Consider the following 72,089-nt stretch of genomic DNA (forward strand, 5'->3'; position numbering starts at 1 on the left):
ATCCCGGATTATCGCTTTTCTCTTTATTTCTTTTCTTTGCCCATCTGCCTTCCCATTTTTCTAAGGCTCCCAAAATCTGAGCGCTTTGCAGTATTTATTTTAGATGCGCTTTCATTCCGGCAGACCTCATGTGCTCGAAGTCCTTTGAGTCAAAGTCTAATCTGTAGCTTATTTTCAAATGTTTAGTATTCTCAATATCGATATGGTATTTGTCTGCCAGGTTCGCCAGCTTCTGGTGTACCTTACCTACTTCTTTAGTGATTTTAGGGCACAGATATCTCAAATCTGCTTCTGTATATGACTCTAATCTGTTCACCCCCATTGTTCCCTCCACTAATTCAGCAGCCTCCACTCCCAGTCTCACAAAGTTCAGGTATTCATCTTTCTCAGACCTTTCCAACTTCTCTACAGTTGCTGCGGCTTTTGGAGCGTAATTTTTTTCTAACCACTCATTCACTTGTTGCACTGTAAAACCTTGCTGTGAAATATTCCCTGCATGCATCATTGGTGAATGTGAAGCATTTGTACTTATTGACTGTGGGGTTGGCATACCTAGCCCTGCCTGTCTCATTGCCTCCAACGGGGCTTCAACCGGGCTAAGGTCTAGCAAAGATCTTGGTTTTTTAACTTCTTGTTCTCCCGGGGCCATTAACTGGGGAGTTCCTATGGACCCTCCTCTTATTGCATCTTGGGTCATTACTCCCTGATCACACATACCAGGCTTACCTTGTGCATACAATGGCACCGGCGGACCAACAGTAATTGGCAATGATATGGCAGCTGGTGTCTGACCTGGTCCCAAACCCCGTGGAGCAGCAACTCCAAAAGTTTGGTTCTCTGAAGCCGGGGCAGGTACTAATGGAGGTCCTGCTGCTGGATTATATCCTGGTATCAGCTGTTGCTGCGACTGGGGCAGCAATTGTGGAGTTGGCTCAAGCTGTACTAACCTCGATTTTGTAAATATCGGGTCTGGTGGCACTATCAGATTTGTAGTAGTCTCTAGTACTGGGACGTCTGGATAGATTCTCTGTATCTGCGGTGGAGGTTGCAACTGTATCTGCATGTCTGGTGCTGTGGGTACACTGACACCATTCTGTATCATACCCGTATCACTAGTCTGTACTGCATCGGTAACTCCCTTCTCCTACGTCTGGTTCCCAGGACCCTCACTAGTGCTCGGAACATTGTCGCTTACTGCATAATGTGGGGGGCGATCATGTAATATCTGATTTAGAAACTCCTCATCGTCTGAGTCATCTTCTTCTATCCAAGATCTCTTAGTCTCTTTAGGCTTACTAGAGTCCTTGTCTGTCTTACAGGTGGCTTTCTTCCCCTGCGTCTTGTCTCCCTGTGCTATTCCTGAAAACAATTTGAGTCCGTCAACTATTCCTCGTCTCCACATTTTGCTCTCATTGTCCCATCTAGCCTCAGCTAAAGTTTTTTCTGCTCTTTTTATTCTCCTTTCGAATTTCTGCTGTCTTTGTTTAATAGCCATTAAATCCCAGACTGCTAATGCCTCGTACTGAGCTGGCCTCGGAGACGGCTTTTGTACACTTAACATCCACCTCAAATTCTCTAGAACTCTCGTATTGAACGGTCTGTGTTCCGGGAACGCCAAACATCCCTCTTTTTCTGTCAGTTTGCGCCACTGTTTCATCCACAAGCAAGGCGCAACACCCTTTTCCTCCATTACTATATAGGCTGGAGTACCCTCAGGCGGTGTAGGCTCCCCTTCACTAGTCATAATGTATGCGTCTCCTTTCAGAGCGCTCTTAAAAGCTTTGATAAAATTCATCTTTGCGTCTTTTCTTTTGTTGTATTTAATCAGAAAGTGACTTTAACTCCCAGGACACTCTTCACCCACCTTTCTCTACCTGTTGCCTCTCATGGACGGCAGCCAATCCGTGCGCGACCCCTCTCGGCAACTGACCTATCTCAGTGTGGCACCACTGACGTCACACTCACACACTCTGTAGCTGACAAAGTCTTGCGGCTTGTCCGCCCCTCACTAGACTCACACCAAACTAATGCAAAATTACTGCGAGCACCTTCAACAACAACAACTCCTCAAATTTGCCGGTTTACTATAGAAAGGGTACACATTCGCTTCAGAACTTTACAGAGATTTCACTTGAAGCCTCGCCCGCTACTCTCTCCTTCTCAGTTCCCGCATACGCAAGCAGAATTCGAACCGCAAATCCTACTCTCGACTTGTCAATGGTTTGTTCTAGTGCACTTTAGAACTTGCCAAATCTCCATCGAAGGTTTCACACATACAATTTAACTCAAACTCGACTTGTCAACCACGCCCGATTGACCTAATTAAACCGCACAAATTACAGCATAAACCCAAGTGTCTCCTACACTTGTCGATATACTCCGGAGTCTTAGACCACGACGGGTCCGTTCATTAACAACCAACCACGTGGATAATTTTGAGCACAAAGCGCCACACTCATATGAAGTACGCCGACTTCCCTACTCTCATACTGCGGAGTACGCCCACTCCTACTAAAACAACATTTACCTGGCCTAAATACACACAAACTTCACAAATCACCTGCAAAATGCATAAGCTGAGCAAGCGCAAATCCTACACCACACATGCTAAAATACTGAGAACATCCCCAACTCACTTAGGCAGGCTCCGAGATCCCGGGAAAGTCATGGTGAATTTAGAAACACATCATACCTCCAATTTTCATTATTACAGAAAAACAATTTAAACAATAATTCTCCGTCCTAGGGCCCCAAAGGGCCAAAACCGTCGCTCTGCTACCAGAACTGTTAACGCGTCCCTTTATGATAATTTATTACACATCTGGACTCGTTTCAGGCCAATGAATCTTTTGACCCAGTTGAGAGACACCTTATGACGGTGGTTGTGCTGCGGTCGGACCAACAGCATAGCCAGAATTAGTAATTCCGGTGGTCTGGCGGTCCTAGCGATCCTAATCTTCTGGACAGCGCTGCTTGGTATTACGGCTTCGTTCTCCACCAGCTATTTCATGGCGGTAGCACCATCATGAAAAGGCTGGCAGAGAACGGGTGCAGGGTGCTTTGCAAACAATGAAAATTGCAAGATTGATGATACAACCTGCGCACTACAGCATTGCCGCTGGCTCTATTACGAGCCGGAGACAATGCTATAAACCGTTTCCCGCTGGGCCAGCGGGTGAAAACTGGGGTTTCCGTCCGCTGACCTAGCTGGAAACTTATAATGGGCCCTGCAGGGAGGCAGCCACAATGGCGGCAAACTCCCCGTCGGGATTTCAGCGGACGGGCTTTTCCATCCGCCGAAATCATAATAAGGCCCTCAGACATGTGTGAGGATACCATTTGCGAAGTACCAGATGATAAATTCTGGATGGTTTTTTCATTATAGTTCACTTTAGTAGTTGCATTATCTTTGGTTTCGTAAAATGACTTGATAGATTTTGCACTTTGCGCTTTCTGCCTTCACCCGCAGAATGGGCCAAAGCATTTTTTAAAGAAATATCTGCATTGCTACATCTATATTTTAAAAAATATTTTTCCTGGATGATGCAACAGCCTGCTGCACAGACAACTAAAATAAAGTCATTTAAGTTTTTTCTTAATTCCTGACCTCTTTTGCAATAAAAAGGAGATGAAATATCAGATTCTATTTTAGTAGGATATGAAAAAAAACGTTAACATAGTAATAGTAACCTAACAAAAAAGTAATAATAATGTGGTGTTTTTAAAAAGATTTTTGCCAGACTGTATCACAGGCGCTAATAAAAATGTGAAAGAGCTAAAACATTACTATATAAATGTTAACGCGTCCCTTTATGATAATTTATTACACATCAGGACTCTTTTCAGGCCAATGAATCTTTTGACCCAGTTGAGAGACACCTTAGGACGAGATAGCTAATCAATATGTCAATCAGTACGTCAATAATGTTATCAATATTTATCACAACAATACATTTCACTTTAGTCAAAGTCATTAATCAAATCAAAACACTACCATGACCTTGCAGTCATGAATAACCACACCAGTTTAGTAGAATTTTTATGAGTTTTATTCCCTATTGTTTACAATTCTAAAAGCAGATGTGTTAATCTCAAAACCAAGAAACATAATAGCATAGTCACGATATGGCAACTTTGATAAGATTTCATTAAGGCGAGAATCACAAACATCAGAACATAACACAGCGTAAACATAGATCAATTTAGCAGAGTGTCAATAACGCGTCAGTTCAACAAGCATAGATTCGGTCGTTTGTCTATTTGCGTCAGTTTAGTGAACACCTGTCCTAACCACTGATTAGCATTAGCATGTTGGGCTTCATGCAAAACAATTTAGAACACCAATTTGGAAAACATCTAGCTATGGTTTCTGTCAAAAGTAAGCAGTTGGTACCTAGAAAGGAAAAGCAAACAGACAAATCACAACTGTATTGTCATAGTTACCCTCCAAGGTTTAGGTCAGCACTCAGGCTCAGTCTTCGTCTTCAGGACATCAGTCAAATCGCCATCAGTCAGAACTCAGCTCCAGGGCAAAATGGGCACTTCCCTCATAAGGAGGTAAAGTGTAAAATGGGCAAATCTAAGGACGAGGATGGTTTTGAACAAACCAATAAGTCACCAAACAGAGTGACAAGGTTTCTGGATAAAATCAATAGCATTCCCTAACCCACCTAAATTGCTCCCCGTGTCATGGGGTTTTATCCCTTTTTCGTTGTACATTCCCCTAAAATGTCATTGGCCGTTGGTTATACCCCACTATCTTTATCCAATGGAAAAACAAATGATGTCATTAATCTTTCACCCCATATTATTTTACAAGCTTCTTATTGGTTCTTATGTTTGATGTCTTCAAAGGTAGCACGTCCGGTATGATTTCATCTTTCTGTAATTCTTTGCACATCTTTTGGTCAGTAGCTCCATTGCCCTCACCGGTTTGAAAGACCTTGTACATTACATTAATCTACACTGTTGCATTTTGTCTAATATCACTCTACAAGCAATGAAGAATTTGTGAGAACGGATCTTACTATGGTTACATTCAGCTTCTAGTTTGAAGAAAACAAGGGGTCATGTCCTTTTGCGAGTCAGCGCACTGCAAGATAGGAAAAATACATTTAATATGAGAGCCAAGCAGCTAAGCTTCGGCTCATGCTAACTTAAGGCCTACAAGGATTTTAGCACAAATTCAATAACACAATGATTAATAATTAGTATAGAACTTATTCAATATAACATTTTATAAACATTTTAGTCATCATTATTAGTCTACGTATACATTGGTGGCCACTCCCCGTGGTCACATTTCAAGTGCACGTTTAAGCAAAATTTACTCTTACAGTTTCTTTGCGGCATTATCACACATTAATTCATAAACATTTCATGTTAATATAGATTATATAAGCTACGCTCTCTCATAAATATGCAAAATCACAGACTGTAAAATAACTTTGTGGAAGAGCCTTTGCTTTAACGGCAAAGCAAGGAGCTGGCATTAGAAGAGCCTTGGAGGGCAGAGTTGTGTCAATCCGCAGTGAAAAAAACACATGCGGTGTGATGTGCCATTAAAAGCAGTGTCTCCCATGCCTTAGAGGTGAGAGCAAGCCTTGACTGGAGTGGGTGGCAGGAATGGTTGCGAAATGGTGGAAATGCCACCTTTGAGGAAAAACAGCTGCCAATGGCTGCACGACAAACCACAAGCATGTTCCGTAGCACATATAAACCACAAATGTAAACATGGACTAATACTAGATGAACATAAATATATGTGTATATATATATATATATATATATATATATATGAAAACACATTAAATAGAAATGAAATACAACATATCCATGTATCCATTGATGCCAAGTTTGCCAGGTCCATGCTTGATGAGCTGCTTCAGTTCAGGTTTTTTCTTTGAATTCTGGGACGTGTAGTCCTGGTTTTATAAAGGAATAAACAATATTGCAGGTTCTAGAATTCAAAGAAAAAACTGGACTGGAGAAACTATTCACACCCAGAACTAGGGAACTTGGTAGGGTTGTATATCATACCACAAGAAGAAAAAATGCCTATCTTGATGGAAAAAGCAAGACAAAGTGGGTATTTGTAGTCAAGTTAGGTATTCCTCGATGTTGGGTGGTCTTTTAGTACTACCAACGTACTCTTATTGGTTTATCCTGGCTAAGCCTTCTGGAAAGATAGTTTTTAATTGATTCGTGTCTGCTGCTGTTCAAAAGGAATCAGGTTAAGAGAGGCATAATACGAAGTCTTCGATCTTGCCATACAATTATGTTTCCACACTCTTTTCAGCTATGTCAAGAATACACGAGCGTGAAAACTAGAGTGAAAGCAAGAGCTACCGTGTGATAGCGCGTCCAGTCCTTATAAATTACTTATGCTTGGACACACCGGAGGTCGGTGAACCTTTTGACCGGGTTGAGTTCTCCTCATCCAAAGAATTGTCAGATCCCTCAAATCAATAATCATTAATCATTTATAATCAATAACCAATACTCGATTAGTAATCAATCAACAAATTAGTTATACAGAAAATCAGTAATTAGACACACCATGACCTTTCAGTCATAAATAACCACACCTGTTTATTAAAAGTTAATTAGTTTATTTCCCTATATTAACGAAGCTGACACAATATAAGTAAGTCTCAAAATCAAACGATACACATATACGAACATTACTGGCTGTCCATAACGACGGAAGAAATGCAATCTACACAAAACTTGGATTAAAATGCACTCGGCTATAGCAATGCAAATCACTAATAAAAGTAACTGAATTTGACTAATTGCATACATTGGTCAGCATAACAAGATTTCATTTCAGCATGGTGCATCAAATTAATACCTCAACTAACCTCTGATTAGCATTGGCATGTGGGGCTTCATGCAAAAGGAATTTAGTCAACATAAATTTAGAAAACTTCTAGTTTGGGCTCTGTCAAAATAAGTAGTTGGTACCTAAGAAGGAAAATACAATGAATAATACATTTATCCTTTTATAATTACCAAATACAATCAGCATTCAAGGAAAGTCTTCGTCCTTTAGGTACCGGTTCGATCAGCATGGGGCAAACTTCAAGGGGGCAAAGTTTAAGGCAAGTTTTCCTTGCAGCAGCAAGGAAAATGGGGGAACAAAAGTTATTGAATGGGCAAGGCAAAGTAAAGTTAAAGTTAAAGTCTCTAGGGTGAGAATTCTTTAAAGTCTCTCTCTCTGGGATAGAGAAAAAGCATCAAGGTGTCATCAAATGGATTTTCGAATCTGGCTTCAAAATGGCTTCTCAAAAATATGGCGTGTCTTCTCTTCGTCCGTGGGATTAAGTAAGAAAAGTTCCAAATTCTTTAGGTTCTTCCATTGGAGGATCCATGGGGTGATTTCTCTTTGACCAATGAATAGTGTCTTTTCTCTTAATACTCATCTATGCATAAGGTGTCCTTGGAGTTTTGGAACACAAGTAGCAACAAAGTTGCCAATTAATTCTGCATCAGTGTCTTTATTGTCTGCACCTGCAGAAACTGACCTTGCTTCAAAGGGGATGAAAGTTGTCTAACACGCAACCTTGAGATAAGTGTATTAGTCATTCTACTGGAAAAATACAGCTTTTAAAGGTTTAAAACACGTCTTTGTTAATACAAGTGAAAACTTACGCAGTTAAAATTGAGATCAGGCAACTAGGCCAAAGCCTCTACTAAATTTAAGCTAAGCATATAACAGTTTAACGAGAAAATCATAAAATATATCTGCAATTATGACATATTAATGCATTTGTCGATTTTCATGATTAATTAAGCTTGTTTATACTAATGGCGATCTACTTCGTGGGCACATTTTCTACATACATTATTTTTTCTTTGCTAAAATCACATTGTCTTATACGATTTTGTTACATGATATTCAAATGTTTGTTAGTATTTCTTTTTCTGCTTCATCAATCCCTCCTCTGATGACTATTTATGTCATCACATTAAATCTTCCATCACAAATTTTATTTCATTAAAATTCTGTTTTAATAATTTTGCATTTCAATCATTTCCCTTTTCCTTTTTACTCCCTTTGATTTTTCCCTGTATAATTTTACCATTTCTTTTTGTTCTTTCTTTTCAATTCTTCTCTTGTTTCTTGATTTCTATATTTTAATAGCTTTCTATATTCCCCAAATACCTATTAAGCAAATTAGTAATATTAATATTCCTTTTACTATTTTCAGTAATATTCCGTTCCAAATGTTGCTGAGCCAATTTCCCACGGAAGCAAATCCTTCTCCAACTTTTTCCCATACTCCTGGTTCTTTCAATTCTTTCAAATCTGTACTATCGTTAGTTACATTTGTAAGCATATTTCTAATTTGTTTACTGTTGTTTGATATATATGAGCAACAGTGACGTGCACTAAGCATTTTGCAAACGCCGCCATTCTTTCCTAAAAGAATGTCTAAAGCAAGCCGGTTTTGAAGAGTCATAGCTCTTTCTGCAGCAAGTTCAGTATCCATCAGGATCATTGCTCCTGAGAAATTTGTCAGCATGTTATCCACAATAGTAGACAACTTTCGTATTTTGATTGAATTCAATATAACTCCTACTGAAGGAATTATTGCTCCAAATATGTCTCCTACCACACAAGAAGCTGTTTCCCTTTTCTGAATACGATGTAATTCAGACAGCTCTGGAAATTTCTTTAAGTCATCTAGTTGATAAATCTTTGGAAATACTATTCCCAAATAACATCTCCCATACCATCCCTTTGGAAGAAGATAATAGGCATTATGTCCACAAGTATAGTATACCCCTGGAGTAGCTGGATCTAGTCCATTTAACATGAACGTCCATTTACTCTGGAATAAAAACACGTGTTTACATTCACTCGTTCCCACAAAGATTGTGTCATAGTATGATTTAGGTCTACATATACAAAGTTTCCCTATATGTAATGCATCTAAAGCTAGTTTCCCTTGTGTCTTTATTGCGGCAAAAGCATAGTTATCTACAGATGTCCTTTTATGTAATTCTTTTTCTAATTTTTCCTTTATCATTTTCCTTCTATCTTCAGTGTGATCTAAAAAGCTTTTCTCTACGGGTGAAAGTAAGCATGTAAGGTTTTCTTTATGAGCGTGAACTGTGGAAAACAATAATAACAATAAACAAAAAAACATTAATGGTTCAAAGAAACCCCTAACTAATTTTATATAATAATCTCTTGCTACTTTACTCAAGTACTCAATTATGGGGACATATGAAAATACGACATACATGTTATTCCATACGTTAGGGGCATGCAATGATATGTCACCCCTTCTATTACTGAGGTAGGGATTTGTGTACATATATAACAATCTTTCGCGTCCATTGTCTCAACATACTCACTCAGCAAGCGATAGAAGACATTAGATGAGAGTTCTTTCTTGTCGTTAGTATAATCATGTAAATATTTTTCGTCTTGTTCGTGTTTCTTCAAAGGAGTTAATTCAGTAGTGGTTTTAAAAGTAGAAGCATCATTCGCGTCTCTTTCATTCCCTCCATGCATTCCAAGAATCATTGCCATAATTATTAGTACACATGCAATTATTAGACCTATACACATGTATTTACAATATTTCATTTTATGTCCTTGTGTAGTATTGTCTGTCATGATCTATAGAGAATCAGAAAGTTGAAGATACTTTATCAAATCAAATTTACAGATATATATAAAGGATCAACGAGGTCAAAGTTCACACGGTTTTCTTCAGCAGCTTAGTCTCTTATCGGTTTAGCAGCTTTGTCTCAAAATCGGTTTCAAAAGTCAATCAGGTTATCAATGTCTTATTCGGTAATGTTCATGAAATTTCACATTTCAAGTACCAAAGTGTTGTTCTGCTTCTTCATTTTCAAGACTAAGAGATAGAAATTCATCTGACCAGTCATTAGTGGCTGTGTATGCCCATTCCGGACCAAATATCTTCTGCTCGCTATTCTTTTCCTTTTCAATTTTGCATTTCCTTTCGATTCCCTTTCGCTTATGTCTTGTTCTTTGGCTATGTCTTTTTCTTCATTTGATGTGGTTATGATAGACACTTCCTTTCTTTTCTCCTTCAATTTTGGCCATTTGTTTTCGTTTAATGTTTCTTTAGTCTTTGATTTCACTGGTGATATGCTTTGTCTCCGTTTCGCGTTGTTTTCACCTGATGGACCTGCAACCGGTTCTGGAAGAATTGGAACAATTTCACTTTGCTCTGTCTTGTCTCCTTCACCTGGGAGGTCAGTCAGGTTTTCTCTTTCTTTTCCTGTATCGTCTGCTTCTGGGAAAGCCCTCCTCTTATTAGGCTCTCCTGCTTCTTCACCTGAAATAGGATCTTTCTCACCTCCTGAGGCTTCTTCTCTGTTGTCCTCAAAAGGATCGACTGCGTCTCCCTCAGAGAATATTTCTTCTATCTCAATTTCTTCTTGTTCGCTTTCAGGCTCTCTTCGTTCTGTCTCAGTGCCTGGTACTTTTCTGTTATCTGTTGGTAATTTCAGTGCTTCCATTTTCTCTTCTGTGGGACACGTCACCCTTTTTGTGTGACTGGCGTGAATCCAATTGGGAACTCCTGCACACTTCACAGCGGTGGTAGTTGTCAGAATCACTTGAAAAGGTCCTTTCCAACGGGGTTCCAAACACAACTTTCTCAAATGCTTCTTTACCACAACCCAGTCACCTGTTTTCAGGGCGTGTCCTGGACCTTGGATCTGTGGCAAGGTGGTTGCCTCTACCTGGTGAGAAAAAGAGCGGACCACATCAGCCAGACCTTTGCAGTAGACAAATGCCATATCATCTGTAATATTTACAAGGGCATTCACAGGAACTGCTGGAAGTCTTATGGCTCTGCCCATGAGAATTTCATGTGGTGATAGACCGGTCTTTCTATCAGGTGTTTTTCTCATTGACATTAACACCAAAGGCAACGCGTCAGGCCATTTCAAGTTTGTGGATGCGCATATTTTCGCCATTCTTGATTTCAGTGTGCCATTCATTTGCTCCACTAGTCCTGATGCTTCAGGGCGGTAGCTACAGTGTAATTTTTGTTCAATGTTCAATGCTGCACATAGTAATTTGATTACTTCGCTATTGAAGTGACTTCCCCTATCTGATTCTAAAGAGATCGGAAATCCGAAACGTGGTATTAGTTCTCTCAAGAGTAGTATTGCAACTGTGAGACTGTCATTTCTGCGTGTAGGGTATGCTTCAATCCAGTGACTAAAAATACACACAATCACCAACACATATTTCAAGACTACATACATAGGCATCTCAATGAAATCCATTTGCATCCTGCTGAACGGCCCACCTGCTCTTCCAATGTGGCTCAAATTTACTACGGTTCCCTTCCCTGCGTTCATTTGTTGGCAAATGACGCAACAATGGCAAACTGCTTCAGCAACTTGGCGAAATTTGGGATTAAACCAATCAATTTTGAATAATCTAATCAAGGCATCTCTTCCAATGTGTGCTTGTCCGTGATATAGCCTAGCTATTTGTGTCAAAAGACTGTCTGGCAAAACCAATCTCCCTTCACTTGAAACCCACAAATCATCTGTTTTTTTTTACGCATTGTAATTTACTCCATGAGAGTTTTTCATCCTTACTAACATTATTTTGTAGGAATTTCAATTCTTCTATTGTGTCACAACTTTTAGAGCAAAGGCTTCATTTGGTTCAAGTTCTGGCTCACTTATCAAATTCCATTTGTCTCTGAGCAATACACAGTTCAATGCGCAAAACCTTGCGACTTGATCTGCATATCCATTTCCCAAAGAAACGAAGTCTTGTGATTTTGAGTGTGCACTGCATTTTACCACTGCTACTTCTCCTGGTAACTGGATAGCATGTAACAATTCTCTTATTCTTTCACCATTTTTCACTGGTGATCCTGAAGAGGTCATAAAGCCTCTTTGTGACCACAATTGTCCAAAATCATGCACTATTCCAAATCCGTACTGACTGTCAGTGTAAATGGTGACTTTCATTAATGCCGAAAGTTGGTAAGCTCTAGTAAGGGCTACTAGTTCCGCTACTTGTGCAGAGTAAATTCCTTGAAGCCAGGATGCTTCTAGAACACCAATTATTGTACATACAGCATATCCTGCTTTCAATATTCCTAGTGCATCTCTCAGACATGAACCATCAACAAAAATAATCTGATCATTTTCTTCCAATCGAGTATCTTTGATATCAGGTCTTGGTTTAGTACAAAATTCAGTCACTTGAAGACAGTCATGCTCTATATCATCTGCATTTTCAATTTCAACATTTTCACTGGGAAACAAAGTTGCTGGATTCAATGTAGTGCACCTTTTTAATTGCACATTAGGTGATCCCAAAATGATTGTCTCGTACCTTGTAAGCCTAGCACCAGTCATGTGCTTTGTTCAGCAACGTGTCAAAAGTATTTCGACTGAGTGAGGGACCATAACTGTTAAAGGATGTCCCATCACTATTCCTTCACTCTGATTCAGGCTCATACCAACTGCTGCTACAGTACGCAAGCATCCTGGTAAGGCTGCTGCGACTGGATCCAAAGTAGCTGAAAAATATGCTACTGGTCTGTTTACACCATCCTTGGGCTTCAGTCAAGACAGACAAGGAACATGCATCACGTTCATGACAAAACAATGTGAAAGGCTTTGTGTAATCAGGCATACCTAAAGCTGGAGCTCTGCACATGCATTCCTTTAATTCAATAAAGGCATCCATTTAATCTTTTTTCAACATTATTTCATCCTGTGCATCTTTCTGGGTCAGTTTCAGTAAAGGTTTGGCTAGAGTTGAGAAATTGGGAATCCATTGGCGACAGTAGCCCACCATTCCCAAAAACGTTCTAACCTCTTTTCTTGTTTTGGGTGGACTCATTTGAAGTACACTCGTTATTCTTTCTTTCATGATTTTTCTCGACATTTTTTCTATTTGGTGACCCAAATATTTCACTTTCTTTTGGCAGTATTGCAATTTCGAAGGAGACACTTTGTGTCCATTCCTTCCCAAATGGTTCAGTAAGGCAATAGTATCAACTGTACAGTCATTTTCTGTTTTGGATGCAATCAGTAAATCGTCAATATACTGTACTAAGGTTGATTCAAAAGGTAATTCCAATGATTCCAGATTTTTCTTTAGAATCTGATTGAAAATTGATGGTGACTCCGAAAACCCTTGAGGAATTCGACACCAACTGTAGACTCTGTCCAGGAATTTGAAACAAAAGAGAAATTGGCTGTCCTCATGAAGAGGCACAGAAAAGAATGCTTGTGACAAATCGATGACTGTGAACCACTCTGCATCACAGGGAATTTGAAACATTATTACAGCTGGATTTGGTACTACGGGACAACATTTGACTATTATGTCATTTATTTTTCTCAAATCTTGAACAATTCGGACCTTTCCACTTGGTTTTATTAGTCCCATGATTGGTGAATTACATGGACTACTTAGTACTTCTTTCAGTACTCCCTGTTTCACAAATTTGTCAATGAGTTGGGCGACTTTCATGAGAGTATCTTGTGGCATATGGTATTGTGGAGTCTGAGGAAAATTGACATTAGGTTTTACAGTCACTTTCACTGGTTCTGCTCCTTTGATCAATCCTACTTCTTTCCCTGTCATATCCCACACTTCCTTTCCAACAGTTTATTGTAAATCAGCTGGAATATCTGCTTCAGTGAGCATAGGATAAAGAGTAATCAGGGGATATTCTTCATCAACAGTTTCCATTTCTTCTTCTTCTAAACTGTCCTCTTCTTCCTCATCACTGTTTGTCTGAATTTTAATTCCATTATGTGAGCACATAATCGAGCATCCTAGTTTGCAGAATAAATCTCTTCCTAATACAGTAGGGATATTGGACTTGAGTCACACACCACAAATGTATGTAACCCTTGAAAGTTACCAATTTTGACTTGCACTGGATCTGTAATTGGGTTTGTCAGATACTGATTTGCTACTCCCACTACTTGAACTGTTCTCCCTGAAAGTGGCAAATTTGGTACTTCAATACTTCTAACTGTAGAGCATGTAGCTCCTGTGTCAACCAAAAATGAAACGCTGTGACCCATAACTCTTCCTTCCACATATGGTCCCTTTTGATCAACTTCCAAAGATGCTGCAAGCATACAATTTCCCTCCTCATCTGAACTTTCACTCTCCCATTCATTGTTTATTCCATTCTCACTGTGTAACGGGAATTGGTGTACTGTGTTACTTTGATTCATTCCTTGACCTGTGACCTGTTGAGGAAGCATTACTTGTTGCTGATTCATTGGTGCTAAGGGTACTTGCAATTGCTGATTAGGTACCATAGGAAACTGCTGTTGCATTGGCTGTGATTGTACCATTTGTACACAAGGCATTTGCACCTGCTGTTGTTGTCTAGGTTGTAGACCTTGCATCTGATTTACATTATTTGGGAAATGTGGGTTTGGACCTCTCAGTTTTGGTCCTCTCATATTCTGAAATGTATTGACATCATTGTTTTGCTGACCTACACCTTCCTGCACCAACATTGGGCACTCCTGTTTCCAATGTCCGACGATTCCGCACGTGTGACATGGCATCACTTTCTTCATTGCCTGTATACCATTAGGAATCACAACAGTATTCAAATCAGGACCATTATTCACAAAACCTCCTCGGCCTCTGCCTCTCATCTGTGGCTGAAACATAGCATTTTCCTGCTGTTGCTGCTGCGGCAACTGTTGTTGGAAACCTTGCAGACCTGTCTGAGCCGCTCTAATCTGCATCACAATCACTTTTTCTTTCAACCTTTTCTGCTTTGTCTCAATCTCATCACTGCAGTATTTTGCATAGTTCAACACTTCATTGATCGATTTTGACTGCCAACAAATCAAATGCATTTTAATCATCTGGCTAATTTCTGGTCTCAATCCTTCCACAAATCTGAATACAAAATGGAGCATGTCTTTTGCTTCAATCGTTTCCGTGCCACTATAATGTTTAAATGCTTTCAACAATCTCTCATAGTATGCATGTATCGACTCTTTAACTTCCTGTGCTGTTCTGTCAATTTTCTGCCAATCTACATTTTTCGACGCAACTTTTGTTTTCAAATACTCAATCACTTTATGGTATATGCTCATTACCCTAGGCGATGGTGCACCTGTGTCCTTATCTCTTTCCGGTTCACTTGTTGGCCAATCTACAGCCCTTTTACAATCTTCCCACAAATCTGCTGGAACTACAATTTCGAACAAAGTATTCAGGTCTTCCCAAAGACACTTTGCGAGTTGCACGAATCTATCTGTTTGTTGATACCGTTCGATCGGTTTCTCTCTTAATTTAGGGTAATTATCCGTAAAAGATTGAATGTCACACCTGTGCCATGGTACATGGATAAGTTTTCCTCCTGCTGTTTCTCTCATTGGTAACATGGTTATAAGATAATCATTCTGTTGTGTTTTAACATTTTGATCTGGGGTACTTTCTTTCTTCTTATCCTTTTTCTTAACCCACCTACTCTCCCATTTGTCTAAACATCTCCAAACCTGCGTGCTTTGCAATATTTCTTTAAGGTGTGTTTTCATTCCTGCAGACCTCATGTGTTCAAAGTCTTTTGCCTCAAAGTCTAATCTGTAACTTCTACTCAAGTGCTTGGTTTTATTTATGTCTATTTTGTGTCTGTCTGCAATTTCTTGTAACCTCTTATGTATGCTGCTTACTTCTCTTGTAATTCTAGGGCAAATGTATCTCAGCTCTTCTTCTGTGTATGATTTTAACCTGCTCAGACCCATCGTCCCATCTACGAGTTCACCTGCTTCCATGCCCAATCTTATTTGATTCAAATATTCTTCTCCTTTCCCCTTGGGTGTACTCTGTGGGGTATTCAGACTGTTCAACCATTGTGTTAACTGTTGTGCGTTTAGTCCCATTAATGTAGCATCTACGTCTACTGCTACTGATGGTTTCTGTAATGTTTCTGTTTTTGAGGTTTGCGATATTATTAGTGGTGGATTTGACCTTACCACAGTTGACGGAACACAAATTGGAATCGGACTAAATTCCAACAAAGACCCAGATCTATTTGACAGTGTTCCTACTGGAGTCATTTCTTGAGTATTTTCTATGTATCTCCTTCCTGTCTCATTCTGTGTCATTACACCTTGATCGCATACACTTGGCTTTGCTTGTATATATAATGGTACTGGCGGACCTACAGTGATAGGCGAAGATATTGCGTCTGGATTCTGTCTGTTACCCAAATTCTGTGGCATGTTAATTCCCACATTATGGTTCATCATTGCTGACATGTCTAACTGTGTTTCTGCTGTTTGAATGTACTTTGGCATTTCTTGTATCTGCTTTTGAAGCATCAAAATTTGTGTTGGTTCGGTTTTAATCAATGTCGGTCTTTGGTAATTCTGTCCTCTCTGCACCATTAAATTAGAAGTTATTTCCAAATTATGTTCATCATAATAGCGCCTTTGGACCTGTGGCTGATCATCATTAACAGGTTCCAGTTTAGTCATGTCAGGATATATTCTCTGAACTTGTGGTATTTCTTGTGTAAAAGGCATATCAGGACTACTTTGCCTCTGCAATTTTCTCAAATTTGGTGTTACAGTACCCTGTATCGGTTCTGGAGGGGCAGAACTAGTGCTTGGGCCATTTTCGTTTTCCACATATGGTGGTGGACGGTCATTTAACAATTGCAGAATGAACTCCTCATCGTCTGATTCATCTGCCCTTTTCGAGTTTCTCTTATTTTCTCGATCTTTGGACTGACTCCTGTTTGTTTTATGGGTAGCTTTCGTCCCTTCCATCTCTGCTTTGTCAGTAATTGCTGGGAACATTTTGACTCCCTGCAATATATATGATCTCCAAACCTTTTGAGCACTATCCCATCTATTATCCGCTAGTGTCTTTTCTACTTTTCTCACTCTTGTCTCAAATTTCTTTTGTAGTTGCCTTCTAGCCATTTGTTCCCAAATTGCTAATGCTTCAAACTGTGCTGGTCTTGGAGGTATTTTCATGTCATATAGCGCAAATCTTAAATTCTCCAAAACTCTTAGATTAAACGTCCCATGGATAGGAAACGCTACACTTCCATGCTTTTCTGTTAATTTACACCATTGCTTTAACCAAAGACACCCTTTTCTTCAATTACGATGTAAGCTGGTGTCCCCTCAGGTGGTGTTTCTTCTCCTACATTTGCTTTAATATATACATCTCCCCTCAAGGCACTCTTAAATGCTTTGAAAAATGTCATCTTTCCGTCCTTTATTTTCTCACAAATGTAATCAATAAGTGACTTTAATTCCCAGAATACTCTTTGCTTGCCTTTCCCCACCAATTGCGCTTCACGGACTGCGTCCAATTCGTGTGCGACCCTCCTCACCAACCAACCTATCCCAGCGCGGCTCCTAGTGACGTCACACTCACACACTGCGGCTGACAAAGTCTTGTGGCTTGTCCTCCTTCATTCAGCTTCACTCAAAACTAATCTCTGCAATATATTGCGAGCACTAATAAAAAAAATAAAAAAAAATCAGTTGGTTTACTACAGGAAAGGTAATACAGTCGCTTCAGAAACCTTAGGGATTTTTCACTAGCCTTGGCAGTTATTCCATCTTTCTCGGTTTCCCACTTTCGCAAGCAAAATTTGACCTGCAAACTTTACTCTCAACTGATCAATGAGCTATTCTAGTGCACCTTAGAATTCGTCAAATCTCAAAGTCGAAAATGTTCTTTTATTCCTCAACATTCGTACTGACTTGTTGACCACGCCCGATCAACCTATTAAACCGAACAAATTACAACATCAATCAAGTGTCTCATACACTTTTCAACATACTCCGGAGTCTCTTGACCTCGCAGGGCCCGTCTCAACATCAACAACCACGTGGACAATTTTTCCTGCACAAAGCGCTACACACATATGAAGTTCGGTGACTTCCCTACTTTCACACTTTGGAGTACCACTCCTCTAAAATTTTAATTGGAGTTCGTAACCCCCTAAAATCCTCACAAACTTCACAATTCATCTGCGGCATAAGCTATGCAAGTGCAAAACCCTAACTTCACTCATACCGTCACTAAAAACGCCAAAAACATTCTCACACCTCCATTTCCTCCATTCGCAAGCTCCGAGATTCCAGGAAAGTCATTGGGGATTTAGGGCATCATCATCTGTCCAACTTGTTTTATTAAAGAAAATTCTAACTTGAATCCGTCTATTATTCGGATGGAGTCCCAAAAGGACAAACCATCAAGCTCTTCTACCATCTACTGATAGCGCGTCCAGTCCTTATAAATTACTTATGCTTGGACACGCCGGAGGTCGGTGAACCTTTTGACCGGGTTGAGTTCTCCTCATCCAAAGAATTGTCAGATCCCTCAAATCAATAATCAATAATAATTTATAATCAATAACCAATACTCGATTAGTAATCAATCAACAAATTAGTTAAACAGAAAATCAGTAATTAGACACACCATGACCTTTCAGTCATGAATAACCACACCTGTTTATTAAGAGTTAATGAGTTTATTTCCCTATATTAATAAAGCTAACACAATATAAGTAAGTGTCAAAATCAAATGATACACATATACGAACATTACTGGCTGTCCATAACGACGGAAGAAACGCAATCTACGCAAAACTTGGATTATAATGCACTCGGCTATAGCAATGCAAATCACTAATAAAATTAACTGAATTTGACTAATTGCATACATTGGTCAGCATAACAAGATTTCAGTTCAGCATGGTGCATCAAATGAATACCGCAACTAACCTCTGATTAGCATTGGCATGTGGGGCTTCATGCAAAACGAATTTAGTCAACAACATAAATTTAGAAAACTTCTAGCTTGGGCTCTGTCAAAATAAGCAGTTGGTACCTAAGAAGGAAAATACAATGAATAATACATTTAACCTTTTATAATTACCAAATACAATCAGCATTCAAGGAAAGTCTTCGTCCTTCATGTACCGGTTCGATCAGCATGGGGCAAACTTCAAGGGGGAAAAGTTTAAGGCAAGTTTTCCTTGTAGCAGCAAGGAAAATGGGGGAACAAAAGTTATTGAATGGGCAAGGCAAAGTTAAAGTCTCTAGGGTGAGAATTCTTTAAAGTCTCTCTCTCTGGGATAGAGAAAAAACATCAAAGTGTCATCAAATGGATTTTCGAATCTGGCTTCAAAATGGCTTCTCAAAAATATGGCGTGTCTTCTCTTCGTCCGGTGGGATTAAGTAAGAAAAGTTCCAAATTCTTCAGGTTCTTTCATTGGAGGGTCCATCGGGTGATTTCTCTTTGCCCAATGAATAGTGTCTTTTCTCTTAATACTCATCTACCTGCATCAGTGTCTTTATTGTCTGCACCTGCAGAAACTGACCTTGCTTCAAAGGGGATGAAAGTTGCCTAACACACAACCTTGAGATAAGTGTATTAGTCATTCTACTGGAAAAATACAGCTTTTAAAGGTTTAAAACATGTCTTTGTTAATGCAAGTGAAAACTTATGCAGTTAAAATTGAGACCAGGCAACTAGGCCAAAGCCTCTACTAAATTTAAGCTAAGCATATAACAGTTTAACGAGAAAATCATAAAATATATCTGCAATTATGACATATTAATGCATTTGTCGATTTTCATGATTAATTAAGCTTTATACTAATCGCGATCTACTTAGTGGGCACATTTTCTACATACATTATTTTTTCTTTTCTAAAATCACATTGTCTTATACGATTTTGATACCTGATATATAAATGTTTGTTAGTCTTTCTTTTTCTGCTTCATCACGTATAAATGGTCCACTAATATGTAATGTGACCACAAGCTAAAAAATGACAGTCTGTTTACGGTGGCTCGTGCGAGGGTAACATTTTTGTCTTCCGCGTTCCATTTTAATACAAGGCACAAAATAGATTTATCATATCCTGCCAAACTGGCCGCTGCAAATCGAGCACAGGCTTTGACTGGTGATATTGCATGATACAGCAAAATGAAGTATGGCAGCAGAATTTTCTGAGCGATTTCTGTTAAGATTACGGCCATTTTGCAGCGATTATAGCATGAAGTTAGCAACTGCGATATAGTTTACCAAAATAACTAGGCGTGGCCATAATATTTGTTTCAGTGGGCCAATAAGCCACGTGAACTGCCTAAATGTAGTCAGATGTTTACGTACATTGGATTGATTGTACTTATAGAGAAAACACAGGATGATTGCGATTCGTGAACTTCGTAGGAAATACTAACACGTGCTGCATTATCAAGCATTGATCAACGTTGAGTGGGTTTAAAGCGTCATCCAAGCAGTCCTAAAACTGAGGCTGTGCCAGCGCTGGCCATATATTGGCTGTGACTAAGGGGAGGCGGTTCTGCTGGGGAGGAGACGAAGGAGGAGTCCCGGGGCAGGAAGCTAAAGTCTTCCTAGGGAGGGCAGGGCAGGGCAGTGCAGCTGCTGTCTGGGAGGTGGGGGGGGGAGGGTGTCCGTTCTGTGGAAGGGTTTTAAGCACATGGCACCCGGAGCCACTGATCTGGACACACGCACGACCGCTGTCACGGGAACCCGCCATGCCTGATTCCCTGAGCGAGGAGACGTCCCAGCTGCTGGAGGATTACCTGCAGCACTGCAGCCTTGGTCCTTCCAGTTCCCGGCCACCGGTCAGCCCCAAGGCCCGCGCCCTTATAAGAGTAACTGCCGAGGTACTGGACGCGCACCGGGGCTTCTTCCAAGACTCCTGCTGTACCCTGGAGGCCGGCGGGATCGAGCCCGCTCTCGTTCTGAAGCGTGTGGCCCAGCAGCTGGACGACGAGGGCGGCCTGAGCTGGGGCCGGGTGGTGGCGCTCATTGCATTCGCTGGATCGCTAGCCAAGAGAAGCAGCGGCTGTGCGGAGACCCCACGCAGACTGGCTGGGGTGCTGAGTCACTATCTAGCACAGGAGAAGCGAGAATGGCTGGAAAAAAATGGTGGATGGGTAAATATATTTGTAACTTTGTAGTGTGCGGATTGTAGGAGGCCAGTACAGTGCTCAATTCATTCATGTGTGAGGAGCCCTATTCATTCATGTATGCGGAGCCCTAGTGAGAACGTCATCTGTACCTATGTGGCGAGGCTAAGGAAAGCCCGATTCAGTAATAGTTGCACCTTTTTGTAACACAAATATTTAACATGAGTGCTGAAGGGGCAGTACGCACAGCACCATTTTTTAACGTTCTTTGTTATATATGAATTCATGGTTAAAGATATTTCTATGTCATATCACCCTTCTTCAGGTCGTTACACCCGACCAGTCATTGTATAATTCTTTCAAGTGTCAGTAGTCCTATTCGCAGCACCATTTGTTCTCGCGAGTGGTTTCGTACGCACAGCGGGATTCACGCGTAGAGGTTTGGCATGGCACCATCCGAGGGGCCTAGACGGCGTCATTCATTGTACCCACCTGGACTCATTGAACATACACCGTCTGCCCTTTTTACATTAGACATGTGAATATTTGACTTTCTTAGTCCTTCAGCACTCTGCATAGTATTTTTGTCGTGGTGTTCGTGCCCAAGAGCAGAACAAAGCCCTGCTGAGCTCTATTCATTCAGTTGTCTTCCGGCCGCTGACGTGCATCGTGTGCTCTTCATTCATATCTGGCTTTTCTTAACAGAGCACTCCCTTCATACAGCGTTCAGCTGGCCTCGCATGTGGCCCCTTGCCAGTCCGCAGTGCGAACTGTGCCTATGCTAGTAAACCGCTGCCTCTGGGTCATCCATTGTTCCTTGGATGTCAAAGATCAATACGAGCGTATGTCATTCTTTGCTAACACCGTCGTATTCACTGATCTAGGGTGTCTACTTGAGTTCTTGAGGTACGTGCCAAGTGGACTTATTGGCTTTTGAGCCAATTCAGTAGATGTCCTGCTGTTGAATTGACCTCGCCCCCCACCTTCGATTAGGTCCAGTGTCGCTGACGAGAGATGGTACAGGGAAACACGGTTCCCACCGGAATGTGGAGCTGCGATTCCAGTTCTTCAACCCTTCAAGTAATTACATAGTCTTTTAGGATGGGCCCTTGTGACCAGTGTTTAGTGTACGTTCTGCTTATGTTAGACCTGTTTCAGGTAGTTGGTGTGTACGTGTGTGTGCTTTTTTTTTTTTTTTTCCTCCAAATATTTTCTTTAATTTACTTTCCCGTTGGCTGATGCTTCTGACTTAACTTTCCGCAGTTTAGCGTGGTTACCTTTAACATGTAACTGTTATGAAAGGTTATAGTGCTTACATTTGCTACTGCAGGTTTCCGAGATGTGTTTTGATTAAATTGTTTTTTTTGTAAAGCGAAATTATACGTATAAGTGAGTTTTGGACTTTTCATGTATGTTTGTGGTAGGCTGGTGTACAGGGCATCGTAGTCTAAGGTCGAGTGAACTAAGGCACTGCTTACCATGGGTCTTTGTTTTGTTGGGAGTGAAGGACCTGCTTTAAGTGTTTCAGTTGGAAGGTAGATTAGCCCCCCGCCCCCATTTCCTTAGTCGAGGCATGGGCATCCCTTATTCTATCTTTCTGACCTTGAATTTGATTGGGACAGTAGCACCTAAGGAGGCGAGAGTGGACTTAGTACAAATTTGTTATCCATTGAACTCTAGGGTATGTTAGCATTTCCTGGGTTTCATTGCTTTGGTGCCTGTCATGACACTTGAACTGTCCTTTTTCTTTCCGATGGCCCTTAGGTAAACATGCCTTGTGTGCATACAACTCACTCTCTCTTTCTGTTAAGAAGCTCCATGTAGCGTTTAAATAGGAAGTCTACCTGTGGTAGAGTTTTGTGGGAGGGAATAGAGGGTATCCACTTGGCCCGACAAGCTATGCCTAATGCAACAATCTTTTGTAGACTTTCTCCAACAGTGCTATAGTTGTTTGCAGACTGTTATTTGTTTATTCTGACAGCGGATTGACGCGTCCTAATTTTGTGTTTGTGTGAATTTTTTTTTATTATTATGCTCGCCAGCATATTGTAATGGTGTTTATATAGCGCTTACTACCCCTGACAAGGCGTCGAAAATATGCAAGTCTTAATTGACTGCCTCTAGGTATTTTTCCAGTGATATGAAAGCACTTTGCCAATCTTATGCAGAGATTTTACGCTAGGTTAGGAAATAATATTTTATTATTTTTACCATCTTGTTAGTGTGTATAGCAGGCATTCGGAGTGTTTTTATGTCGAGGTAGAATGATCTGAAGTTGGTGACTGAGATCAACCAGTGCTATGGATTGTCTGTGCCCTGTGAAATGAATAGTGGAACACTTTGTATTTCTTGCCGTTTTTGACGTTATTCACAAAGGTGCTTTTTGGTGTCATCAATGTGTTGAAGTTTCATTCCCATCGTTACAATCTTTTACAAAGAAAGCAGATTTAACCTAGACGTGTAATTTGTCCTATATGCGGGCAGAGGGTATACCAAGTTATCCTAGTACCAAGTACAAGGGAGGGAGTAACCGTATCCTAGTGAAGCACAAGTGATCGCCATGCAATGCGTTTCAAGATTGCGGTGATAGCAAATAACCCTCGTCCGTTTTTCAAAAGGAACCGCCGTTTTTGGCACATGGAGATGAAGTTGAGCCTTTTTTCCCTTAGTTCAAGTCCTGGTGGGGCACGCTCTTCGCATCTATCGATTTGGGTCATGCAAGAAACTTGGGTTTCCCATTCAACATAGCCGTTGAGAAAGTTTGTCACATCCTTTGTACTTTGAGCAAGTTAGCATCCTGCCCTTCATAACATACCAAAATCTCCTTTGTAGTGGCATACGTGGTCAAAAACATTTAGAGGGAGTACTGGGACCAGTTTCCGGTGTGTTCTGTCTATCTATCTTGCTCTCATATATAGGTAGGTAGTCTTGTTTGCCCAGATTCAGTTGTCTTGGTTGCTCGGTGCTTGAAAAGACTGTGTGGCTGCATGTCGAACATTCTTTACAAACGTCAAACAGCTTTGGTGTTGTGGGAAACATTCCATATTTTCTTGAGGCTTCCTGTTTTCTTGAAAAACAACTTTTTGTGATATTTCCTGGCTTACGTTTAACCCCTTCGCTGCCAGGCCTTTCCCCCCCTCAGGTGCGCCAGGCCTTTTTTTTGACTATTTGAGGCAGTTCGCGCTTAGGCCCTCATAACTTTTTGTCCACATGAGCTACTCACGCCAAATTTGCGTCCTTTTTTTCAAAAATCCTAGGGATTCTAGAGGTACCTAGAGTTTGTGGTCTCCCCTGGAGGAGACCAAGAAATTAGCCAAAATTCAGCAAAAATGTCATTAAAAAAAAAAAAATGGGGAAAGGGGCTGCAGAAGAAGGCTCGTGGTTCCCCTCCCCCCTGAAAATTGCATCAACAAAGGGTTGCAGTGCTAAAATCACCATCGTCCCAGCTTTCAAGAACAGGCTGACTTGAATTTTGGTATTTTACTGGGACATAACCCATTTTTACTATCTTGTGTGCTTTTAGCTTCCTTTCAGTTAGTGCCAGAAATGGGTGTAAAACCAATGCTGGATCCTGGAAAGCTAAACATTTCTGAAAAATAGACAAAATTCTGAATTCAGCAATGGGTCATTTGTGTAGATCCTACAAGGGTTTCCTACAGAAAATAACAGCTGAAATAAAAAATATTGAAATTGAGTTGAAAAAAACAGCCATCTTTTTCCATGTTTTACTTGGTAACTTTTTCCTGCAATATCAGATTTTTGAAAGCAATATACCGTTGGGTCTGCTGAACTCTTCTGGTTGTGGGGATATATAGGGCTTGTAGGTTCGTCAAGAACCCTAGGTCCCCAGAGACAATAAATGAGCTGCACCTTGCAATGGATTTTCATTCTATACCGAGTATACAGCAATTCATTTGGTGAAATAGAAAAAGTGAAAAATCGGTATCAAGAAAACCTTTGTATTTCCAAAATGGGCTCAAGATAAGGTGTTGAGAAGCAGTGGTTATTTGCACATCTCTGAATTCCAGGGTGCCCATACTAGCATGTGAACTACAGGGCATTTCTCAAATAGTTGTCTATTTTGCACACTGTCTTATATTTGGAAGGAAAAAATGTAGAGAAAGACAAGGGGCAATAACACTTGCTGTGCTATTGTGTTCCCCTAAGTCTCCCGATGGTACCGCACTAGCGTGGTAGGCCTAATGCCTGAGACAGGAAACGCAACATGGACACATCACATTTTTACATTGAAAACTGATGTGTTTTTTGGAAAGTGCCTAGCTGTGGATTTTGATCTCTAGCTCAGGAAAACCTACCAAGCCTGTGCATTTTTTTTAAAAACTAGACACCGAGGGGAATCCAAGATGGGTGACTTGTGGGGCTCTCACCATGTTCGGTTACCCAGAATCCTTTGCAAACCTCAAAATTTGGCCCAAAAACACTTTTTCCTCACATTTTGGTGACCAAGTTCTGGAATATGAGTGGAGCGACACATTTCTTTCCACTCAGCATTTCTTCAAGTCTCCTGATAAAAATGGTACCTCACTTGTGTGGGTAGGCCTAGTGCCAACAACAGGAAATGCCCCAAAACACAACATGGACACATCACATTTTCCCAAAGAAAACAGTTGTGTGTTTTTTTGTTTTTTTTTGCCAAGTACGTAGCTGTGGATTTTGGCCTATAGCCCAGCCGGCACCTAAGGAAACCTACCAAACCTGTGCATTTTGGAAAACTAGACACTGAGGGGAATCCAAGATGGGTGACTTGTGGGGCTCTCACCAGGTTCTGTTACCCAGAATCCTTTGCAAACCTCAAAATGTGGCCAAAAAATACTTTTCCCTCACATTTCGGTGACAAAGTTCACAAATTTCCTACCACCCACTGTTCCCCTCAGTCTCCCGGTAAAAATGATACCTCACTTGCGTAGGTGGGCCTAGTGCCTGTGACAGGGAAGAGCCAAAAACATGTAGAACTTGAGGTGGAACCAAAGCTGGTCCAAAAGGGCAGTTTGGGGGAAAAAAAAAAAAAAGAAAAAAAACAAACTTTTAGGCTGACAAGTGGGGCTGTTTTTTTTATCAGTATAGATGAGAAAATGCTGGGTGGTAGGAATTTTGTGGATTCCTGCAGCTTCCAGAATGTTCCATCACAGAAATGTGTGCTTTCCAGCAAAGTTGAAGGTTTGCAGGGTATTGTGGGTAAGAAAATGGTGCGGGATGCATGTGAAGCACACCACCATGTACTCACCCAGAAATTTAGTTTTCGGATGTGTCTAGGTCTTGTGGATTTTTCTACATGGCAAAAGTCCAAAAAGTGCCGCCCTCGCCATTCCAAGTGGGACTATTTTGAGAGTTAGCCAAGCTCTCACGGCCCAAATGTAAAACCAAAAACCCAAAATAATCCAATGTCCTCTTGCTTGCCATGGGATAAGATGTTTTAGTGTGCGGGGGGGAGAGCTGAAAGACTGGGGGGTAGATTGGACTATTAAAAATAGTCATCAGACATCACTGGTGGGGTGGGGGTTTGGGGGTGAAAGGGGCAGCGATTCCCCTTCCATCCCTGGGGTGGGGGGGAAGCCCACGGAGGGAACGCTAGCGCACCCTCCGAGCTCCGGTGCTGGGATGTAATGGTTACGTCCTCATTACAGGAGCACCGTGCCACGGGACGTAACACGGCACAGAACCAGTTAAAAGTGCCCTTAGAAATCCAAATGTTCCAATAGTGCTATAGCAGTACATATCAGATATTAGCATTCTTCTTGGACTTCTGATATTGGTTCAGCCAATCACAATGCTCGGAATGCCGTCTCTGACTATTAGTCCATTGCATTCTAGGTTAAGTGGTGGTGACGCCAAGTAGACACGCAATGTGCATTTTTTTGGCATATGTTGAGAAAGGCTAAGAGTGCTAAAAGCTTTACTGCCTACCAGTGGTATTGGATAATAAGCTGTTGGTTGCCCTCCATTCAGTATAGCTTTCCGCTCACAGTTGTGGGTGGGTTGTTAGCATTGGCTAATGCCCCAAGTGTGAAATAAGTGTAAATATGTACAACGACTCTCTCCTCTTCATGTAGTTAGCTTATTTATGAAGTTGTGAGGTACAAATAAGTATGTGTAAGTGTCGTCACCAGGAGTGATCTGGGGACTACTTTCTTTTCATAATTCTGCATCATCTTCGTAGCAGGACACACTGCGCTATTTACACTCACCCTGTCGGAGTACTTAGCACAGCATACATTACACTTCTCTATCCCAGCGTTCTTTATTTGCAGTATGGTTCAGTAGTATATATGGCAAGCTCTCCAGTATCCACCCAGACCGCCAGTATTCCCACTGGCATCAGACCTGATGCAAGGAATTTCTAATGTCACTACTCATTCCGAAAGGGGCAGTTTCAATTTCCAGAGTCACAATATTTATCTCGAATTGTTTTGCGCTTGCTCCATATGCAACGTACCTCAACGTCCTCTGACAAGAATCACCTCGTAGATGCCCCACTATGTTAATTAAAAGATCAGCAAACATTTCTCTTCCGCCTAAGTTTCTGCGATGGTCACCGTTATTTTTCACTGTGCTGTCATATGACACGGTGTAATCCCTTCACAGCAATGTAGTCTTTACCATAGGTGGCTGACATAACAGGAACATCCATGAACGGTAAAATATGAGCCTGGATAGCTGGCCGCGCTGGTTTCCTTCAGTCATGGAGGCCTACCTCACAAGATGAAATGGATAATGTTCAAAGCTGTTCCAGTTCGTCTCGCTATAAGAGGACAGCATATCTAATGAAGAACACAGGCTTAATTACTGACCCCACCTTACCTCTGCCTAGCATCTGCACACAGGGGCCTAACAGGCTAGCCAACACTTGCCCCTCACCAAAATGGTTCACTTTCTTCGGTTTTCTGCACACCCATTTTCAGCAATCCCATAAATTGCCCCCTGATTGAACCTTCTTAGTAAATCTTCCCAATTGAAGTTCCTTTGAGACCGGATATCTCATAAAACTACAGGAAGCTATTTTACCTAGCTAGTGTCCTCACTCGCAGGGCGCTTGCTGTTTCTAATGAGGCAGGTTTTCATTGTAGCCCGTTTCTCTAGAAAGTTTAGAAACTTTTGTAGGCCGCACGCCTGCAGTTTCTAACCCCAAGCTCACACTGATGGTCTCTTCTCAATAAAGGCAGTAACGAATCCTTGTACCCTCGGTCCTTTCTGCACAATCTCAAACATCATCTTGATTTTTTTAGAGGAAGACAGTCTTGTGCAGTAGACACTGGTAAGGAGTGCAACTTTGAGCCCGGAGTTACCTGTGTGACTCACCACCACTCTTTTTTTGGGGGGTCCGGCACTTATTTTTCCTCACCAGAAATTTACTGAGAGCAATGTTTTCTTGGGGGGGAGTGAAAGCAGGGGGTTGGGGGTAACGGGAAAAGTAGAGAAAGATGGAAAAACAAGCACAGAGGGAGAAAGCCATAACCTGCAAGAGTGAGCTAAAGGGCCAGGGACTGTCTACTAGTGGATTTAAGAGGTATAATGAGATTGATTCAAGACTATAGCCTTGGTGTTGGTGCATGGACATTTAATATCACAAGCCCCTTGCTTCAGAGCAGAGCTATGGATACCAGCGGTCATTCTTTCACAAGTACTGCTGGTCGGGCATTAGGTATGTCTTTTTCTTCAGCAAACCTTTATTTTCTCTGCTAAAGATTTACAAATAGGATGTTTTACATTTTTATGTAGATAGGTCCGTTATTAAGTTGTAAGGTACGGATAGGTATGTCTAGATACCCATCAGAAGCGAGATAGGTTCCTGACCAACCTCCCCGTCCTTCTGATCCCCACGTTCATACACTATAGAGCCTCTCCCAGCGTGGCCAGCAGCAGATCACGAAGAGCATAGACTAAACAAATCTGAACACAGCTCCCTCCTTTATAGCTGCCACATAAATGTACAAATGTCAGAGGCATAACCCAAAAAAGGCGAGAACACTGAATTATATGCCCTTTCAATTGCTATTGAGCAGGCATGGTAAGGCTAAGGGAACATGTTATGTGATGGTCTTTGCACTGTGAAAAACAAATTACAGACATTTCTATGTTGTACAAGTTATACTGCGGTTAAAATGGTTCTTCTAGCTGACAGCCATTAGCAAACGTCACGGTGAGAGGTAATAGAGGGCATTTTCTTCTCGTATGTAAAGAATGATATAAGTAAATGCAGCATTAATATCAACGATATTTAGATATATTTTAGCTGTATTAGTCCTATTGTGTGTAATGAGAACCTATTTTAGGGCTATGATGGCCATTTATTATATAGCACGTTTTCTAAATGTCAATTTGCTCAATTTGTAGAAGAAACACTTATTTTAATGGCCAGGTGACAACATTTAACGGTAGTAATCTGGTTCTGAAGCAAGCAGTTGTAAAACGGGGTCACCTGAAGTGGACCTCTGACTATCACTAACGCGTTTACAGTTGATAATTAAAGACCAGCATTTGAAGAAGTTGTATATCAAATCTCATCTGTACAAATTAAAGTGCAATGAATGTATTCCGGAGGAATAGAGCACAGAACTTGTTTACAAAGACCTCTGTCAAGCAGAGTTCAAACATGACCATCTGGAGCTGGGATGCTTCCACCACTGATTATCCCGAATTGATCTAGAGGACCATCTGCTTGTTTCTTTGTTAAATATAAACTTACTCCAGGAAGGCCCGCACAAGCAGGGCTTGTAGTATTTGAAAAACAATTTTTGTTTTGCTTGGGACGCGGTTTGTAGTTACTGCCGCTTCTGTGCAATGTGTTCCATTGATGCATCTATACTCACTATGTATAAACAGTACATTGTGTTTCACAGCGTACTACGTACACACCACGCGATAAATGTGAAGCGTTCCTTGGCTAATTAGTCAACACCATTACATTCATACAAAGACAGGCATGTTCTACGCAAATAGCATTTAACAAGGGACACCTCAGGCAGGAAAAGACCGGGAACCAAAATAACCCCTGGCAAAAACGTTCAGACCAGCCCTACACTGCATTAGGCTGCGAAGAAGTGCCATGTGACCGGGGCTGCTGATGTAGGGGGCGCATCTCAGGAAAGATTCGTTGGTGTAAAGATGCCATTAGAATGACGACCAACAAACACCAAAACGTAACTGATATGTTCCAGATGGAGAAAGGAGCCGTCGTATGAAATGCAAGTTTTTGTCAAGCATTTGGTGACTAATACATGAAATTCACAGGTAAAGATCTAGTATTTAAATGGACCCCATGCTCTGTTTGTGCATACATCGCATTAACTTCTTTGTGCTCCTGGCCATCAAAAGTAAGATCCCAGTAGAATATTCAGTGCCGACATACCCATGTGACCTTAATGAGTGCTTTGTAGACTTTTGTGCCTGACTCTTTCTGGAGGAACCGTTGTCCTGACTTAAACATATCCCGTATCGTTGGCTCATGGTGAATTCTGAGTGATCACAACCATATATAGCTGAAGATCTTGTAACCTGTTATGGCTTTAGCGAAGACGAGAACCTCCTCCTGAAAGCACTTTATCTAATACTCCATGTAGACAGTACATAGTTCTCAAAATATTGAGAACACGGAGGCATGTCAAAACAGCATTGTCTTGTAGACAAATAAATCAAAAGAGGAATTAAAGCTTTTAAAAATCTCGATTCCGAGTTGCCTCAATTTAATGATAGGCAGACTTTAAATCAAGGGCTGATCAAACAATTACTCTTTCAAGCATGGAAAACATTTAATTTTGGAAATTTATTACACATTATGAATTTAGTACTCTCAAATCAGCACACACATTTCCCATCACGTTTTTTGGTTTGTTGTTTTTTGGTTTGCTAGTACAGTGGGTGAAATCTAACAAAGTGTACATTTCTACGTTTCTGCCATGTGCAACCATGCCTTCTAGGGTACATTGTGGATATTTCCAAACAAAAACTGGTGCTCCTTTCCATTTTTGATGGGCTTGATAACATTTTTAAAGCGGATTTTATGGACACTCCTTTTCAGTTTGACTAACCTATGTTGGAAGACATCCAGGAATAACAGCAATTTTCACCCCTAAAATTTCAGTTCTTCAGGTACCAGAACCTTTTCAATAGAACCTGGATTTAAGAATAATTTTGTTGTCTGTCTTTGATCAATCCAACCGAAAACATTAACTGAGCTAGTTGTGCTTTAATGGCAGTAAATCTGTCTGAAAAACTTTAACTGGAAAGCTGCACATAAGTTAATTAGTTTGACCCTTGAAAGCCACTGCTTTTAGGATCTGGCTTATAGCGATCTTTGACCTTGTAAAGCATTCTGTCGAATAAATCTTCTTTAACCTTATTACTGTGCATGTTTAAGCAAAATTTTGTTTTTACCTGCAGATCTTGCACATTTTCCTAATGGCAAGAACCCCATTGAAGGATTGATGGAATCCACTGCCACAAATTAACATTCATTTTTGTTCAGCTCCTTTTTTTTTTTTTCCTTTTAATGCCATGTCTGAATCTGGAAAATAGCCATCTGGCGAGTTCATGTTTGTTTTCGAACTGGATGTGTATTGAGGTAGATCCATAGTCCTTCCCACCAAGTGTGTAAAAAATGCAGGGCGTTCATCACTCTGTAGATGCTCACTTCTACTCCTAATTGTAAAGGTCGGAGACGTGGAAAATCGTCCCAGAATGTAGCATAGCACTGTAGTTAGCAAAAGTGTGTTTATTTCACTGTGAGAGATCTTATCTTCCAGAGAGTACAGATTTGTTGTCACAGTGGAGCACACTTCTGGACAGGATATATCACCGCACACCTGTTCCTAGTGCAGCGGATACCTGGAGTCGCTCAGTTACTGACAAGCATGCTATCAAAATAAATGATTCGATTAATTGCTTTTCTTAGAAGGACAGTGTTGGGAGTTCTTTGATAAACTATCCTGGTTGATCAACAGGTTGACCAGACTGTCACTCATTCAGAGTGTGAGGTATTGGCAACAGCCTCCTCCCTCTTTCTGCCCCTGCCTGGTCCTACCAGGAAAGACCTGCTATATCTGTCACTTTTTATAGTATATTGGCTCTTAGACAGAATCAACGTTGTTCCCATGCTTAATTACATTATCTTCATACCGTCCATACAATTTCTGAGCTTGAAATCTTGGTTCTGCAAGAACTACCCACATAGAGCCTTCTGAGTCCAACCTGGAGCTGTGTGCTCTGACATTTTAGAGATCGATTTCTGAATTGGCTTATGGTCGAGTTTTTAAAATGTGACACAGGGCCCTGGAGAGTTACTGTGAATCTGGTATCTTACCTTACAACATTGCAGTTGTGTCATGCGGTTTCTATTTACGGTTAATTCGGATTAGCAGAACAACCTCAGTAAGTTGTTCCCTTAGCAGTGAAGCAATACAAGTGCCACTCTGAAGTTTCAAATAAACGATTTCTCCAGGAACCTATTCATTAAAATCTTGAGAAGTCGAGACTTTAGTCACAAATACATTAAAGTAGCTCTTCTGATGGTCTAGGTTCTACCATTTTCATAGCTTTGCACAGTTCACATTGCACACATACTTCTCTTGCCATCCCTATTTGTGTCCAAGAAGTTGTTTAAAATCCGAACTTATGCAGGGTGCCCTAGTCCAGAAAAGACTTAATACTGAAAGTGTCCCGTTGTAGTTCTGCTACTACTATTAGGTATATGTCCATGATTCCTGTGTAGGCTATTCCACATGTGTTAACGTTGCTCATTTAATGTATTTTCCTAAAGCAATGCTCACATTGTTCATGGAAGTTTTCAAGATGTTTTAAGCCTAGCTACACCCCCTCCCACCCCTACCGAACCCAGAGTCCTACTTCAAAATATGGATACCTGTCAGCTTTAGGAGCATAAACTGCACCCATACTGTTCAAAGTCGAGGTTCTGATACCATTTGTGCATGCTTGCAATAGCTCCCCTAACAAGGTCTGCAACTTTTTTTCACTGTAAACTGTAACTTGGTCTCTTCTCCTCTTTCCTTCATCTTGGGTATTTTTCACAGCAGCGCTTCTACCTTAAGCTATGCACGTTCTATTGTGAATTTCCTCCTTCTCTCTCAACGAGAAACTACTTATCCTTCACGGAGGAAAACTGACACCAGCAAAACATGATGCTGCTTTTTAATCTAACTTCATCCCCTTGAGTTTTCATTAAGATCTTGGCCACTGTGCCTGGCTCATTGTGGCTGCAGAAGTTCCACTGCTACTTCTACTTGGCTCACCAGAGCATAATTTAAAGACCGTGTGGACCCTTTTTTAATATTCGTTTTAATTGAGTTATCCAAAATCCTCTTACCCCCTGAAGGAGGATTCATTTTATCGGTCTAGCAAAAGCCTTAACTGTCCCAGAGAAGGTCCTGGCCAGCAATCTCCTGAAACGCATGAGGTTTTGGTGTCTCAGAGCGTGGCGAAATGAGGGCTGATGCCGTGAATGATCAAATTTTAGGGGGTCATTTTGACCTCAGCGGTCTTTTTGCAAGATCGCCGTGCGGAAGACCGCCAGTGGTGGCGGTTTTCCGCTCTGCCTATTATGACCGTTGGCAGCTCTCCGTCCTTTTTCGGACGGAGAGCTGTCAACAGCCATACTGGCGGGAGGCGGGGAAGTGGAGGTTGCTCCACCTCCACCGCCAGGCCAACAGAACACCGCCCAGCGAATCACGTCCTGTGATTCGCCGTGGCGGTGTTCTGTTGGTGGTGTGATGTCGGCGGAGCTGCCCCCATGGCTCCCGTTCCCTCGCAGAGGATCGTCGGACCAGGTAAGTCGATCGTCCGTGAGGGGAGGGGGGGTGGGAGGGTGTTGGGTGCTCTGTGGGTGCATGGGGGTGTGCGTGTGTGTATGTGAAGGGGGAGTGTGAGTGCGTGTATGCTTACGGGGGTGTTGTGTGTATGGGAATGAGTACCTGTATATCTGTGGGTATGTCAGTATGGATGTGTGGGTGAATGTTTGAATGTGGGTGTGCGTGTGTGTGTGTGTGTATGTAGGCATGTATGTTGGCGTGTGAGTGTAGGTGGTGCCTGCATGCGTGGTGTGTGTGTGAGTTATGTGATGTCGGGGAGGGGGACCCTGCCACTTTTGGGGCATGGTAAGGGGGGGTAGGGGAGGGAGTCAGGGTGGGGGAGACCCTATCAGTGCCAGGGACGGAATTCCCTGGCACTGATATTGCTTACCGCCATGGATTTCACGGCGGTTCAAACCAAAGGAAATCCACGGCGGTAAGCCGGGTCAAAATACCGCCGGCGGTATAGTGACGGCCGCCGGGCTGGAGACCCAGGTCTCCAGCCCAGCAGTCGTCTCCGCCCTGGCGGGCGGAACGGAGAACCGGCGGATGACCATGGCGGTAACCGCCATGGTCATAATTCCATGAAGGGAGACCGCCAGCCTGTTGGCGGTCTTACTGCCGGTTCTCCGCCTTCCGCCAGGGTCGTAATGACCCCCTTAGTCTTGCAGAGCATTGGTGATGAATTTACAACAAATATTGTGGTTGATGGTGATACCACACACCTGTTTGAGTTTTTTATGGTACAACTAACAAATAATAAAATAATTGCATAGGTTTGATAAGGTGCCACTGAGAGAAGCAAAATATAACAAATTATAACAAGTGAATCAGTTCCTTAAGAATCATCAAGAACCGTCTCATGTAAAGAAATTGTAAACGAAATACGTTATTTTATTTTTTGGCTCTATGTGTTGGTGCTCGTGGGGACGGGATCCAGTGTTTGGGAAAAGCTTAGAGGTTGTATAATAGTACTCGTGGATGGAGAGCAAGTTCAGGTAGCACACCAAAAGATTAACAAATAGGAAAACAAAGAGAAATCCACAACACAACAAAAATGCAATATATCGGAGCTGTTTTGAATGTAAATTTACATTGGTGCCTTTTTTGTGTCAAAGCAGAGTTGTCCCGACAGAAACTTACTACAGGCTGTCATTCTTTCCTGTGGTGTTATCCAGAACCATCATGGGGTCCAAGGACAACGCTGTAACCATCTCTCAAGTCGAAAAACGGGAGCATATATTGCCTACAACCTCTCCAGCTACCAATCAAAGAGTTGGAGGTGGCATGGGCATACCATTACCTAATGGCTCCCCAAATATCGGAGCTTTTACAGCACTAGGCAATACAGACTGAGTCTGTAAGAATCCTCACCAGTTTAGTGTTCATCTTCTTTCTCCTGGATGCTTGGGAACACCCAAACGTCTACTAATCCTTTATGGCTCATGTGAACTCCGAGTTTAAGGAGTTCAGGTAAGCCATGAATGAATGGCCGAGTATGACTGCAAGCACGTTAATTCTTTAATTTCCTCTGACTTCTCTAATCCCAAAAGTTGTGCAGAAGAGCACGACAGCCCTGGTGGCTCCAGTTTGGGTCTGCCAAATTTGGTTCACTGACGATCATATCCATCTTCTTCAGAGGAGGGGTCTACTGACCAAGGGAGGTTCTGTGCGCGCTCTTATTGTATGACTCCGCTCTTTGTTCTGGAGGAGTTAATTGTCTCCAACCTTGGCCTCTGTGCAGAGAATATAGATGTCCCGTTAGCAGATGAGAATTCTCCCTTCACAGAATTGAACTAATTGGCTAAGGTTATTTTACTTCCTTTTGCTAAAGGAAATAAATGTGATCACATTACTGTAGATAATGTCAATGTGTTCTCTACATATGCTGTAATTGGGTGTTCAGGTGCTACCTTTCAAGATTGACGTAGAGGCCATAGTGGCATATTACGACAGGCCTGAGGGTAATCTTCAATCATCAGTGCCGTTCTCAAATTGTATTTGACAGGATAGACTTTTTCCTTTTCAAAATGTATCCCTGGAATGACTCACTTACCCCTAGATTCTAGGCTCTTTCCCAGTATTTATTCCTAATTGCTAACCCAGTTGGTAATTTGCCTTTTTTTTTTCTCTTCGGTCTCATCTCAGACAATACATGCTTCGGTTTTTGTGAGACCTCTTATTACAAGAGGCTTATAGGCAACCCACTGCTTGCCATTGGTTTGCTTCATTGTCTTTCATTTGCTTGCTTCTTATTAGTCCACTTCTGTAGGCTTCCTTCTTTGCATGTTTCTTCCTCCCCTAGAACATGGATGCATTACTGTGTCCTTCCATTTCTTGTTTTTGTCAGGCATTACATTTTCTTTATATTTAAGCACTTTTTTTTTCCAGATATCTCCCTCATGTACTCCACCTCCCACCCCCCCCTCCGTTTTCCTGTCCCATTCCTCCTTGCCCTCCCTTACTACATTGTCCTTTTGAATGCCTCCCAGCCCCCTTGCTCTTCCCTCTTATTTCAGTGCTTGCCTCCAGCCCCTTCCTCCAATCCTCTCTGGGCTTGCTCCAGCCCTTCCTGCCCACCATGCACTGTCAGTCTTCTTGCCCCAGATCTCTCGGCCACCCTGCATTGTCCGTGTTATTTCCACCAGATCCTCCTGCCCACCCTCTGTTGTCCATGTGGTTCCCCTCGGCTCCTCCTTCCCACCCTCCATTCTCAGTGTGGTTACACAGCCCCTCCCATCCACTCTCCATTTTCATTGTTTGCCCATGCCAATTCCACTCACTCTGTGTGCTTGTTCCTTCTGCCCACTGTCCTTTGCCCCAGCTTCTCCCCCACACCCTGTGTTGTCCATGTAAATGCCTCCAGCCCCTCCCGCCCACCCTCAGTTCTCCAGATGCTTGCCTCAGCCCCTCCTCTCCACCCTCTCGTCTGTCCACCCCTACCTCAGTCCTTTTCTCTCGCTCCTACCTGCCCCCTCCCCCCCCCCCTGTGTTGCCCCTGTTCACGTTTATATACATTTTAAAAAGCGCTATGAAGCAGCAAGCTCTAAAGTGCGGTAAAAAAAAATTTTGCGATGGCTGCATCATAGTGCTTTTTTACATTTGTTTTAGACTTGCAGCCCTGTTCTACAGCCTGGCGACAAAACAACTGCTAAGGCCAATAGCTTTCATTGGGAGACCTATTGGCTTTGGCCTTGTTTAAGGTGAATATTGTTGTCTGCTCTGTTGCAATTATAGAGCCATTTCTAAAATGGCATAAGTGCCATGATACCCACATGTGATAATGGGAAAAAGCTTATGTACTCCGAGTAAATGAGGTCACTATAAAGGAAACTTTTGTGTCCAGAAATGTCGATTTGCTCTAAAATCTATGTAAAAAGTTGAAAATATTAAAGGGTGAAATTATTAGTAAAGAAAGATTGATTCCCTTTTACATTCACAAATACGCTTGTTTTGCTGTCAGCCCTCCCCCATCATTCAAGAGCGTGGTCTTTTTAAACATCTTTTTTTTTTTTTGCGCACGCAAGTAGAAGTGTTTACAAAAATGAAGAGATGTGTATTGGTGGTTATTTGTGGAGAAAAGCTGCGTTGTTGAATTATTAGAAGTTTACATAGCTTACTATGTAAACCTACTGTTAGGATAAAACATTGCAGGCCAGATAGGGTATGGAGTAAGATGTAGTTTATGGGAAAACAGTCTGTTGCACAGAAGTCCATGATGTGTCCCTTTTTCAGGCCAAGCCTAGGCAGTGCATGCGCTGTTTCTTCGAGACATGCTGTATTCAGTCTGTGGGATTACAGCCCACCCAGTGCCTTTTTATTGATCACTTCGAGTGTCCAACTAAAAAAACTTGCTTACTAGTAGCTAATCCTTCCTCTTTGTCCATCCTTATTGACATTTGTATCCTCCCACGGAGCAGTGCCTAACTACCGTAACATTACACTTTCATCTTCAGGTGTTGTTTTTGTGAACTTTGTTTTTCCTTCACTCGCCTCTCCGAGCTCATTGCAGTCTACAGCTGTGAATGCTCTGGTTACTGTAATGGTGGCCAAGTGGAGCAGCAGTGTTTCCCTTTGATCAGGTGTCGACATGCTGGCCTCTTCAGGGTCCATGCGCCTTTCTTTCATAAACATGATACCTGCTTTCCTATATGTGTGTGTGTGTGTGTTTTTCAGGTTCTCTAGCGGCATCATCCGGTACGGAAATAATCTAACTCTTTAACGATACCCTTCTTTTCTACTGTTCTTCTATACTTCCTTAGCAACCGGCCCGTCCAATCCTAAAAGCGGCTGCTAGGACGCCTGCCCTACCCCATCACATAATCTGGAAGCAGACTGTACAGATAAGCAGTGAGCGAGCAAGATATAAACACCCTTCGTGTGCGCCTTAACAGAACATCCCATTTATAGGAATGAGGGTGCTGTTTTAGTATATTTGTTTGCTTCGTGGCCAGGCCATTATCAGTTTTTAAGACGTATCTATGAAGAGGAAAATGTAATTAAACCGAGCTCTGTTTTTGCTGGGTTTGAGATTCAGGAGTACAATAACAGGGATTGATAAAAGGCTGCCTCAGTATCTCAAGCTATTTTCATATAATACATGTATATGGCGTTTGTTTTATTACCCTTAATATAACCTCCAATGCGAGACAAGCCTACATTGTAAGGAAAAGTCATGTAGCTTTTGATGAACCTGGGAGATCATATACTCGTGAACAGGTCCATTTATATGGCTCCGTGAGAGAAGTGCGAACCACTCATATCTGTAGGTGAAGATTTAAAGCACTGTCATGGCCGAGTCCGCCCCCGTTGTTAGTTAATGACAATACTATAAAATCGGGAAATATTAACACGTTGGTTAGTGCTTAATTATGGTAAGTGCAATATTAGCCCCCATACAAAAGAGATACTACATATGAAGAGCCAAATGCGCAAGAATCGGCCCAATTTAGAATAATATGCACTTTTGTGTTTATTTTCTACGTTTTCTCTGAACACCTTATCCCTTTTAAATGGATATATAAATGGCTTGCTCCCGAAATGCATTTAAACAAACTATTTGTATGACGATTAAACGCTTTAATTGTGACAATAGTCCATCCTTCTTGTACATTAGGTTGAACAACTAACATTAAAGGCAAAGTCACAGTTCCTTACTTCATGGGTACGATATCACATAAATATTCACGTGAAATAGAACCAGTTTCAGTGCACGTGTTCACGCAAATAACTTACATATGCTGAAGTATCTTTCTGCCAGCAGCGGCATTGATCCCTATAAGGATAACACGACTGTCTATCGTCATTTACATGTTTACGAGTACACACTGGGTGAAGGAGGAATGCCATCAGCAAAGAAGCAGGCGATATGTGTTGGAAGAGAAACAGTGAGTCTAGTTCAGTACCACATGTTTGTTCTGGAAAGAAACGAGCATTGATCTACTTTAGTAGCTTTCTAAGCAAGCGTGTGCTGTTTTAATCGGTCGCATACTGGATCAGCACGTTACCTGCTTAATTTAATAACGCAACAGTTTCAGTGCTTAATGTTGTGAATAACGGTATGATGCAGCAAAAAAGTAGATGCAACGATATGCTTTTGTTCATACATATCGGTGTCTTCCAGAGTGAAGAACCTATTGGTGTGGCATTATCCCAAATGTGAATGTTGGAACTCAAAGATTACATCAAAACGGTTCGAGTTTTTTGTATTTGATTTGTTTATGCATATCACGAAATCAAGTTTTCAAGGAAATCTCAATTGTCACATGCATTTTTTCACCTCTGCGTCCAGATATGGTAGTTCTGCTGTTCTAAGTATATCGCTAAAAAATATTAGGTAAAGAAATGGTACAGAGCCAGTTTTTCTGATTCCTGCGTGGAAGAAAAACGTTCTTTTGTCTTGCTCCCGCAAACTGTTTTCCAAATGCTTTATTGTTAAATCAAACACAAGAAAATGCGCCATTGAACCATTGTCAATTTAAAAAAAAAAGAAAGAAAAAAAAAAGTTCTCAAAGTGCCTGAGTAGAATGTACTTTAATTCACCTGTGATAGATTTCACCTCTTGGCTATCATGCAGACTCAAAATGCATGAATCAATAAGGATGTTGCATTTTACCACCCGGAGAATGTGTCTGGAGTGAAGTAGAATCAAGAATGAAGAATATGGTCTCGCCACCACGTGTGGCAACCATCCAACTGGGTTGTCATCCCAAAGTAACCAAGGAAGCGTGAAAATACCCAAATGAAGACTTGCTCCATGTACGTCACTTGTTAAAGCTGTATCTTGTTAACACCACCCGAGAGAATGAGAGAAGTACCTAAAAGCACAGACCATCTCCAGGAGATTTTTGTACAGTTCAGTCCACCTCATATCGTTCCTAAGCTGCAAGCTTTCAGTGTACAAAAGAGTTGGGCCGGTCTGTTTGGAGCAGTGTGTTCCAAGATGAGTCAACCTTCCTATTACGGCATGACCTGGGAGCTCAGGCTTTCACTCTGTCAGATTATTTTGGAGAGCTTCCCCTGTAGGTGGCGTTTGTTGCTGCTCCAGCTTGATAGGTTGGCTGTTGTCAATACATCTGTCCTTGCACTTGAGGCTGGTTTCAGCATTGCGCTGATGTCTACTGAGAAGAGGGCAAGCAGGGAACCTTAGTGCAGTAGGAAGAACTCCTTTGGTGTTCTGACACACCCAGATTCACCTCTGATACCCCAAGAGGCATTCGAAGTAGAGCACTGGGATCCAGCAGTTCCTGTATGCTATATCACCTGGAACAACAATTGCACCATTATTGGGAATTTGCCCTAGCTCCATACTGACACTGTTCCAGTAAGTATATGACTGGGTCCTATGTTTGAACATTTGTTTGTTCGACAAGCATTCTGTGGGACCAGTTACCTGTGGAATGCAGAATAGCATTTCTCCTGCCTTCTTGCAAGAGGTTGGCAGTGCTGTGCTGCCACATAAAAGACCTCGAATCGACCTACAGACTTGGAGTTTAACTTTGTAACAATACATGTATGCATTATAGTGGGCAGTGCTACATAAGAAGCAATACAGTTGGCTCGATCGGATTAGGACAGAAAATTGACCTGTGTACCAAAATAAAGTGGCCTCCGTTACTTAATTAGATAGTTAAAAAATTGGGCCATGTTTGCAAATTGAGGCCGTTTTTAACTTAACACATGCTGTGTAAGTAATTTTTAGTGATAGAAGAGTGCGTGATTTGAGCCTTCTGTAGGCAATGTTTATAATCATCCTCCAGACCGTAAACCAGGCACACAAACAGTCAAAACACGGGCCCATTCACTGACCTCTTAGAGCAGCCCGTCTGGCACTGCCTGATTGCTCTATAGGCAGGGCTGCTGGAATTATGTGGCAGGGAAGGGCCAAATTATGCAGCAGGACTAAGTAAATTATGCACCAAGAAAAGACAAATTATGCAGCATAATGCTGCACATTTTGCTAATAGTATTGCTTCATTTTTTATTTAGTCATTAGGGGGAGAACTAAGATTAAGGATGCTATATTAAATGTGTTAATGCTTAAACAGCTCCTCTAAGTACAGGCAAGGACATATCTTTAAAGTCCCAAAAGCTGCCTCTTTGCTTCTCCCTTTTCCTCTTTCGTTCCTCCCACGGAGCAGGGACCAAGGACTGCATCTTTAGGTTTTCCTCAGCGCCCATACCCGTTTGCATTTTAATGCAGCATTCGTCCCTCCCATCTCGCTCTTCAAACGTGTTCATGTGTTTCACTTGATCAGCGTGGCACCCGCTTCATGATGCCACACTTAATCTTTCAGCTTGGGCCTTCTTTGGGAGGCCTCACCCTTTCTTTATTTAAGCATTGGCAATAAAAAAAACTAGAAGTGTATTTTAATTTTAAAGAATACGCTCTCCATGCAGTTTTCTGCCGCTCGGCTCACCCCAAAGCATGCATTTGTTTTACAAGGGGCTCTCCTTTCTTTTGCACATAGTCTGTGGTGAGAGAAAACCCTTCTGTGTTTCCTATTCTGTGGGTGTGGTTTCAGCACTCCCGCCAACCCTGTCATCTCTCCCCCACACCCTCACTACTCCTGTCATTTCTCCCTCACACTCAGTCTTCTCTCTGTACTTCCTGCTCACACATGCTGCCTTCCTGTACCTCCTTGTGCTGTGCACTCATTCACCTCTCGCCACCCCTGCCCTCCCGGATCCCCTTCCCACTGTTCTCTGTGCTGCTCTTTCTGTCCTTGCTCAATCTTTCGGCTTGCACTCCTCTCTCGGTCTGGTGCCCATCCTCTGTGTCCCACTGTCAGCTGGTGAATGGTAATTGCCTCTCTGAACACCTGCCTTACTTTCAGGTTAATAAGGTTTCTTTGGGGAGAGCAAGCAGACCCTCTCTGCTCGTATTCGTTCTCACTCCTCTCTCACGCACTCCTCCTGCCTCTCTCATGCACTCTTCCTGCCTCTCTCATATGCTTGACTTCAGGTCTTCAAGTACAGTTTCTTTCCTGTGCCTTTTCAATGTTTCTGTCCCTGAATTCCATGCTATCCTCCTACTTGGGGTGTTTTATGTATACACATGTGCCCCTTCTATATGCATCTGCTCTCCCCTTCTTTCTCACATACTCTTTCTGCTCCTGTCTGGAGTGCATTCACCACTTTGTGTACAAACTACCTATCCCTCTATCTTCCTAGTCTGTGAGGCTCTTACCCCTATCTATCTGCCATGCCACATAGTTCAACTACACAAATACACTTCACACCACCCAATTCCAATCCACATAATTCCAATTCAACCCACATAATTCCACTCCAAATCACATACATCCACTCCAAACCAAAACGCATGGGAGAAATAAAATTGTGCCCACCTTATTCCATCCACAGGTATCTATGTGGTGACATACGCACACCTAAAGCATGAATCCTCCAACATCACCCTCTTCATTGCGCTTTTTTTTTTTTTTTTTTTTTTGCATTCTTGGCGAAGATATGAGTTTACAGTGTGGGCATTGACAGTTTTCTTAAACTATGGCTAAATATTTGGATTTGGTTATTGTTGGATATTGTAGAAGCTAAAGGTGATTTCGAATCCAGAATGCTGCAATCTCTAGAATGATTTGAAGTAGAATGTACACTATTTTCGTATAGATTAAAAAGGAGGACACCTGATAAATTTTGCAGCGTTGATCTTGTAAATGTATTTCTCCACTCGTGTTTTTCTGCGTTTCCTTTAATAAAATGCTGAACGTAATTATTTTCTAGTAATTGGACTATTTTTCGTCTTTTTTTAGGATGGCTTCTACCACTTCTTCAACAAAAGTAACTCGCATCCGGAAAATCCGAACTGTACCACATACAACGCCATACTTGCAGCTGCTGGAGTTGGACTGGCGGGGCTAGCCGTTCTTTTATCTGTGAGATAATTCATGTGTATTGTGGATGAGAACAGCTACGGTCGCATACACGCTCAAGTCGAAATCATTTTGTCTTTAGAAAACTACCATTTGAAACGAGTTCCGTTCATTAGACTAAATCAGCACGGTTGGCTGAATGGGCACCAATAACCTTTTGAGTAATGGATGTTTTAAAATTGAGCGGCTCTCCCCGGATTGATTTCATTGCCTGTGCTTAGACATGCAGAGGAGCTCAGGAACTAGTTAGGTCTTTCAGGAAGATTTGTTCAACCGCCACAGCACGTGTATGGCCCTTTTTCGATTGATGTGTTTTCAATAGTCTAGGCATTGGGAAATTATCGCTGTGATTAGGTATAAGTAATCTTGTGAGCACGAGACACTTTTTAACCTGTGCAGAATAACTTGTGACGTTAAATTTAAACTTGGGGAAAGCATTCCTTCCAACCCCAAATAGTTAAGCTTTTCCCCATTGCTAAAATCACGACTTCTGCATTTTCGAGGAACCATCAAGTGAAGAGTAATGTTAATTAGGTAAGCAATGCAGGGATATATTTGGCGCATCAGTCCGTATTTAAAAAAAAAAAAAAAAAAAAAGCCTGCTGCTACATTCGGTCACCAAATTAATTTTCTACTATGGATTTTGAGAGTCCAGAGTTGACCTATTTAGATGGTGCACTTGGAAATGAATATATTCGTTTTAAAATTTGGGCTTGTATGAAGTCACTTTGCAAGCAATATGGATGTAGCTCCCCTAGGTGAGGAAATTGAGACCAATGTATTTTCAGCTTGCCTTTTAAATAAGCGACCAGGTAAAAATAAGATCAGTAGATCGATTGAATTGGATCTTTAGAGGTCCGTATTTTTCTCTTAGTACAATTGATCCGCAACCACGAAGTTAAGCGGCAATTAGGTGCTAATTTTTCTACTGTGCTTTACATGCGTCATTCTTTGAATAGAGGACTCGTCTGTTCTTATTGCCTATTACGATACAGGAAGCGCACATCAACATATGCCATTTAGCAGAAGTGAAGGTGGGTGGTCTTCGGGATCCTGCCGTGGTGGATAGACACAGGAAGAAGCAAAGTTAATGAACATGGACCAAGTAAGCCAAGGAGACCTGTGCTCGATCCACTATTGTGTGAGATTAAGCAGGTTGTCAAATTCTGAGCTTGAATCCTATCCGGGAGTGCAGTATGATTTTTTTTTTCTTTTAATAACTAGACATTAACACAAATGCACATGTTTACATTAAATCAAGGTCTTTAAATCATTCCTTATTTACCTAGCTATTGTTCACTGCAAATGTTTTGCAGCATTCACCTGTTTGCTCCAAACCGACATTATTAATTTTCTGTGAATATTCTTCATTTTATTTCTTGGAGTTTAGAATAATTGGGGAAAATGTGAACCGTTTTACTAAAAATAAATAAAATGTTAGTGGGTGAATGTTGTTCTGGTGACCCTGCTGGAACATTTTTGATACCTAGTGTGAGTCTTATTAAACGCATTGCCTTCAGAGACTGTCAAATTAAACAGAATTCTGGCCAATGCGATGGATTTTAGTATTTGGAATCTTATGTATGAAATCATATTTTAGGAAATCCAAAGTCAGCTGGAATTTCTTTGGAGATCTTTGTCAAAAGGAGACTTTCATTAAAAATTTAATATATTAGCCAAGCAATCGTACAAAAACTGTTTTGTATTTTTAATTTTAATAAAAAAAAATTGTTCGTTGTTTGAACTTGTTTCTTTTTTATTCTGTACGTCAGTTTGCATTCAATGAAACCTTCTTACACTGTTTAACAAATTGCTTGGCCACGTCTCTACAGACTAATTGTGTGTTTTATCGGAATTGATTCCGCATTTTCCTCAAAATGCATTTTGCATTGTTTTCAGTCCATTCTAGCTTGCTGTTGTCTCGGACTGTCCAATATTTGAAAACAAAATAAGCAGGCTTCTTGTACCAAGCGACAAGCCTCTTTCCCATAGAAGCTTTTTTTGAATCGAGGGTATTGAAGTCCAATAAATTACCTACGTTGCCGAGGAAGTTTTACTCAAATATATGGACGGCATGAAACCTTTTGTGTGGGTCTAGGATATACCGTACAGTAAGTTGTGTGGCTCTTAAAAAGAGAACATGAGAAAAGAACATCTAGTTAAGTCCTATCAGCTTGGGAGCTCCTATATCTCTCGATTCTAAAATTATCTGAGGGTGCTAGAGAGTAATAGTACCAAAAGCACAGGAAGAAAGATTATATTGTCCATGGCCAGTACACGCCAGTAGATGGACAGTCTTGATAGGACTGTTAGACTTCACCTTTCTGCTGCCATTTCTGACGCAACTGATGTGGCAGTGTAATAGTTATAATCTGAAATAGTGCTGCTTTGAAAAGTTTCATAAACCGGTAATGTTACAGATGTGTAAGGTTAATAGGGCCTGAAAAACATTTAATCACAGTGTACCTTAGTGGAGTTATTCTGGGTACGTGACACTTGTTGAAACAATTGGTCTGAGGCTATAATTATAAAATCCTCCAGTTTTCAGACTTTTCACAATACAGGCTTTTTCAGGTAATTGTGGACTGTAGGTAAAACTAATTGGAAACAGAAGAATGTAAATTAGTGATGGAGACTCGCAAGGCAATTTGCACTTACGCCTAAGACTTTGTCCCAAGGAAAAGTTTCCACCACTGTGCCCCATTACAAAAAGAAGTGCATCAGGTTTTGTCTCATGGTTGAGAGGACTCCGTAAGAGCTTTTTCAGACAAACCCAATTTGACTCAAAACTTAACTTCACGAAAGCTGAGGAAACTTTCCAGTGTGTGAAATTCCTATTCCATTAATATTTCTGCCTTAAAAACGTATGTGGTAGAAATTATTTAGACTTCTTTATTATAAAGTTTTAACTTATTTAGTTCAAATCCGTTAATCAGTAGTTACAAATATTTGAAGGCATTTGGAGTCCTGAACTTATTTCAAATATATTTAACCCTAAAAGTTTGTCCCTGGTGAAGGATAATAGTTCGGTAATTCTTTTCTCTTGCATAGGGCATTAGTTGTAAAAATGTGCAGCTCTCTTCTTTGGTAGTGATATTTCACCTATGCTAACCTCAGATTCCAGCAAAAAATGCAATAGTTATTTTAAGAGTGTTATCTAATATTTTTGTGCTGTCCAGTCCTAGTCAGGATAAGTTGCAACACAACCTAAATTATCCTGTGCTCACCCTCCAGTTTCTTGTCACAGAGCAGGCAGGCTTAACTTAGGCAGTGTGGAAAGTATTTGTGCAGTGACTCAGACAGTGAAAACACCCAAAGAGTACTCCACACCAGTTTAGAAAAATAGATTTTATTTATCTGAATAACAACAAACAATCTAATATGCACAAGTCAGTATCACTTTAAAGGCGTAGGTGAGTCTCAATCCTTAAAAAGCAGTGGTTGTATCTTTTTTAACACAAGATACCTGAGTTGCGACGACAATAACAATGCCCGGAGGAGACACATCGGAAAGTAAAGTGATGTGTTGTTTTTTCAGGCACAGCCAGGTGATGCGTGGATTTCCAGGAACACTGCCTTGGTTCCTCACTACAATGCAGGGATAGTTTGATGCCTGGGACGATGCATGGGAAATCCATAACATGTTGCGAAGAGGCTACAGGTGCTGTGTCAATCCCAGCTGCGAGACAGGCGCTGTGTTAATTGTGCAGGTGTTGCATTGAATTTTGCAGGTGTTGCGTCTGTTACTTTTTATTTTTTTCACGGCACTGCGGATTTTCTTTTTCAGACGAAGTCTTTGATGGTCCTGTGATGTCAGAACAGGGGGCAAGCTCAGCCAAAGCCGTTTGAGAGCACTTGTGGGGGAAGGCAGACTCCTTCCAGCAGCACCGCCAGGGGCAGCAGGACAGCAGGCAGCAAGGCAACAAGCAGGAGAGCAGTCCAGATGAGTCGTTTGGGCAGCACAGCAGTTCCTGTGACAGAGTCCAGTTGTAGGTCCAGAAGTGTCTGATATGGTGGGGTCACAGACCCAGTATGTATATATCCAAATGTGACTTGGAAGTGCACCAGTTCGCCTTTCGACCCAGCCCTTTCTGCCAAGAGATCTGTGGGTGGTTATCAGTCCTTTGTGTGAGGTCATGCCACTAGACTTTGAAGTGTGGGAGCCCCCTCCACCCTTCCTGCCCAGGAAGACCCATCAGTATGCAGATGCAGCTGAGTGTCCTGTGTTTATGCCTGTCGGGGTGAAAAGCACAAGGGGAGCTGTCAACCAGCACAGACCAGACGCCGATTGGAGACTGGTTGTATGGCACAGAGCAGTAACTGCAGAGCAATGCCTACTTTCTAAAAGAGGCATTTCTAAAATATTAATGCTAAATCCAACTTCACCAGTAAGCAGAATTTCTTGCTACCATTTTCATCATACCAAACATGACCATGCTACTCCTCTCAGATCAGAAATGAGCACTTATGGTATACAAGGGAATTCCCAATGCTGGCATATGAGAGGAGCATGCTTCACAGCTTTTCACTACCCGGACATGTTAAACGTACAAGTACATGTCCTGCCTTTTACTTACAAAGAACCCTGCCCTGTGGGCTACTTAGGGCCGACCTTAGGGGTGACTTATATGTAATAAAAGGGGAGTTTAAGGCTTGGCAAGTAGCTGTAAATGCCAAGTCAAAGTAGCAGTGAAACTGCACACAGGCCTTGCAGTGGCAGGCCTGAGACATGGTTAAGTGGCTACTTATGTGAGCAGCAAAATCAGTGTTGCAGGCCTACTAGTAGCATTTAATTTACAGGCCCTGGGCATATGTAGTGAACTTTACTAGGGACTTGTAAGTAGATAAAAAATGCCACTTTGGTATGAGCCATTGTTACCATGTTTTAGGGAGAGAGTGCATACACTTTAGCACTGAAAAAAGCCCATGAGTACTAAAGGCAACAAAAATGAGGTCAGAAAAAAAAGGAGGAAGGTAAAAAGTTTGGACTGACCCTTCAGAGAGGGCCATTTTCTAACTGTTACCTACATGACCTAATGCTACTTGACTTTTACTTGTCCAGTTTTTCAGTGCATTGGTGCAGATTAGCCAGTTCTTTATTTACATACTTAAGAAGGCCAGTAATTTTTCAGTAGATGGGGTTCAAGTAAAATTGACCGGTGATGGTAAAATGTTGTGCCTGCAATTTGAATTGTTATGGCGTTGCTTGGTAATGGATGAAACCGCAGTTTGTACTCTTGGAGATAAATGAAAAAGACTCTACCATATTCACAATCGCCCCCATGTAATGATTAAGTGCTGGTGGCTCATTTTGTAGAAGGGTGTTTGAAGGATGGAGTAGAAGCACAGATTGCCAGTAAGTGTTGTGCAGGTTTTGTTACTCTTCTGAACCCCCTATGTTCCCAGTCATGTCGACCCTGACTTCCTGTCCAACATATGTGAGCTGCTGAGACCTCTGCACAGTCAGTTATATGGAGGGGGTGAGGAAAAGGATAGCTCATGACAGAATTAGGAAGCATGCCAAAGCCAGCAATAGCCTACTCTGTATGATGCAACAGCTTTCGTTAGTCTGTCTTGCTTCAGATGTTCAGACCCTAGAGTTCTCTTTTTACTCTGTAGTTCATGGGTTGTTGTCTATTATAGACTATTGGCTGGTTTCTAAAGCTATAGAACCCCAGAATGTATGCAAACCATTCCCCAGTCCTACTATCACTAGCCATCCCTACAAACATTTGTGCACACAGATGGAGGTTGCAGCCGAAGACCCTTCTAGACTGCACCTCAAGAGGAAATTAGGCACAGTATCATCTCTTACTTCAACATAAATAACGGTTCAGTTGCCACGTATGGTACACTGTAGGAAGAACATTAATACAAGGTGAATGCATCTAAAATCTATCCAACGTAGATCATATTCCTTGGATAAAGACCATGGCTCCATACAGTTAGCTTAAGAAGTCCTCTGCAATATTAGAACTGTGTTATAAATTAGCTGACTTTAGAGAGGTGTTGGATAGAGAACTCAAGTTCTGGGTGAATACACACCAACCTGGAAGTATGGGGAAGGAGAGTGTGCTGGCTCCACTTTCTCTCGTTCCTTCTGCCCACCTTGTGCTCTGAAAATATTATTCAACTACAAGCTGAAGATGGTGAGAAACTACAACACAGTGGATATACTGTACTCTGTTGAATATAGGTCAGAATAGAAATCTACAAATGTACCAAGTCTAACCTAGGAACCAATGTATTACAAAAGTATTGTGGTGAAGCAACCTTGGCATGGCTGGAGTTTTCGGAACCCTAAAACCTTGAGGAAATAAAAACCATAATCAAGAGTATGAAAAACGGTAATGCCCCAGAAGAGGCTGGATTTGCTATTAAGTTCCTTAAAGAATATTTAAAGCAGTTGTCTCCTTTTCTTCTGTTTGTGGAGACATTTGAGTGCAATTCTTTGTGAGGCTAAAGTTACCACCTTAAGCCAGGCAAGCTTCCACAACTTTGACACTCCTATAAACCACTATCGTTTATCATTGTGAATAACCAGATACTGGCTAAAATCATAGAAAATAGGATACTACGCCTGCTTCTGGGCCTTTTCAGATCAGGCAAGACAGGATTTATACCTTGTAGATCTACTGCTGACAACTTGTCCCGTCTATTTGCACTTACTCACCAAACTGACCCAAACATCCCTGCGGCTGCCACATTTTTAGACACTTCTAAGTTTTTTTTGATTCTATTGAGAGGCATTTATTTTTCTCTGAAATGGAAGCAGTGGGCTTGGTTTGGACCACGCTGCAGTGATTACAGCTCTCTTATGATGCCCCACCTGCCAGGATCAAATTCAGTAATCATTTGTCTCCTATTATCTGCACATAAAAATCAGTAGGCTTAGGATTCTGCTGGCCATGTATGCAGACAATATCCTCCTGCTGATCAAGGATCCAGAGCTAAACCTAAATTCAGTCATAAAGGATATCCTTGTCTTTGGTGGGCTCTTCGGCTTGCTTATCAATTGGTTTAAGTCTGTAATGCTTTCCTTAAAGACATGCACACTACCTCAATCTCTGAAATTTCCTATCGAAGGGCAAACTGAATCCATTCAGTATCGAGGTATTCTAGACCACCGGGACATTGATTTAATAACTAAGGAGAATTATGGCAGATGTATGGATGCCATGATTTCCCAGGTTGAAAAGTGAATCTCAATGCCGAACATGGTTGGGTAGGATTTATGTTATGAAAATGGTTATACTGCCTAAACTGCTCTATGTATTCCAGAATATTCCTATCCCCCCTCACCAAGGCTTTTTAATTTTTTTATTTTAACCTAGCTCCAGACACTCGTGATTAGGTTTGTGCAGGCTGAGTGGCACCCCAGAGTGGCCTGGGTCAAAATACAACCACCCTAGAAAGAGTGCTGTTTTACATTAAAACTTTGAAGTCTACTGCTTGGTGTCCATGGCAAAATATGCACATTACTGGTTCCTCCCGGTTGAGGGGATTGCTCTATTGTGACCACGAGATGGATCTAACATCCCCGGTCCCAATGAACACACCCTTGATGCCCACCTCCCTTTACCTCTTCCCCGCCCCCTCGCCCGCCACACAGACTTAATAAAGAAATTTGTGTTGTTAAGGGCACATTATGGGTGATGCTGGCATTGTGTGTGAAGTGAAAGTGATCTACTGCCCTAAATTCCCTCTGATTAGCAACCTCTTTTAAAGGTAACAAAGGAATTGGAGATGATCAAACAAAATACTTGTGCTCATTGGGGGATGAATTCCTCATCAGCAGGTTCAAGATAAGTACAGAATTCATTACCCCCAAATACAAGCTCCACAGATAATTATCTTATCTTCAGAAGAGTACTCAAGTGTTGGCTCTTTCCTACATAACCCTCATACTCAAACAGCAATGTACTGCATATCCCTGTGTATGTACACATTTATAATTTGATTGTATGTATATATCTAGATATGTGTATTTATTTGTAGAAATAGGTATATTAGCTATGCATTTTCTTGACATATATACATGCTCTTTAGGCCTGCTTAACAGATGTGTATATGTTACTTACGGTTAAGTGTGTGTGTAAAATATATATATTTTCTATGCTTAACATGTTCATAGGTCATTGCATAGTTTCTATATACGTTGTTTGATTAGATACACATGAGTCTTATTTATTCCAATAGGTAAATATTATCTTAACAATTTATAAGCATTTCACTTTTGAAATACTGAGAATAAGATAAAAAGTTATCAAATGTATGCAAAAAATGACCTGCAAATACTGCAACACTTGAAAGTCTGTGTTTATACGATACAACTTTAAATCTCAATATATTAGCTTCTTTTTATATATATATATATATATTCCCTTTCAATGTAATCATGTTTCTATATAGTCCTACTGTAGAAGAAATAACAAGTAAAAATTACAAATACAATCACACCAATGTACTACTCTCTCACCCTATACCTCTCAATCTATAGTCTGTCTCCACTCATCCCATACTCCATTCTACTACTATGATCGCCAAAATAATCCTTCCTACACTCTTCCCTCCCGACTCACCCCAAACCTCAGTTTACTTCTATGATCTCCCAAACAACCCTAATAAATTCTCCCTCATGTATTTCTCCTTTGACTCCTCCCAAACTCATTTTACTACTGTGATCTCCCTAATCCCTTTCTACAGACTCTTTTCTCTCCTCCATCTCTCCTGTACTCATTACAAACCTCAACTTGCTACTAATCTATCCCAAATAACACTTTCTGGATTCTTCCCGCTTCTATCCCTCCATTATTCTAATCAATCCAACTAACTGACTCGTATGTCCACCGCTCAAATTAACTCTTATTTCCCTATACTAAATCTATAGTCATTTCCTTATACTAATCCATCACTAATCCTTTAGGGTTCCAGAGCGGTGTGCTACTCTCCGAAAAGCACTTCAACGCCTCGTCAGGGGTAGTAAGTGCTATATAAATAAAATTACCTGGGCTGGTCCCCTGGGTCAGGGCTTGGGGTGGTGACTTACCAAAGACTGCTCTATACCATGTGCAAGAATTGTCCTACAATGTCAGCGGTGCCAGGAGAATGGTGTTTGCCAGATAATCGCTAATCCCAAATTTAACAGATTAATATCCATAATGTATACTATACTAGCAAAGCGGAACCTTGTGTCTCTCAGGCTGGGTCCAGATGAGCACAGGATTTTACTTACAAAATTTTAGATGCACAACCAATTTGTTGTTTGCCAGCAAACAAAAGAGATCTCCACAAATGTGAGGTTTAATTTAAATATAATCAGAGCGTACCACATGCCTGCCAGCATGATGTGGTTCCACATAGCTGTGGACTAGTTGTTTGTTCCTTCCCCCCCCACCCCCCACGCCTCCCCCTCTCTTCTTTTAATATGTGTTGGGTCTGCCTGCGATTAATACGTACCGGGAGGAGGCGTAACTAGACTACAATACCTCGCTCAAAATGCCCCACCTGCATACCACTTAGTGGATTTCTTTAAAAGATCCCCGAATTGTTTGGGAAATTAAGCGCCATAGTAGTGCTGTTGGGCAATAGGCTGAGGCAAAACTTGATGACTGGTTGAAGATGTGGCTATATGTTGTGAGCATTCCGAAGTCTATGCCACCTTCTTGTCCAGTACCTTTTGTCCTACACACATATGGCAACTGCTACGCTCATACCTGACTGGCTGACACATCTTGATATTTCTTTTGTTCATTGTAGTAACTGTTAAGGAAGTTGGCAGTGTTTAGAAGGGTACCAAACCTGTGCTTTGACTTTGCTTGTCTTACCATATGCAGCTGTTGCTTTAAGGAATACACAGTTATTGGTACCACTATGTTTACTCCTGTCTTATAATGCTCTGTACTTGTTACCAGATTAAAACATGAAGAAGAAAGAAATATGGGCATAAAAGGAGATTACTCGAGCAAGGTCAAGGGGAGGCAATGTAAATGCAGCTGATTCCCACAAAAGGTAAACCACACTGCAAAATATTTTGCTTTTTTCCTAAACCTTTACTTTTCAATTTCAAAGTACAAAGGTTAGCAGTTTGGGAGACACAGTACACAACACGTCAGTTCAAATCGGAGAGGGCAGCCTTTCAACACTCTCACGGCCTATCTCCTGCACCCCATGAGGCAGTACACACAGTTGTTTTCTGGAGCGTCTTTGGGCCTTCATGGGTAGAACTGGTGTACATGGAATGGGCAGTCATGCTGCAGGCCATACAGTGAACACCTGGAGGTCTGAAGCACAAGTGTAGGCTTCTTATCTTTGTTCTGTTGTGGGCTACAGTAGTCGGTTTTCACAGGTAGGCCTTACCTGGATTCGTCAAACCAATGAGTCATGGTCAGCTGAGTGGAGGCGATTGGCAGTCTTTGGCGTCAGGTGTGGGATTCTGGCAGCTATAACACTCTTCTTTGTGGTACACTGTGGCACTGATCTAATAAGGTGCTGAGTTCTTCAACACCGGGGTGCCAAATGCTAAATTTGGCATAGGGTGCCTTGAAGCCACAGCCTTACCCGTGTTGGTAATGCTATTTTGGGCCTTCTTGGGGGCAGTACTGTGTTGGCTGCTCAAAATGAGTGCAGTGGTGAGTACTGGAGGGTGGCAGTGTTTAATTCTTTGGTTAGACCGCAGGGCGTGTATCAAGGTGCCATGGTCATGCCATTTGTAGGGGGTGAGGGAGGATTTTGGTAGAGGGTTTGGGGGGGGAGGGGGGGGGGGAGCACTTGGGTGCCACAAAGCAAGCTTCTACCGAGGCTTCAGTGGCACACTGTTAATAAGTGTCTGAATGATGATGGAGATAACATGGGGAGCTGATTGGAATGCTTCAAAAAGTGCTTCAGCTTCTCTGTCGGTTACAATTATGGCTCAGTGATCCTCATCATGCCTGTCATGCAGCATAGGAGCCTCTGGTGGACAGACCTGTACACCCCAGCTTCAATTGCTTCAGCCTCTACCGACTGCTCCTCTTGCAGGGTCAGTACACTCCTTCCTTCCTGCTTGCTCAGGCAGGACTCCTTGGTTCCTAGGATAAGTGGAATGGCTGCGCCCACTCTTTAAATACAGTTAACAGCTGAGAGCTGTGGATCATCTGCCTTTCCAGAACTAGTTTGATTCGGGGTTCCATTTCATGTGTCCTTCTCAGACTGTCTTCCAGACTCTGCCTTTGTCTTGAGTGATGCATTTTAAGCAAGGCTGTCTCCATTTGGAGCATCTCCAAGAGAGACAGAGTTTTCAGCAGCTTGTACCTTGACTATTAACAGCCATATCTGACAGTAAGCAGGAAGAGTGCCCATGGGCTGCTCCCATTCGGAAGGGCCCTTTACACCCTGACAGATACTGCTGTTCCACCCTTCATTCTTGCCATCTACCAAATGATAGTCTTAGGAATACTGTTCAACACCCATTTGTGTCAGTAAGGACCTATTAAAATTTCTTAGGGAAAGCCTATCTCCTCTATTCCCCCACATCAGTGTCCGGTATTCCCCCTCTCCCCCGGCTCAGGAATGTCCGTAATATGCTTCCACAATATCTGAAAGCAACTGATGAATCCACAACAATTATTTCAGGGGGGAGAATACATTTTATTGAGATAACCGAATCACCTATCTCTGCTTGTTCCTTCACCTTTCACAAATGCCTCTCATCAGCATTCTAAAGCGAGCTTCATACCAACATTTCCATTTGGAGCTAGGTCTAAATATTGTAGCTAAGGCTGGGCGGGGGTTCTAGAGGAACCAGGAAAGGATTGGAACATACCAAGTTGTCATAATTTACAACACATTTCCTATTACCCAGAAATGTTGCAGACCATTCATAGGACATCTAGCACCAGTGTGTATAATCTGTTTGTCAACTTGGCATTGGTGTCTTCTGATCCTCCTGGGATTCTGTTAGTCACACTTCTCCCAAAATGACCTCTATGGGCAATTTCAATAATGCAGTCATGCATATTATCAATTGGAAAAATGTTGTTGGACCTCAAAATAAAATTACCCATGTTTGGCATTTTGTCCTTCACATTCCAAAAAGGTTGGAGAGTCTCTGGTAAATCTTTACACTTATCAGGTCAACCATTAATAATCTTGTTCCTGACTGAAGCTAGATTTCATCCTTAATACTCTGTTACCACTTTTCCTTATGGATAGTGGTAACGTCTATGGAAAGAGCAGTTTCTTTCAGAGGACTGACTCCCTGAAACCAACCTTCCAGAGGCATATGAGACAATCAGCTTCTTGGATCTTTGTTCCACGAATATATTCTATGCTAAAGTTGTATCCTTGCAATCCTGTCATAATACCCATTGGGATATGAAAGATGTAGCCCTCTCAATTCATTTGGTGGAGAACATGGGAATTGGATGCTTGTGATCATTTCTCAGGGAGAAGGATAAACCCCACAGTTAAAACTTAAAATAGTTTATGGCTCAATAGCATGCCAATGCTTCTTTTTTTTAAAGGTGAAGTAGTTTAATTCAGCGTCCCTCAGTGTTCGTGACACAAAGGCTATGATTTTTTATTTTTTTCCCCTACCATTGATTATCTGAGATAGGAAGCTATCGCTCCTTTTAACCAGCATCAGTTATTTAGATCAGAATTTCCTAAGTGCATCAGATACACTTTTTAGTGACAGTAGGACATTAACAATAGCGTCTTACTTTATTGAAAGTGGTTTGGCATTCCCCAGTCCACTCAAAGGAGTTCCTTTTTTTTTTATGTAGAACCTTTAGAGGGTGCACATGGGCTGCCATGTTTTTTAATTTATTTATTAATAATATGTTTAGCAATACATTACACAAGCCCTAGGAAAGGCTTAAGTTCTTATTTGCATGTGGGAGATGGTGCCAATTTAGCTGAGTATACAAAGTTGTTTTTTGGTTTAGTCCCATCTTCAGAGATCATGTGCCCCAGGTATTCTACTGACTTGACTTCTATCTTACACTTTTCCTTCTTTATAGTAAGGCCGCACTTAAATAGCTTACACAAGACTTCCTTAAGTTTAATTTGCATTCTCCTTCAGAGTGCCCATAAATGAATGTAATCTTGGGTACAGTACGTTTTGTGTTCGTTATAGTATATATTGTGTTATGCAGATGCCAAACCTAACGGCATTCTGCATAATTTATAGCCCCAAAAGGAGATATGAATAATGTGAGAGCTTTAGAGTCAAGATGGAGAGCTACTTGATGATAGGCAGACAATAGTTCCAAAATACTAGCATCCTGGATGAGAATCCGCATTTCATTGGTATTAAGTAGGGAATGTCTGTCTACCCCTATGTTTGCATTGAAATCTCTAAGATCAGCACATAATTGTATGCTTTTCCCCTCTTTTGAGGCAATCGAATTGGAGCTAACCATTCCGAGCACTTGGGCCTGAGTTAGTTTGGTGAAGGGATATCCTGTTTGCCGTATTACGATCTCATTATAGCCTATGGAGATCATAATATGGTGGACAGGATATCCATCACATTTGTGACGGAATAACCTGACCGTCAAACTCTAAATCAGACCCTCTGTCTTTTCAATTACTCCTAGAGCTTCATGGTTGTCAAGGTGTTTCTAAGAGGTTCTCTTAGGAGCAAGGGGATTGGATCTGCGTTTTGTATCACTGGAACAGCATTAGGTTTCATTTTGATTTTGTGAAGATCTTTGAGTAAATCTAATCCCTTTTTGAAGACTTCTGGGAATTCCTAACATGCTTCCATTCCTATAATAGAGCTGATAACTAGAAGTAGTTGATCTTCCTTATTGGGGTCTGTAGGAAAGTACCATCTTGCCTGGCATGTTACCCCCATATTTCACTGTATATATGTTGTTTTAGTTGTATGTGTCACTGGGACCCTGCCAGCCACGGCCCCAGTGCTCATAAGTGTGCCTGAATGTGTTACCTGTGTTATGACTAACTGTCTCACTGAGGCTCTGCTAATCAGAACCTCAGTGGTTATGCTCTCTCATTTCTTTCAAATTGTCACTAACAGGCTAGTGACCAATTTTACCAATTTATATTGGCTTACTGGAACACCCTTATAATTCCCTAGTCTATTGGGGTGCCAGGAGATCCCTATGGGCTGCAGCATTTCTTTTGCCACCCATAGGGAGCTCTGACAATTCTTACACAGGCCTGCCACTGCAGCCTGAGTGAAATAACGTCCACGTTATTTCACAGCCATTTTTCACTGCACTTAAGTAACTTATAAGTCACCTATATGTCTAACCTTTACCTGGTAAAGGTTAGGTGCAAAGTTACTTAGTGTGAGGGCACCCTGGCACTAGCCAATGTGCCCCCACATTGTTCAGAGCCAATTCCCCGGACTTTGTGAGTGCGGGGACACCATTACACGCGTGCACTACATATAGGTCACTACCTATATGTAGCTACACAATGGTAACTCCGAATATGGCCATGTAACATGTCTAAGATCATGGAATTGCCCCCTCTATGCCATCCTGGCATTGTTGGTGCAATCCCATGATCCCACGGGTCTCAAGCACAGACCCTGGCACTGCCAAACTGCCTTTCCCGGGGTTTCACTGCAGCTGCTGCTGCTGCCAACCCCTCAGACAGGTTTCTGCCCTCCCTTCAGGCTTGTCCCAGGATGGCAGAACAAAGGACTTCCTCTGAGAGAGGGTGTTACACCCTCTCCCTTTGGAAAATGGTGTGAAGGCAGGGGAGGAGTAGCTTCCCCCAGCCTCTGGAAATGCTTTCATGGGCACACATGGTGCCCATTTCTGCATAAGCCAGTCTACACCGGTTCAGGGAACCCTCAGCCCTGCTCTGGCGCGAAACTGGACAAAGGAAAGGGGAGTGACCACACCCCTGACCTGCACCTCCCCTGGGAGGTGCCCAGAGCGCCTTCAGTGTGCTCCAGACCTCTGCCATCTTGGAAACAGGGGTGCTGCTGGCACACTGGACTGCTCTGAGTGGCCAGTGCCAGCAGGTGACATCAGAGACTCCTTCTGGTAGGCTCCTTCAGGTGTTGCTAGCCTATCCTCTCTCCTAAGTAGCCAAACCCTCTTTTCTGGCTATTTAGGGTCTCTGTCTTTGGGGATTCCTTAGATAACGAATGCAAGAGTTCATCCGAGTTACTCTGCATCTCTCTCTTCACCTTCTGCCAAGGAATCGACTGCTGACCGCGCTGGAAGCCTGCAAAACTGCAACAAAGTAGCAAAGACGACTACTGCAACTCTGTAACGCTGATCCTGCCGCCTTCTCGACTGCTTTCCTGGTGGTGCATGCTGTGGGGGTAGTCTGCCTCCTCTCTGCACTAGAAGCTCCGAAGAAATCTCCCGTGGGTCGACGGAATCGTCCCCCTGCAACCGCAGGCACCAAAGAACTGCATCACCGGTACCCTGGGTCTCCTCTCAGCACGATGAGCGAGGTCCCTTGAATCCAGCAACTCTGTCCAAGTGACTGCCACAGTCCAGTGACTCGTCAGTCCAAGTTTAGTGGAGGTAAGTCCTTGCCTCCCCACGCCAGACTGCATTGCTGGGAACCGCGACTTTTGCAGCTACTCCGGCCTCCGTGCACTTCCGGCGGAAATCCTTTGTGCACAGTCCAGCCTGGGTCCACGGCACTCTAACCTGCATTGCACGACCTCCTAAGTTGTCCTCCGGCGACGTGGGATTCCTTTGTGCGACTTCGGGTGAGCACGTTTCACTCCACTTCGTAGTGCCTGTTCCGGCACTTCTGCGGGTGCTGCCTGCTTCTGAGAGGGCTCCTTGTCTTGCTCGACGCCCACCCTGTCCCCAGACGCAATTGGCAACATCCTGGGTCACAGCAGCATCCAAAAACTTGTTGGCGGTCTCTCTCCAGGAAAACACTTCTGCACGAGACTCCACGGCGTGGGGGATCCGTCCTCCAAAGGGGAAGTTCCTAGCCCTTGTCGTTCCTGCAGAATCTTCAGCTTCTACTGTCCAGTAGCAGCTTCTTTGCACCCACAGCTGGCATTTCCTGGGCATCTGCCCATCTCCGACTTGCTTGTGACTTTTGGACTTGGTCACCTTGTTCCACAGGTACCCTCGTTTGGAAATCCATCGTTGTTGCATGGCTGATTTGTGTCTTTCCTGCAGAATTCCCCTATCACGACTTCTATATCCTTTGGGGAACTTTAGTGCACTCTGCACTCACTTTTCAGGGTCTTGGGGTGGGCTATTTTTCTAACCCTTACTATTTTCTAATAGTCCCAGCGACCCTCTACAAGGTCACATAGGTTTGGGGTCCATTCGTGGTTCGCATTCCACTTTTGGAGTATATGGTTTGTGTTGCCCCTATCCCTATGTGTCCCCATTGCATCCTATTGTAACTATACATTGTTTGCACTGTTTTCTAATACTATTACTGCATATTTTGGTATTGTGTACATATATCTTGTCACTGGGATACTTTTGGCATATTGTCATAAAAATAAAGTACCTTTATTTTTAGTATATCTGTGTATTGTGTTTTCTTATGATATTGTGCATATGACACTAGTGGTACTGTAGGAGCTTCACTCGTCTCCTAGTTCAGCCTAAGCTGTTCTGCTAAGCTACCATTATCTATCAGCCTAAGCTGCTAGACGCCCTATACACTAATAAGAGATAACTGGGCCTGGTGCAAGGTGTAAGTACCCCTTGGTACTCACTACAAGCCAGTCCAGCCTCCTACATTGGTTGTGCAGCGGTGGGATAAGTGCTTTGAGACTACTTACCACTTTTGTTATTGTACTTTTCATAAGAAAAAAATATACAAAACAAGTTCAGTGTATGTACACCTAACCAAAAAGTTTTGCATTTCTTTTCTCACTTCTTTTCTAGAGTGCTGAAAAGTACTTCTAAACTTTCTAAAAGTTCTTAAAAGTTTAAAAAGCTTTTTTCTGTCTTTCTAAAAGTTCTGAAAACTTTTTTCTCTTTTTCTGTCACTTAAACTCTTTCTAAAAATGTCTGGCACACGCCAAACTGTTGATCTGTCCAAACTTGCATATGATCACCTTAGCTGGAAAGGAGCAAGGAGTCTCTGCATAGAGAGAGGTTTGAGTGTAGGGAAGAATCCTTCTTTGGAATTATTGCTTAACATGCTTAAAGAACAAGATAAGGCCAGAAGGGCACCATCTGTTGAAAAAGTAGCTAATGGTTCTCAATCTGATCCAGGGACTCCCCTAGAAAAAGATTCAGGAAAGAAACTTCCTAGCCTGCCCATTACTAGACAGCCTAGCATAGTTGGTACTGATGTAGAGTCACACCAAACAGATAGTGTTGTCTCACATCCTAGCAAGAGTATTCCTTCTCACCACAGTAGAAGTGATGTTTCTGTTAACCAAGCTGTTAGGGTGCCTTCTGTAAGGGATAGGTCTCCTTCTGTCAATTCACATCATACTTCTGTTTCTAGACATGTCCCTCCCACACACCCTGATGACAGATTGTTAGAAAGGGAGCTCAATAAATTGAGAGTGGAACAAACCAGACTGAAGCTTAAGAAGCAACAGCTGGATTTGGATAGACAGTCCTTAGAACTAGAGAAGGAAAGACAGAAGTTGGGTTTAGAAACCCATGGTGGCAGCAGCAGTATTCCCAATAGTCATCCTGCAAAAGAGCATGATTCTAGGAATCTGCACAAGATAGTTCCCCCTTATAAGGAGGGGGATGACATTAACAAGTGGTTTGCTGCACTTGAGAGGGCCTGTGTTGTACAGGATGTCCCTCAAAGGCAGTGGGCTGCTATCCTATGGCTATCATTTAGTGGAAAGGGTAGGGATAGGCTCCTTACTGTGAAAGAAAGTGATGCCAATAATTTTACAGTTCTTAAGAATGCACTCCTGGATGGTTATGGCTTAACCACTGAACAATACAGGATAAAGTTCAGAGAGACCAAAAAGGAGTCTTCACAAGACTGGGTTGATTTCATTGACCATTCAGTGAAGGCCTTGGAGGGGTGGTTACATGGCAGTAAAGTTACTGATTATGACAGCCTGTATAACTTGATCCTGAGAGAGCATATACTTAATAACTGTGTGTCTGATTTGTTGCACCAGTACCTGGTGGACTCTGATCTGACCTCTCCCCAAGAATTGGGAAAGAAGGCAGACAAATGGGTCAGAACAAGGGTGAACAGAAAAGTTCATACAGGGGGTGACAAAGATGGCAACAAGAAGAAGGATGGTAAGTCTTCTGACAAGGGTGGGGATAAATCTAAAAATGAGTCTTCATCAGTCCCACAAAAACACTCTGGTGGTGGGCCCAAATCCTCTTCTAATCAAAACAAAGAAAAGAAACCATGGTGCTATTTATGTAAAATAAAAGGCCATTGGACAACAGATCCCAGTTGTCCAAAGAAAAGCACCAAGCCTCCTACCACTACAACCCCTACTGCTACACCTAGTGTCCCTACTAATAGCAGTGGTGGTGGGAGCAAACCTACTAATAGCCAATCCAAAGGAGTAGCTGGGCTCACTTTTGGTAACTTAGTTGGGGTTGGTCTTGTTAGGGAGACCACAGAGGCTGTGTTAGTCTCTGAGGGGGCTATTGATTTAGCCACCTTAGTTGCTTGTCCCCTAAACATGGATAAGTACAAGCTGCTACCCCTAATAAATGGTGTTGAGGTTCAGGCCTACAGGGACACTGGTGCCAGTGTTACAATGGTAATGGAGAAACTGGTCCACCCTGAACAACACCTACTTGGTCACCAGTACCAAGTAACCGATGCTCACAACAACACACTTAGCCACCCCATGGCTGTTGTAAATCTCAACTGGGGGGGGGGGGGGTGGGGTTACTGGTCCAAAGAAAGTTGTGGTAGCCTCAGATTTACCTGTAGACTGTCTACTAGGAAATGATGTGGAGACATCAGCTTGGTCAGATGTGGAGTTGGAGGCCCATGCAGCAATGCTGGGCATCCCAGGGCATATTTTTGCTTTAACCAGGGCTCAGGCCAAAAAGCAAAAAGGACAGGGTGACTTGGATCCTGGAACAATGGACCAAGTGCTCCCTAAAGCTAGGGCTAGTAGAAGTAAAGCACTACCTACTATCCCTCCCTCTACAGTAGATTCTACTTCTGAGGAAGAAGAATTTCCACCCTGTGCAGAACCTACACCAGAGGAGCTGGAAGCGGACACTGCTGAGCTTTTGGGTGAAGGGGGGCCTGCCAGGGAGGAGCTGAGTGTGGCACAGCAAACCTGTCCCACACTAGAGGGTCTAAGACAGCAAGCTGTCAAACAAGCTAATGGGGATGTCAGTGACTCTCACAGAATTTACTGGGAGGACAACCTCTTGTACACTGAAGCAAGGGATCCTAAACCTGGAACTGCCAGGAGGTTAGTGATTCCTCAGGAGTACAGAAAGTTCCTCCTAACTCTAGCCCACGACATTCCCCTAGCTGGACATTTAGGACAAATGAAAACTTGGGACAGACTTGTTCCCTTGTTTCATTGGCCTAGAATGTCAGAGGACACAAAAGAATTTTGTAAGTCCTGTGAAACCTGTCAAGCCAGTGGCAAGACAGGTGGCACTCCAAAGGCACCCCTTATTCCACTGCCTGTGGTTGGGGTTCCCTTTGAAAGGGTAGGGGTTGACATAGTTGGCCCCCTTGACCCTCCTACTGCTTCAGGCAATTGGTTTATCTTGGTGGTAGTGGACCATGCCACAAGATATCCTGAAGCTATTCCTCTAAGGACCACTACAGCACCTGCAGTGGCAAAGGCCCTCCTGGGAATATTTTCCAGGGTGGGCTTCCCAAAAGAGGTGGTATCAGACAGGGGAAGCAATTTCATGTCTGCTTACTTAAAGGCCATGTGGAAGGAGTGTGGTGTGACTTACAAGTTCACTACACCCTATCATCCACAAACAAATGGACTGGTGGAGAGATTTAACAAAACTCTCAAAGGCATGATTATGGGACTCCCTGAAAAACTCCGCAGGAGATGGGATATCCTTCTACCATGCCTCCTTTTTGCCTACAGGGAGGTACCCCAGAAAGGAGTGGGCTTCAGCCCCTTTGAACTCCTCTTTGGACACCCTGTGAGGGGTCCACTAACACTTGTCAAGGAGGGTTGGGAACAACCTTTAAAAGCTCCAAAGCAAGATATAGTGGATTATGTACTTGGCCTCAGATCACGGATGGCTGAGTACATGAAAAAGGCCAGTAAAAACCTTCAGGCCAGCCAAGAGCTCCAGAAGCAATGGCATGACCAGAAGGCTGTTTTGGTTCAGTACCAACCAGGGCAGAAAGTGTGGGTCTTGGAGCCTGTGGCCCCAAGAGCACTCCAAGACAAATGGAGTGGACCCCACACAATTGTTGAGAAAAAGGGTGAAGTCACCTACTTAGTTGACTTAGGCACTGCCAGGAGTGCTCCATGTCAATCGCCTGAAACCCTACTATGACAGGGCTGATCTCACCCTGCTCATGGCAACTGATGAGGGACAGGAAGAAGAGAGTGACCCTCTCCCTGATCTCTTCTCTTCCACAGAACAAGATGCTCTAGTGGAAGGTGTAGTTTTGGCTGATTGTCTTACTGCTGAGCAGAAAGACCATTGCATAAATCTCCTGGGTCAGTTTTCTGAACTCTTCTCTACTGTGCCAGGTACCACTTCTTGGTGTGAGCACACTATAGATACTGGAGACAGCTTGCCTGTCAAAAGTAAAATCTATAGGCAGCCTGACCATGTCAGAGACTGCATAAAGCAAGAGGTGCAGAAAATGTTAGAACTGGGAGTGGTTGAGCACTCTGAAAGTCCATGGGCTTCTCCTGTGGTACTTGTACCAAAACCTCATTCCAAGGATGGAAAGAAGGAAATGCGGTTTTGTGTAGACTACAGAGGTCTCAACCAGGTAACCAAAACTGATGCTCACCCTATACCCAGGGCAGATGAGCTCATAGATACACTGGCATCTGCCAAGTATCTAAGCACTTTTGACTTGACTGCAGGGTATTGGCAGATCAAATTATCAGAAGATGCAAAAGCAAAAACGGCATTTTCAACCATTGGAGGCCATTACCAATTCACAGTAATGCCTTTTGGATTGAAAAATGCACCTGCCACTTTTCAGAGGTTGGTGAATACAGTCCTGCAAGCGCTGGAAGCTTTTAGTGCAGCATATCTGGACGATATAGCTGTCTTTAGCTCCAGTTGGGATGCTCACCTGGTCCACCTATGGAAAGTTTTGGAGGCCCTGCAAAAGGCAGGCCTCACTATCAAGGCTTCAAAGTGCCAGATAGGGCAGGGGAAGGTGGTTTATCTGGGACACCTTGTTGGTGGGGAACAGATTGCACCACTTCAGGGGAAAATCCAAACTATTATAGATTGGGTTCCCCCTACTACTCAGACTCAGGTGAGAGCCTTCCTAGGCCTCACTGGGTATTACAGGAGGTTCATTAAGAACTATGGCTCCATTGCAGCCCCTCTTAATGACCTCACATCCAAGAAAATGCCTAAAAAGGTATTATGGACAGCAAACTGTCAGAAAGCTTTTGAGGAGCTGAAGCAGGCCATGTGCTCTGCACCTGTCCTGAAAAGCCCTTGTTACTCTAAAAAATTCTATGTCCAAACTGATGCATCTGAATTAGGAGTAGGGGGCAGTCCTATCACAACTTAATTCTGAGGGCCAGGATCAACCTGTTGCTTTTATTAGTAGGAGGTTGACCCCTAGAGAAAAGCGTTGGTCTGCCATAGAGAGGGAGGCCTTTGTTGTGGTCTGGGCACTGTTTGGCACTCACTTCATTGTTCAGACAGACCACAAACCTCTACTTTGGCTAAAACAAATGAAAGGTGAAAATCCTAAATTGTTGAGGTGGTCCATATCCCTACAGGGAATGGACTATACAGTGGAACATAGACCTGGGAGTAGCCACTCCAATGCAGATGGACTCTCCAGATATTTCCACTTAGACAATGAAGACTCATCAGGTCATGGCTAGTCTTATTGTCCTTCGTTTGGGGGGGGGAGGTGGTTGTGTAGGAAAGTACCATCTTGCCTGGCATGTTACCCCCATATTTCACTGTATATATGTTGTTTTAGTTGTATGTGTCACTGGGACCCTGCCAGCCACGGCCCCAGTGCTCATAAGTGTGCCTGAATGTGTTACCTGTGTTATGACTAACTGTCTCACTGAGGCTCTGCTAATCAGAACCTCAGTGGTTATGCTCTCTCATTTCTTTCAAATTGTCACTAACAGGCTAGTGACCAATTTTACCAATTTATATTGGCTTACTGGAACACCCTTATAATTCCCTAGTATATGGTACTGAGGTACCCAGGGTATTGGGGTTCCAGGAGATCCCTATGGGCTGCAGCATTTATTTTGCCACCCATAGGGAGCTCTGACAATTCTTACACAGGCCTGCCACTGCAGCCTGAGTGAAATAACGTCCACGTTATTTCACAGCCATTTTTCACTGCACTTAAGTAACTTATAAGTCACCTATATGTCTAACCTTTACCTGGTAAAGGTTAGGTGCAAAGTTACTTAGTGTGAGGGCACCCTGGCACTAGCCAATGTGCCCCCACATTGTTCAGGGCCAATTCCCCGGACTTTGTGAGTGCGGGGACACCATTACACGCGTGCAATGGTAACTCCGAATATGGCCATGTAACATGTCTAAGATCATGGAATTGCCCCCTCTATGCCATCCTGGCATTGTTGGTGCAATCCCATGATCCCACGGGTCTCTAGCACAGACCCTGGCACTGCCAAACTGCCTTTCCCGGGGTTTCACTGCAGCTGCTGCTGCTGCTCCTAACCCCTCAGACAGGTTTCTGCCCTCCTGGGGTCCAGCCAGGCTTGGCCCAGGATGGCAGAACAAAGGACTTCCTCTGAGAGAGGGTGTTACACCCTCTCCCTTTGGAAAATGGTGTGAAGGCAGGGGAGGAGTAGCCTCCCCCAGCCTCTGGAAATGCTTTCATGGGCACACATGGTGCCCATTTCTGCATAAGCCAGTCTACACCGGTTCAGGGACCCCTCAGCCCTGCTCTGGTGCGAAACTGGTCAAAGGAAAGGGGAGTGACCACGCCCCTGACCTGCACCTCCCCTGGGAGGTGCCCAGAGCTCCTCCAGTGTGCTCCAGACCTCTGCCATCTTGGAAACAGAGGTGCTGCTGGCATACTGGACTGCTCTTAGTGGCCAGTGCCAGCAGGTGACGTCAGAGACTCCTTCTGATAGGCTCCTTCAGGTGTTGCTAGACTATCCTCTCTCCTAAGTAGCCAAACCCTCTTTTCTGGCTATTTAGGGTCTCTGTCTTTGGGGATTCCTTAGATAACGAATGCAAGAGCTCATCCGAGTTCCTCTGCATCTCTCTTCACCTTCTGCCAAGGAATCGACTGCTGACCGCGCTGGAAGCCTGCAAAACTGCAACAAAGTAGCGAAGACGACTACTGCAACTCTGTAACACTGATCCTGCTGCCTTCTCGACTGCTTTCCTGGTGGTGCATGCTGTGGGGGTAGTCTGCCTCCTCCCTGCACTAGAAGCTCCGAAGAAATCTCCCGTGGGTCGACGGAATCGTCCCCCTGCAACCGCAGGCACCAAAGAACTGCATCACCGGTACCCTGGGTCTCCTCTCAGCACGACGAGCGAGGTCCCTTGAATCCAGCAACTCTGTCCAAGTGACTCCCACAGTCCAGTGACTCTTCAGTCCAGGTTTGGTGGAGGTAAGTCCTTGCCTCCCCACGCTAGACTGCATTGCTGGGAACCGCGACTTTTGCAGCTACTCCGGCCTCCGTGCACTTCCGGCGGAAATCCTTTGTGCACATTCCAGCCTGGGTCCACGGCACTCTAACCTGCATTGCACGACCTCCTAAGTTGTCCTCCGGCGACGTGGGACTCCTTTGTGCGACTTCGGGTGAGCACCGTTTCACTCCACTTCGTAGTGCCTGTTCCGGCACTTCTGCGGGTGCTGCCTGCTTCTGAGAGGGCTCCTTGTCTTGCTCGATGCCCCCTCTGTCCCCAGACGCAATTGGCGACATCCTGGTCCCTCCTGGGCCACAGCAGCATCCAAAAACCCTAACCGCACGATTTGCAGCTAGCAAGGCTTGTTGGCGGTCTCTCTCCAGGAAAACACTTCTGCACGACTCTCCACGGCGTGGGGGATCCGTCCTCCAAAGGGGAAGTTCCTAGCCCTTGTCGTTCCTGCAGAATCTTCAGCTTCTACTGTCCAGTAGCAGCTTCTTTGCAACCACAGCTGGCATTTCCTGGGCATCTGCCCATCTCCGACTTGCTTGTGACTTTTGGACTTGGTCCCCTTGTTCCACAGGTACCCTCGTTTGGAAATCCATCGTTGTTGCATTGCTGATTTGTGTCTTTCCTGCAGAATTCCCCTATCACGACTTCTATGTCATTTGGGGAACTTTAGTGCACTCTGCACTCACTTTTCAGGGTCTTGGGGTGGGCTATTTTTCTAACCCTTACTATTTTCTAATAGTCCCAGCGACCCTCTACAAGGTCACATAGGTTTGGGGTCCATTCGTGGTTCGCATTCCACTTTTGGAGTATATGGTTTGTGTTACCCCTATCCCTATGTGTCCCCATTGCATCCTATTGTAACTATACATTGTTTGCACTGTTTTCTAATACTATTACTGCATATTTTGGTATTGTGTACATATATCTTGTGTATATTTGCTATCCTCATACTGAGGATACTCACTGAAATACTTTTGGCATATTGTCATAAAAATAAAGTACCTTTATTTTTAGTATATCTGTGTATTGTGTTTTCTTATGATATTGTGCGTATGACACTAGTGGTACTGTAGGAGCTTCACTTGTCTCCTAGTTCAGCCTAAGCTGCTCTGCTAAGCTACCATTATCTATCAGCCTAAGCTGCTAGACACCCTATACACTAATAAGGGATAACTGAGCCTGGTGCAAGGTGTAAGTACCCCTTGGTACTCACTACAAGCCAGTCTAGCCTCCTACAGGGTCTAGCTTTGTCCTAAGTCTTTCTGGTTTTTCCAACCTAAGAGGTGTTACCCTTGTTTAGTAATAGCTTCTAAGGTGGTTCTACCCTTGAAGGTTGTGTGCATTATCAACATACCTTCCAAGAGAATGGGGTCTTTATTTTACCCTCTGGGGTTTATAACAGGAGGCAATAAAGCATATTTATCATGAAAAATGTCTTTAAATGCCAGTTCATCAGTTAAAGTATATGGGGAACACACATCTGCAAAAACCTTCCAGGGAACACTATCACATCATAGTTAGGGTATATCATGTCTGAATTTGTATTCATATTGGAAACTTGAAAAATTATTTTCTTCCTCCCACAATTTTACCATCCTTAATATTAATAACCTTGCTTTCTGTTTCTTTGCAAACCTTTGCATTGCATTTCCTGCATGCCACTCCTCTCGCTGGACATTTGGGGTTATTGGCTAAGTAGTTCACAGTACCACATCTAGAGCTTTTTAATTGTTCACATTCAAACTTTTGTTTATCTACATCTATTACACTCCCCTTACAGACTTCAACTTTTTCTGATACGTTATTCACACTAGAGATTATCTCATTGGCTTCAAGAGACACGTTTGTTTCTTTCATGCAAAATGCCTTTATGCTCCATACTTACAGCTTGAGCCAAGTCAAGATTTTCTGCCAGTAATTTCTCCTGTAGCTTGATATTATCCGTACATCTAACAAGTTGATTTCTTATAAAAGAGTCAGTTAATGGTCAAATTTCATCTGTAGTAGGTAGTCCTCTCAAGGCAAAAATATAACTCACAACGTTCTTGAAAATTAACACATAATCATTGTGTTTAAACAAAATCTCGATTGTGTCACATAACTATAGCTGCTGAATTTCTATGGTTTTGTATGTGTAAAATGTCAAATTAACTAACTCCCTGTAACCTTTGGTTTTTCCAGTGAATTTATTTTTATTTATATCTATATAATTTTTACTAAATGGCCAATCTCACTAGTAGATGGGGGACTTATCTCCACGGTTGGGGTTATACAAGTTTCACACACTAACTGCGAAAAGGCTAAAGTCATCAAACTTGCCTTCACATCTTTGAAACCAGTGGCCAATTGAACTTAGACAGGTATCCTACATTTCTTCTAGGCGGTGATTGTTCCTGTACTTCATCACAGCGATGAGGCCAGGCCTCCCTGCTTTCAGCCAGGATGGCGGATTCATGCAAAGATCTTCTTCTCTGCACCAATGCTGGAATTTTTCTTCCTTTCTTATGGAAGGAGTGTCAAATGGCTCTTCCTTCAACTCAGTGATGTCTCCTCTCTCAAAGTTTCCTTTCAATCTGCTGTGTGCAAACTTTTTTTTTATCATCATCAGAAAGGCATGTTGAGTGTCTCCTCCTACATGGCGTTTACACCTCCAGAGCTTCCTTCAACAGGGCTCCTCTCAATCAGCTACCGATACATCTACGACAACCAGGCTCAAATGTAGCCTGCTTAAACATGCAGAACAGCGGAGATGCCTAAGTCATTTATGCCAGTGGTTCCCAACCTTTTGATTTCTGTGGACCCCCACTTTAACATTACTGGAACCCAGGGACCCCCAATGAATCATCATGGGAATCCAGGGACCCCCGCCTGAGTCATTACTGGAAGCTGGGGACCTAATTTGTCACTATTTGTTAATATTTTTTAATTTTCTAGGCTCTCGCGGACCTCCTGAGAAGGCTTTGCGGACCCCCAGGGGTCCCTGGACCACAGGTTGGGAACCACTGATTTATGCTTATCAGTAACTTCTACACTGGCATATGGCTAAGGGGAAGTAGCGTCCAATTGCCCTGGATGCGTAGCCTCTACTCCTGACAAGCCTCAGACGGGTTCTATGCAACACAGCACTTCAAATGACCCTTTAAGGAGCAAACTCTACAATGCTGATGAAAGGTAACAACAAAGAGAAGGCTTCAATTCAGACAGAATATAAGTTTTATTGCTAGAACAGTACCCTACCTCTGGTTGTTCCTTCACCTTTCACAAACGCCTCCTTGGCAACATTCTAAAATGAGCTTCATAGCAACATTCCGTTTGGAGACAGGGGCAATACTTTGGAAGTAAGGAGTTGGGGGAGGGGGATTTCTAGAGGAACCAGGAAGGGATTCGATCAACACAAATTCGTCATAATTTACAATAGTAATCCTATCTCCATCCTCTGCACATAATCAGGCTAGAGGCTTCCAAAATTGAACTCCCAGGCATGTCACTCCCCCTAACTCATTCATTCGTGCACTGCGGACCAACTCCTCCACTAGCATACATGCATATGTCTAGGCACATGTGATCTCAGCAAGAGAATTCAGGGTTCACCAATAGGTTCCCATTCGCATGACAACTAAAACAGTCTGGACAGATTACTAGATTTATTTCTGAACACGGTATGCTGCCCCTATTGCGCTTAAAGTGTGAAACCTGTGACGGTAGTTCTGCTGTCACTGAGGGCTCACTAGCGGCGCCTGTCGAGGTTCAGAACAAGTCCATAATAAATCATAGATCAAGGGTAGGCATAGGCCGTCACGTACACACGAGATCAAAGTGCACGACAGACCAGGATAACAGATAGTTGCAAATTGGGGATGCATGGCAGGGGCACAACTATAGCATGCTGGGGACATTCTTGCCCCAACACTGACAATAATTAAATATCCATGATAGAGTGGCTACCACTGCAAGCATCTCCGTTTTCGATGCACAGACTGCTAGTATTTATGAGAATTATATTACTTCCCATGCTTTCTTCATGTTTGAGTTGAGGCTTGATTGCAGTGATTGCTGACATTCTTTGCTTCATTTTGTTAGCAGGAAATAACTAATTACAGAATACATTACCAAGTTATTCTTGCATAACATTCGGGGAACTTATAAACAAGATGTTTGCTTCCTTTAGTCGTGCAGCTGCCTCACTTGGATTACATAACATTCATATGGTGTGTGCTAAGCGCTGAATACAAACCCCACTGAGGCTTTGCCAGGAAGATATTTGAAAGCCTCAAACCAACCTCAAGGACGCCACATAGACTAAGCAAGCATTAGCCCAACTATTTTGTAAGACGTAAGCTGGATTTTAAACTGGGTCGTATTATTCACTTATTGAAGATAGAGTGCCTCTGAAATGCTTCTGCCAGTTAGTTTGACTTTAGTTCCTTCATCTTTCCATCTGACCTATCCCTGGGTACTCCTAGTATTTCAAGTACCTACCTTAAGTCTTCTTTGAATTCTACCAGAGTATTAAAGACAGTTCAAATAAATTAAAGGCAGTTCAATGAGTATCAACATCAAGGAAGGTGGATGCAAGGGGCATTGTGCGATTTCCAGCCTCCCTTGTTTAAATCCTGGCAGTATCCTTGTGAAGAACGCTCCACTCTCCAATCAGGTATGTGAAGAAAGAATGCATGAAAGTGGCTAAGGAAACTGAAAGTAAGAACACATCCTGCAGATTCCCAGGATCTCTCAGAAGCATCAAACCTGTTCAATGCTATCAAACATTGCTACTGACCATGCTGCCACCTGTAATCCAAGGTAACCAATACCTTTTATTCTGAATTATCATCAACTGCAAGTTGGTTGAAGAGTAATATTAGCTGTGGATTTGGAAGGTGTGATGCAAGTCGCATAGACCACTGGACATTGAGCAGGTAAGAGCAACTTCACAGTAAACAGGCTTACCAAATTCCTGATTTGAAAGGGACCTACAAAAGTAGCAGAGATATTGGGATGAAAATATAGAATGAACAAGAACTTTTAGGGCAGCCAGACAGTATCTTCCACATTTTAAGAAGGTGGTATATGATGATGTTGATCAGCATGGCGCATAAAGTCTACGTTAGCCTTCACTACTTGTTAATACACAGAAGGTCTTTTGACCCTGTTGTGATGTAACAGTGAATTAACAAATGTTACAAAAGAAAGCGAGAAGGCAGATGATAGCACTTGAGGTCGCATGCCAAATGTACACTGGAATGAAGAGCTTTCAAATA

At 42.5% G+C, this 72,089-nt stretch overlaps 1 protein-coding gene across 1 annotated transcript; it reads left to right on the forward strand.

Annotated features, from left to right (window-relative positions):
• Positions 1–18,504: 18,504 nt before the first annotated feature.
• BCL2L10 (BCL2 like 10) lies at positions 18,505–44,882 on the forward strand. The gene is made up of 2 exons (XM_069222462.1): positions 18,505–20,955; positions 43,019–44,882. The coding sequence occupies exons 1-2, from the start codon at positions 20,551–20,553 to the stop codon at positions 43,148–43,150; spliced, it is 537 nt and encodes a 178-aa protein (XP_069078563.1). The 5' UTR covers positions 18,505–20,550; the 3' UTR covers positions 43,151–44,882.
• Positions 44,883–72,089: the final 27,207 nt, after the last annotated feature.

Source organism: Pleurodeles waltl, chromosome 3_1 (assembly GCF_031143425.1).
Source record: "Pleurodeles waltl isolate 20211129_DDA chromosome 3_1, aPleWal1.hap1.20221129, whole genome shotgun sequence".
NCBI classification, from domain to species: Eukaryota; Metazoa; Chordata; class Amphibia; order Caudata; family Salamandridae; genus Pleurodeles; species Pleurodeles waltl.

Bases quoted from the DNA above. Each gene is read 5' to 3' on its own strand.
- BCL2L10 (XM_069222462.1), top strand. From the start codon at position 20,551: ATGCCTGATTCCCTGAGCGAGGAGACGTCCCAGCTGCTGGAGGATTAC. The intron at 20,956-43,018 runs GTAAATATATTT...GTCTTTTTTTAG, and splicing joins TGGAAAAAAATGGTGGATGG to GATGGCTTCTACCACTTCTT.